Here is a 71501-nt window from a genome sequence, read left to right on the forward strand (position 1 = left end):
CCCACAAAGGAGGAATCATTTTAAAAGGGATTAGTCCTTAACAAATAGCTGATGCTCAAATGTTGAAAATAAGTGATAAAAATCAGGAGGCTCTAACTAAAAAAAAATCGTTGTAATGAAAAAAGCAAGGCAGAATTAATAAAATAATAATAAAAAAGAGTAAAGAAATTCATTATACACGGAGGCCACCTACTGGGTAGTGTGGAATTAGCAGAGCATGTGGTAGACAAACTGGAAGAATCAATTGGCAAGAGACCAAAAGAGAGTAGGAGATCTGTTTTCCTCTTAAAAACCAAACCAATCAACACAGCAGCAAAAAAATACAAGAAAAACAAACAAACCCTTTCAAAATCAAACAAAAAACCTGCTGGAGAGCAGCTCTGGGGAAAAAGACCCAGGAGTCCTGGTGGACAAATTCACCATGAACCAGGAAGGTGCTCTTGTGGCCAAGAAGACCAAAGGCACCCTGGGGTGCATGGAGTGTGGCCAGCAAGCCAAAGGAGGTTCTCCTCCTGCTCTGCTCTGCCCTGGTGAGGCCTCTTCTGCAGTATTGAGTCCAGTTCTGGGCTTCCCAGTTCAAGAAATACAAGGAACTACTGGAGAGAGCCACTGAGATGCTTAGGGGATGGAAACATCTACATTATGAGGAAAGGCTGAGAGACCTGGGGCTGTTTAGCTTGGAGGAGACTGAAGGAAGATCTCACTAATGCTTACAAATGTCTTTTGTAAGTGTCAGGAGGATGGGACCAGACTCTTCTCAGTGATGCCCAGTGGCAGGACAAAGGGCACAAACTTGAACAAGGGAATTCCACATAAACACAAGGAAAAAAATCTTCATTTTGAGAGTGGCAGAGTCCTGGAGCAGGCTGCCCAGAGAGGTTGTGGAGTCTCCTTCTCTGGAGGCATTCAAAACTGTGTGTGTTTTACTCTAGGTGGAGATTGGACTAGGTGATCTTCAGAGGCCCCTTCCAACCCCTACCATTCTGTGATGCCATAGGCACAGCAATGGTGAGAAATGTGAGTGGAAAACACGCAGTGCTGGCCAAGTGACAGGGCAGAGGCACCACTTTTCACTGAGAGCATCTGAGCAGTGCTGATGCTGAAACGTCAGAAGGGAAGAAAAGCACAGTCAAGGCTGCAAGTCTGCTGTGTGGTTTTCCAGGCACTTCACTGCAGATTTATTGTCAGTAAACTTGGCTTCTGAATTCTAGGGATGTATTCAATTTTTGTTTTGATGGCTTCAGTATGTTGCTGATCTTCTGAAAATGTTTTTTTCTTCAGCAAAGTTTCCAGTTCTTAGGAAATGGATTGTAGATTTCAGTTCTTCTCTTCCCTTCTGAAAATAATATGCTGGTCTTCAACTGGTCTGCAAGGGTAAGGGTAGCTTTCAGCATATGAGCCATTGGGGATTTGCTGAAAACAGCTCTCAGAGTGATCACATAGCCACAGCTTCATACAGTGTAACCAAACTCCAGGGGCAGCTTTTATCAGTCTGAATCAGGTGAAGAACAGATTGTAAAGGCAGCGAGCAGCCAGCTGATATCTTCTCATGAGACTTGAGGCAATTTGTGCAATGCTTGAGCACTGGAGAACACACCACTTCACACATCTGATGTGGGAAATTCATTCTCTGTTTAAAAAGCTGGGCTGTATGAATACATCCGCCTTGTTGGGATCAGAAAACAATTATGCTTTTTATTCTGAGCTGTTTTCTGTGCAGTTGTCACTTGAAGGCAAGGACAGAGGGGGTCTACAATGTCACCACCATTTGGGTTCTTGATGGATGTGCTATCTAAATGAAATCATAATCTCTGACCCCTTGGTTACTTCATTTTCCTTTCACCTGAACTTTCAGTGTTTGAATATGTGGTGGGAAAATGAACTGTCTGTTTTTATGGACACAAAGCCATGCTCCTTTATCAGCAGAGGGGTTTTTGCTTACAGGCGGAGTAAGCAGCCCTGCTGGAAAAGACCACCTGGGTGTCACAGGTCACATTTGAGCCCAGGCTGTGTCCTGGTGGACAGTAAGGCAAACTGCATAGTGGGCTACACTGGAAGGAGCATGGACAGCAGGCTTTGGGAAATGTTTGTCCTCATCCAGTCATAGGTGCAATAACCACAGATTGTGACCTGGGATGTTCAAGATGGACATCCCAGTATCAGGTGATAGAACGAGAGGAAATGGCCTGAAATTGTGCCAGGAGAGGTTTAGATTGGAGATTAGGAACAATTTCTTTACTGCAACAGTGGTCAGGCATTGGAACAGGCTGCCCAGGGAGGTGGTGGAGTCACCATCCCCAGAGGTGTTCAAGAAATGTGGGGACATGGCACCTGGGACATGGTTTAGTAGCCATGGTGGTGTTGGGCTTGATGATCTTGGAGGTCTTTCACAGCTGAAGCAATTTTTGATTCTGTGGTTCTATCACATTAGGAAAAACGTCTTTATTAGACTGATAGTGCAGCACTAGAGAATGAGTCCAGGGAGATGGAGGAATCTCCTTTCAGTTTTCAAGGCTCGGAGAGACAAATCTCTGAGTGACCATATTGTGCTGAGTGGGAAGTTGTGATAGAAACCTCCTGAGATACCTTCCAGTCAATGTGTCTGTGCTAAGTTCTGTGGAAAACAAACAAACAAAGCAACAGAACAAACCCAGGATGATTCTGCCTGCTTGAAATGAAAGCTGGCAAAGTTCAGCTGCACTTACTACAGCCCATGAGTATTTTTCATGTGATTTAGGAATGATTCCAAGCACAGTGACATCATTCACACAGCTCTGGACTCCACAATGGTTACAAAGAAGCACTGCTATCGTTCTTTGGCTGTTGGTAGATGTCTGTATGGCACTAATTTAAACCAGAAATATCTATGAAGCCCTTGCAGTCCTTGTCCCAGGTTACTTGCAGATATGTGCTCTATGAACAAGAACAGAAAACTCCTCTGCACCCTGAGATTTTTAAATGGTTCTACAGCAAATTGCCCATGAATCACAAGAAGGAAGTGATCAGTCACCACAGCCTTCCCTGGCTCCCCTGGGGCTGTGCAAAGATGTGTCATAGCCTTGGTTTTCCTCTTCATCTATCAGTGTCTGCATCTGTCCTGGTAAAGAAAACAGCATCAGAGGCTGAGCATTCACCCATGGTCACCCATGTGGCATTGTAGTGATTTTTGCCCTTACCACTCAGCACTCTCCCAAACGTGGGGTCATGATTTTGAGGACAGTACATGTCAGCGATGGTTCCCTGAGGCCACCTCATTTTTGAGGGGAAGAGAGTCTAAGCTTGTAGACCTCAGTGACTTGACATCCTGCTTATTATTTGCATGCTTCTCACACTAAAATGTCCAAAGTTGCCTGCATCTGAAAGGAGTCAAGTAAGAGATGAAGAAGGTTCAGGCAGTGACAAACTTGGAAGTGCTGCTGGTAGATTCAAGTACCATAAAACCTTCTCATCTCATCTCTAAGATTATTTAAGAGCTTTCAGCTGTCTTTCTGATGAAAGAAAAGCTGTGCTGGTATACACATTTATGTCTACAGTGAATTTTGGTGCCAGTATCATTTGATGTCTCCCATGTGTTTTGGAGCAGATTCTGTGTTCACCTTCTTCATGCCACCTTTGATTTCTAGCCCTCTTATTATGTTTCCAGCGCTCTCCTCACCAGATCTAGTAACTCAAATCTATTCTACCTCTTCTTTATAGGAAGGCCGCTCTGTGGTCCAAAATAATCCTTCCTAGGTTTCTCTCTACCTTTTCATTTCTGCTGCACTCTTTTAGCCATGCTCTTGGCATTCACAATACATGTAACTGATTTTACCCAGCTACATAATCACATTTTTGTCCTGTCCTAATCATTCCTAGCACTTATTTTCAATTTGATAAAAAGAAATCACTGTTTAACACTGATATTTACAGAATCACAGAATATTAGGGGTTGGAAAGGATCACCTGAGATCATTGAGTCCAACCTCCCTGCCAGAGCAGGGTCACCTAGGGCAGGTCACACAGGAACACATCCAGGCGGGGTTTGAAAGTCTCCAGAGAAGGAGATTCCACAATGTCTCTGGGCAGCCTGCTCCAGGGCTCCAGCACCCTCATTTTTAAAATCTCACTCCCTGGTAGCAGTAGCCAGTTTGGGGCCATCATTAGATTTACCTGCAAAGTTAGGGTTGTGTTTTCATGGATCATTTTACAGTTGGTTACATAAATGGAATTTCCTCTGCCATTGTCACACTTAGTAACTCGGTCTCCAGTGGCTCTGCTGTGGTTCCTTTTCTGCCCTCATCCTTACATGTGTAACAGCATCAGCAGCACACCATGTCTCTTTCTGAGTCACGCCATTCTGTGGTCATTTTGGATATGATGATGAACACTTTGGATCTGAGCCTGTGACAGCTGGCATTTACTCCTATGTATCCTGTTGGCTTTTTTTTTAGCAGTAGTAGGAACAAAAGGGCTTTTCCTGCTTGCCCTTGTCAGTTTTCAAGCTTGTCAAATGTCTTTTTTTAAAAACTGTATAGACAATGTTAACCTTTTCTTCCTTTGTCTGTAGGCTTCTTGATTCCCTCAAAGAAGAGCAATGGATCTGTGAGGCAATGCAGTAGCTTCCCTAAAGCATCTGCAATTATAGCTTTATTGCTTACAGCAAACAGATCTTGCTTCTGCTTTGTAAAGACAGAGAATGATATGAATGGGAAGGGACACCTGGAACCATGCAGATACAATATTTCTGGCAGATAAAGCCTGTTTGCTTTATTTGTGCTGCTTAAGTAGCCTTCTGACAGAATCGCAGCAATGCATACGTTGCACACTTACCATTCACAGTTTCCTCAGGCAAGAAATATTGCTGATGCAAGCCATCATTTCCCATCAAACATTTCCTGAGCAGTAAGGGGGAGGAAACTAGTCACTAGTGAACAGGTATTGTTACTTTTTCCTATTCCACTGCAAAATGTAAAGCAGTGCTACAGAATGTCTGTTTGGACCAAATGCTAGTTTGCTCTGTGCTATGAATGAGGGAGTAAAGGATGCTCATGGCTGGAAAAGAATTGGAATCAAACCATCCTGACAGGCTATTCAACTGCTCAGGCACTAAACCTGCAGTCTTCATTATGATAATTACCTGAAGAGAACGAAATGGCAAGCATTAGAGCTCAGGTGTCACCGACAAGTCAGCCCCCTGTGTGTTCCAAGAAGCAAGCACTTTGCAGAAGAAGTAGGATTACCTGACCTTAGGCTTGGCCCTTGACCTTCAGAGCCATTTAGCTTGCGTGGCTGAATGTTGCTAACATTAATAGCAATGAGTGTTTATAGACAACCAGCATGTTCACACCCTCCCATATCCTTCTGCAGCACTTGAGATGGTCAGCCATGGAAATAAGTGTTTTCCTCTGAAAGGGGAGGTTGTTGGAGAATGTGCTAAGATGCTTTGAATCCTTTTTGCAGGCTTGAAGGGGTGAATGATTGCTAGATGCAATTGGACTGTTCACATGTGGAGTTCAAGAACAATCTCCTTGGATCTTTTTTATCATCAAGCTAAACTGATCAGGTGGCATAAAGTCAAGTACCAGAGACAGGTAGATGATGCACTGCTCGCTCTATCACTTACTCCATGCAACCATGGTGCTGTTTCTGTCTGGTTGGCTCTGTACTTGGACAAAGTTAGCCCAAGGATGAAAAACAGCTGTGTGAAACAGAACCCATGCAAGAATCACAATGTGAGGAAAGCCTTTGTTGAGGAGTGCAAACTGCAGTCTGCTTCGGAGCTAGTCGATCTACATCTGTCATTGATCAACTGAATCTATAATTTAGAAGTCCTTTTGCATTCCTTGATTGTGTGTTCCTTGATTGGGCTAAGTTTGGACATAGCATTACCCCTGAGTAATGCTTTCTGTGGTCTTTGATTGGCTAGAAGACCCGAGCCCAAGCTGGCAGACAGTGACATGTTACTCAGTTATTCATGCTTCACTTGCTTCCTGGCTGGACTACAAGAGTCTGATGTATTTGGTCACCAGGCTTTTCAGCACTTAGAACAATTCACCTAGAATAAAAAGCTCTCAGCCAGGCTGTTTATTTTGACTGTATGATCAGACCTGTCCTCAGCTGTCTACAATCTCCTCCTGCAAAGAAGTCGAAAGGGACATTTAGTTCTCATCACAGTGGAGTTGCCCACAATGGCCAAAAAGCATCTACAGCTTAGTGATGACAGCTACGCTCATCTGTCCTTGCAGACTGTTGCCTTTGCTCCCTACCTCCACCTCAGGAGGAGCAAATGCTGTCATAAAAGTTGTCTGTTCAGGAGACCACTCTGGACACTGAAATAAATTTAAGGGATTTAAGGGCAGTGGCAAACTCAACCTGCCGTTTAGAGTGCAAGATACATTTCTGTGACCTTCTCAAGCAAAACCACTGAGGCATCATACATGTTGATAATAAACCCAGCTCTACCAAGGCCAACATTTCACTGCCCAAGCATCTTCCCTTGGGAACAAGGGGTGAGAACAAACAGCATGCAGCAAGCAAGAAGTCATGCTGCTTAATGGATTTTGAAATGACTCTCTGATGCCGTACCAGGGAGCGATGTACAAAGAACTCCTGCAGAGCTGGGCAGAAGGTTGCGTGGTTCCCATGCTGGTCTTGATGCAGCCTTGATACCTGCTTCTTTGAGCAACCTGTAAATGGAGCTGGGAAAGGAAAGGTGCCCTTTTCCTCAAACACAGCTGGGTCTGCCCTTTGCTGCCATGGGCTGTGACAGACAAACTCTTACATAGTCAACATTGTTATGATTGAGCCCTAAACCCTGCAAACCCACCCTTAGTTCTCCTCTGCACTCAGCCACAAATTCCTTACCCAATGAATTCCAGCTTCCACTCCTTCCCCCAGATGCCAAATTTTTTGTCAGCCTTACAGCTTCCTTATCCATGATGAGCTCTTAGGCAGACTTGGCAAACACAGGCACACACAAACGAAGAAAGTGATTGTCATACCAGCAGGAAAGGGCAGAACTAACAAAGCAAAACAACTAAATGAAGATTGTGCCTGTATTTCTAGCTTCTGCCTTTTAGAAGAACTCATCAGGCTCCCCAGAGGGGTTGTGGAGTCTCCTGCTGTAGAGACTTTCAAGACCCATCTGGATGCATTCCTGTGTGACCTGTGCTAGATTCCATGGTCCTCTTTATGGCAGAGGGGTTGGACTTGATCTTCAGAGGTCCCTTCCAACCCTTAGCATCCCCTGATCTTCCTTCATCTTCTACCTCTTGAGAATTCAGCAGAAACTTACAAAAAATTAACACTTAAATTGTAAGGGATTTTAGTGATCCACAGAGTGGTAGAAATGCAGTGGAACTGAAGGTTTGGAAACTTGGTGACAGAGATTCCTGTCAAAGTTTCAGGAAGGAGCTGGGAGAATAAATGAATTTCCCTGCCTCATTTTCAGTCCTAAAGAAAGCAGTATGAACTCTGTCTTTTTACAGGAACACCATTTTTTAAGTGGCCATTGGTCCTTTTGACCACTGCAGAGAGTGCAAACACAAGTTAGACCTGACATATACCACCTGATCTTCTGCGAAAGTAGGACTTTGTAGCCCTTTTCCCTCAAACACTCCCAGTTTAGCTGATGGCTTCACAGCTTCATTTGCAGTTACAGAGAGATTTAGAGAACACTAAGGACAAGGCTGGAGATCATGCTTCTGGAACCTCAGATAATAAACAAGGAATCAAGTTGAGGCACCATTATTTGAAGCTTACTTTCTTTTAGACTCCAAGTAAATCCCAGAGTCACCACAGAACTCTTCCTGGTTTTCTTATTTATTTTTGTGTGTTCTTACCCTTTCCCAGTGGGTCTCTGGATGCAGCCTGCAGGAGCTACCTGTCCCACATCAACCCACTCCACCATGCAATCTTGGTTTTCCAGCTTCTTAGATGCAGAACTGAGTTTAGGATCATAGAATTATAGAATGCCAGGTTGGAAGGGACCTCAAGGATCATCTGGTCCACCTGGGATGGCAGAGCCAGAAAGAATGTTGGCTGAAAGCAGGTACAGCTGATCAGATGCCCACTGCCTTTCCCAGAAGCAAGATCTTGCTTTGCACAAAGCTTTTTTTCCTCCAGGCATCCTCTGCTACAGCTTTTAGAGTTCAATGCAAGACTGAGACGCAGCAAATTCATTTCAGAAGTTGGCCAGGATCCTGGGTATCAGTTCTGGGGGTGAGATGCCAATTGCATTGGGATGGTCTTTAGTTGCTTTGATGCATCTAGAATACTCTGGGACAGGAACTAACATTCTCTGTATTTAAATGGGAAATCATTGAGTGTGTTGTTTGAGCTGGGGCATAGCTGTGTGCATGTCCGTGCACACTGGTGTGGAATTTGCAGCTGAATGCCATAACATGAGGAATTCTCTTTGTGATTTCTTTCCACCACGTTCTATTATAAGTACAACAAAGACATTTTCAGAATGCTCACAAGAGAACTAAAAAAAAAAAAAAGAAGAGAAAAGATAAATCTCATTAAAAAGAAGAAACCTCAAGGCAATTTTGCTTTTTTTTTTTTTTGAGGATGTGCCTTTTTCATTTATTTTGTACTTTAGTCAGCTGAGAAAACTTCTTTCTAGAGAGGTAAGAAATGATCCCAGCTCCACAACAGCATATTTCCTTCTTTCTTATTTTAAGCCTTTGTTTAAAGTTATGCTTGTTTGCACTCCAATATTTTCCTGGCTCGTTGTTTGAAAGCAGTTCTCTAACACCTTCTGCATCCCCTTACATCATCAGATAGAAGGCAAGAAATTACCAGCAGAAGAAATTCTCAACTGTTTACTGAAAAATAGAGTACACAATTTACAGAGGTTACACAGAGATGAGTTTAAAATAACCACATGTGAAAGTATTTTTTTTTTACTTCTTTATATGCAATGTGTAAATATATATTAAAATAACTTCCTCTTTTTTTTTACTGGTTTATAACAAGAGCTGAGTCCAGCTAGATTTAGTGTCAGGCTCAATGTGAATTATATGCTTTAAACCAAACCAAGCCAAAAAAACGCCAAACCAAACCAAACAACCCTAGGGCTGTATTTGTGAAAGAATAAAGAGAATTTTCACAGCATCCTTTTGTTTAACAGAGCTTAAGAATAATACCCTGAAAAATCTTCAGTATCATACAGAAAATATTCTCTAAAGAAGGACTAAAACTAAATAACTCATTAATACTGCTGATGACTAGGGGGAAAGTGTAAATTGCTGGTACCAATGTTTTAAAGCGTTCTAGGTTTAGTCCTTTTCTATCAATGAAGTTTTGGTCATTAAAAATCTCAAAGGAATTCCAAATGAGCATTGTTGTTCTCCTTGGTGGAAAAACTGAGGTGGCAAATGCAGAATTTCTGCCAGCCCATGAAACTGTAGAAATCACCTTTTGCTTCCTCATCCCCCCAGTACTGCAATCTAAACCCAGACTGCTTCACAGAAATTGATAACCTGCTGGTGTTTAAGATCGTCAGAGCCCTTTGCGTTCAGGAAGGTTGGAGTAGATGATCTCTGAGGTCCCTTCCAACCTAAGCCATTCTATGCTCTTCATCAAATGGAGTAATTTCACTCAATGAAAGATTCATAGAGTGGTTTGGGTTGGAAGGCAGCTTAAAGATCATTCAGATCCAACAAGGCAAATGAAAGATATTAGCATCACTTTTGAGGCTGCCAAACTGAGAGGACATTATCAGTTGGCCCTGAAAATATTGTATGTTCCCCTCAGTAATCTACATCTGAAGCCCTCTTGCTGATGTCTAAACCCCTCTGTTAAATTCACAATACCTATATTAATGCATCATTATTGCCATATGCTGTTTAGATATTACTGTAATACCATCTTCTTTGGTATTTATCTAGTAATAAATGTGACAATCTGTATTAATATATAATTATTGCAGTATACTGTTTAGGTATTACTATAATACCATTTTCTTTAATATTTATTTACTAATATATTTGACAATCCATGTTTATATATAATTACTGCCATGCGTTCTTTAGGTATTACTCTAATATCCTTTTCTTTAGTATTTATTAATGTATTTGACAATCCATATTGATATATATTTGTTGCCATACACTCTTTAGATATGACTCTAACACCATCTTCTTTAGTATTTATTTAGTAATAAATCTGACAATCCATATGAATATATAATGATTGCCATACGCTCTTTAGATATTAGTGCGATACCATCTTCCTTAGTATTTTTTTAGTACTAAATTTGACAATCCAGTCTTACATTTACATTTCTGTTCTTCATGACCTGACCTTCTGAGGCTGCAGATGAAGAAGGACCTGCCCTGCAGTCGAGCCCTTTAGTTGAAAGAACAGTCAGTAAGAGAGGCTTCAGAAACTGGGAATTGTTGATTCCTCCCTCAGAGGGCATTTTGCCAGAGAATTCTGCTGGAGACTCATGGAAATTCTTGGACTAAATATATGCATGTATGGGGCTGGAAAAATATATCTGAAGCATGTGTTTCAATAGGAATCCTCTTCATCTAATGCAGAATGGGATTTGAAACCACTTTTTTTTTTTTGCTTTGTGACTCAAATTAGTAATGACTGTGAGCTTGACAGTCTTATCTTACTGCAGGTTTTTACCAGGTTTGTAGTCATCAATATTTGCTAATCAATATTTGGCAGTGAGAAGAAAGAGACTGTGAAGAGGAAAGAGACATTCTTAAGTGCTTAAGTAAGAATGTGCTTGTGTTTTTCCACTTGAACTTCAAGAGAGATCTTTCTGGTGGTGTGCCCCACCTCTAACGTAGAAACTGAAAATGTGCACCTGATAAAATAAGAAAAAAAAAAAACAGAAAAGAGGGGGAAAAAAAGTGTAAAGTTTCACATTCAGGTTTCCCTTTTTTTTTTCTTTTTTTTTTCCTAGTATCGATTCTCCAGCCTCACAGTGTCCCCTCTCAAATACAGTCTGTAAGAACAGCTGCAGACATTGTGAGGTTTTAACAATGAATAAATAACACTTCTTCTAGAGCCTGGTGAAATTTATAGGACTTTTTCCCACAGTAACTGGCTGGTTCCAATGTTTACCAACTCATGCTCTGTATAAACATTCAGGGCTGTACTTCAGTCCCTGCATGCCTAATCTGGGCCAGCTGAAGGCAGCTCTCTGTGCTCAGTCTCCTGCAGTGACACTTCTCTGGGAAGGCAGGCTTCAAGTCACACACTCACAGAGGGCTCAAAATCCCAGCACTGCTTCAGACCAGATACCTGCCCTCAGTGTCATTTTCATCAGGCTTTGCACTGGCTGTGTGGGGAACACAGACTTGCAGCTGTGCTTGGCAGTTCTCAGCAAATTCATTAAACACAGTGTGTGAAAAGCTGAAGCTGATCAGCAGTACCATGAGGACAGCCTGGTGACACCTGGACCGTAGCAGGCTGGAGAATCACAAAATTGTTTTGGCTGGAGGAGACTTCCAAGATCATCAAGTCCAACCATCAATCCAACACCACCATGCCCACTAAACTGTGTCCCAAAGTGCCATGTCTGCTTGTTTATGGTGACTCCCCCACCTCCCTGGGCAAGCCTGTTCCAATGCCTGACCACTCTTGTGGGATTGCCTTAGTCTAGCTGGTAGCTAACTGGTACCTCTGCACTGTGGATGCCTGGGACACAAAGGTACAGAACGAAGCAGGGGCTGAAAGAATTGATTAAAGTGTCCTTAATTATCCTTAATATCATCAGGTGATTTTGCAACTTCAGCCTATATTCCAGATCTGTAACAAAGGCATGAAAAGAGCAAACCTCCAGCACAGATCTCTGTGGGGTTCCCCAGGCAGCCCACCTCCACTCTGGAAATCACCTCTTCTCTCTTCTTAGTTGTCTCTACCTTTTAGGCAGTTTTTTTTATCTGTACAAGGACCTTAATTTCTGTTCAGTGGTACCTTATTTGTCAGAAGTGAAACCCAGCACTTCTAGTTACCATATCATAGAAGGGTCTAGATTGGAAGGGATCTCAGAGATCATCTACTCCAACCTCCCTGCCATGAGCAGGGACACCTCTCAGCTAGACTCAGCTGCTCAATGCTTCATCCAACCTGGCCTTGAACATTTCCAGGGAGGAGACATCCACAGCCTCCCTGGGCAGTCTATTCCAGTGTCTCATCACCCTCGTACTGAAGAACTTCTTGCTAAGGTCCATGTATAAGGTACCCTAGACATTTGCATGATAATAAAGAGGTAAAAATACAAGGATTTGAACCCAAACTTCACATTTTCATCAGTATTTTAGTGACACATTTACCTTTCTGAAGCTGTGAATAAGGAATGGGAAGTGATGCTTTTAGCCAAGGCCACGCTCACTAAAGGCATCTCAGAAATGGGAGCTACTCATTCCCAACCTCTGTAGCATTTCTGGGAAAAATACATCCCACAAAGCATAAAACCCTTGCACTCAGCACTGATCTCCACAGAGAACAAGTGATGTGAGGTTTGACCAGAGGAAGGCTCTTTACCTAAACCCTTGAACTGAACACCTGTAGCTAATTCAATAGTCATAGAAAAGGCATCTGGTGTTTTAACAGCTTGCTGCATTCCACTTGGCATCTATTGTTTCCAGCTTACCCAATTAGAGATTTATTAGTCCTAAATAATAGCTGATCTCTGAAGTGAAGAAAGAAGGAATAATCCAACATATCAACAGCACTGTGATGTTTAGCACTAGAAATATATACATACTATTTAGAACAGTTTAATTTTGGGTATAAATTAGCAATATCCTTCCTGTCTGTTTTGTGATTCATTGAAAGTCCAAATATTTGAACTTATATCATGAAGCACATAGGGTGGAATTCCTTTGCCCCACTTTACCCAACTAAATGGACATCTCAGGATGGGAAATCCATCCCCAACTTCCTCTTCTGCTGGTAGAAATAAATTGCTGCAAAGTCATTTGTCCTGTCAAAAGTCCATCATGCAATAAAATGAGTGGCTTGAGTCTGTCACCTCCATTCCAGATCACCAAAATTGAGACTGACAACGTATTTCCTGCTCTGGGATCACTCAGGTGAGCTAATACATTTTAGTATAAATAAGCAAGGTCTGCACATTGCCATCTGAAGCTCTGCTTCCTCAGCAGTGCTCTTCGTGTTTGGAATAAATCTGGGTGACAGAAAAGCCTCCAAGGAGACTCCCAGGGACTGAAGTGTCTCTGAGATAATTTTGAAGTTGTACATGAAAAACACAAAGGATAATTCTCTAACAAGAAAGCAAACAAACCAGAAACAAAATTCATTGAAAAATTAAAATACTAAGACAAAAAGAAGGCCCTTGTGCACTGAGGAGCTGAATATATCCCCTCTCTGTTTTGCATGCAATGCTAATTAGTGCTAAGTCCTTCTTCTTCATATTTCCCCAGAAAGATGACATCTCCTAGTAATAGAACAAGAAAAACACAATGCTGCAATTGTAGTATCATCATCTTCTCCTAATATGCATCTTCTGTGCTTTCCTTTTAGAGATTCTAAGAGGCTCTGTTAATATGCATGGGAACACATCAATGTTGCCATGATAATGAAGGAGCTATTTTAAAGGTATTTTGCATTTGGTGGGCTACAAACTACTGAAATTAATCTATTCACCACTAATGTCATTAGGTATGATGTCATCTCTGAGCTGGAAACATGCCTTTCATTTGCAGAGTGTGCGTGAGAGGAGAATGTATCCCAGCAATGCATCAGTTGCTGCTGTGTCTGGTGGAAGTCAGCTCAGTTTAACACTGTGAGAACTGTACCGTGATTCTGGAGGTGGAACTGTTGGAGCAGGTCCAGAGGAAGCCATGAAGGTGATCCAAGGGCTGGAATGCTGATCCTGTGAAGACAGGCTGAGAGATTTGGGGTTGTTCAGCCTGGAGAAGGCTTCAGGGAGAGCGACAAGGCAGAGAGGGACCTGGGGGTACTGGTTGACAGCAGCTGAACGTGAGCCAGCAGTGTGCCCAGGTGGCCAAGAAGGCCACTGGCATCCTGGCCTGGATCAGGAATGGTGTAGCCAGCACGATAAGGGAGGTTATTCTGCCCTGTGCTCAGCACTGGTTAGACCACACCTTGAGTATTGTGTCCAGTTCTGGGCTCCTCAATTCAAGAAGGACATTGAGATACTTGAATGTGTCCAGAGTAGAGCAATGAGGCTGGGGAAGGGTCTGGAGCACAGCCCTGTGAGGAGAGGCTGAGGGAGCTGGGGGTGTTTAGCCTGGAGAAGAGGAGGCTCAGGGGAGACCTCATTGCTGTCTACAACTACCTGAAGGGAGGTTGTAGCCAGGTGGGGGTTGGGCTCTTCTCCCAGGCAACCAGCACCAGAACAAGAGGACACAGTTTCAAGCTGCACCAGGGGAGGTATAGGCTGGAGGTGAGGAGAAAGTTCTTCACTCAAAGAGTCATTGGCCATGGAATGTGCTGCCCAGGGAGGTGGTGGAGTCACCATCCCTGAAGGGGTTCAAAAAAAGCTTGGATGTGGCACTTGGAGCCATGGTTTAGTTGTCAGGAGGTGTTAGGTAATAAATTGGACTTGATGATCTCTGATGTCTTTTCCAACCTGGTTGATTCTGTGAACTTAGAGCAGCCTTCCAGTATTTGCAGGGGGCTACAAGAGAGCTGGAGAGGGACTTTTATAAAGGCATGGAATGACAAGACAAGGGGGAATTGCTTTAGACTGGAAGAAGCTGGATTTAGATTAGACATTAGGAAGAAATTCTGCCCCATGAAGGGGGTAAGGCACTGGAACAGGTTGCCCAGAGAAGTTGTGGAGACTCCATCCCTTTCAGTGCCAAGTTAGATGAGGCCATGAGCAGCCTGGTCTGGTAGATGTCCCTGCCCATGGCAGGGGGGTTGGAACTAGGTGATCTTTAAGGTCTCTTCCAACTCAAACTGTCCTATGATTCTGAATGGTGGAGGTTGTTTCTTACATAGGACTTCTGTCTGTTACTTCTGCTGATATGTAGCAATTACATATATACAAAAAGAAATATATTTATTTTCCTTGCTCTATTTCCTGCAATGACCTCTGACTCTCCTGTAAAGGTTTGTGCCTTTGGAAAGGAGATTGCAAAAGGTGCAAACTGAAGGAAATAATTAATTTAAAAGCCACATTAAAATCTTTGCATAGCAAGCAATTATCTATCATGAAATTATATATATAAAAGAGTTGCATGTGTTGAAGGAAGAGCACCAGTTTACCAAGTGGCAAGGGAAGCATGGTCCTGTGTTACATGGCTTAAATATTGAAAGGAAATGATTTTCTTCTCATTTCCACGCCCCATGAGCCCTCCTGTGTTTGAAGGCATGGCTAGAGTCGTGGCTCTTCTCTATTGACAGCTGTTAATTTGTGTGGGGACTCGGATTCCCCAGTTTAGGCACTGCTGTTCCTTCAGCTCCCAGGGAGGAGCAAGTGAGAGATAATGTAGGAGTTTAGATAACAAAGTAGACATCAGGTCTAGCCTGCTTTCCTACTTTAAGCTTGGTTGCTGTCAGACTCTAAGCAGCTTTCGAAGACCTTTTCAGGACTTTCACACTCTCTGGCTTCTTTCAAACTCTTTTCCTGTTCTGGAAGTGTATCTCTTTTATTGCTTATTTGCTGTTACCTCCTAGCATATCATCTAAGGCAGACAGGCAACATTGCTGGCTTTTGAACCAGCTCTGCTTAGCCCATTGCATTATAGAAAAGAAAAACCTCAGAAGGTCTTCATACAGAGCTGATAATTTGCCTGTACCTAAAAAAAACTACTGAAGGCCTTAAAGTTGCAGCTAAAGGTTCTGCAAGTGAAAATACAGTTTTCAGTCATGAATTTTTCAGATCTGTGAGCCCTTTGACTAAACAATTTAGAAATGGAGGAATAAAGCAACACTTTCTGTCCTTCCATCATCTTTTTGTCTCTCGTGAGTGAAAAATATCAAAGCTACATTAGCATGTAAGTTATGTCACTTAGACTGGGGTTTTTATTTGTGCTTCCCAGATTAGGAATGAAGACATTGGAGCAGCAGATGTGTTGTGTAGGACAATTGAATGAAGAAGTGCCTTTAATCATCAGCCCTCTGCTTGCTTCATGTGAAGAACTGCAGTGAAAAAAAACACCATTTGAGATTTCTGAGTCTTCCCTCCGTTAGATAGCTGCCCTGCTCTCTGGGGAATTCAGCTGATCCACAGTAGATATCTACATCATACACACCTGTAGCTACAAGTACTTCTGCTCCTTGTAATGACAAAACAACAGAGAAGACATTCCTGGGTGTGATTCATCTAACCCAGACAGCAATAAGAACTAAGGTGAACAGTGACTTCAACAGCACCCCGAATTTATATTGCAAACAGGAATGTGTCCATTTGTTGATGACATTTCAGAGAAAGAAGCAATGGAGGAAGTGACAGAGCCACCACTAGGATGCCACTTCCACTGACCTGTTTGGTCAGTGCACACCTGGGAAGCGTGGAGTTTGGGAAAGGATTGAGCAATGCCTGGTGGATTTAAATCACTGCTACCCAGGGTGGTGCTGCCAGCTGAGAGCAGTCAATGAAATGGATGGCTCCTATCAGTTATCTGCCTTGTGCAATGTGCAATGGCAATTACATCTGGATTACATTCTGTCAATGAATCCAGTTGTCCTGCATTAGCAGGCTGTGGCATCCTGAACTATTAAGCAGAGACTAAACAGAGCTGCTAGAAAAAGCCTTACTGGTAATCAACACAGAATTTTGGTCTGTTAATAACTGAGCTCTTTGGATTGATTTAGGCATTTCTACCTCAAGAAATTCTATGAAGTATTGAAAATCATGAGATCATATAGAAAATACCAATGCTTTTATAGGCATAAATGTAAAGAGATGGAGATTCTCTTTCTAGTCAGCCTGAAAATTTGTACAAGCACAAAGCCTCCTTATCCACAAGTTGGAATAGTGAAAAATAGAGACAGTAGCTTTAGTGGTGCCCCTTCATTTGTTTTTTGTGTTCCCCAGGATACAAATAAGGATATTGGAACAGTGGAATGAAACCTTTTGGTCAAAGACAGAGGTTGTAACAGAGGAACAGGGAATTCCCTGACTTCCAGCTCTACAAGCCTATTCCTCCACAAGTACCCTATTACTTGTGGGAACCATCAGCTAAACATCTTCCCATGCAGAGGTTAAGAACAAGACACAAGTGACTCATGAACAAAGCTTCAAATGGCTGAGGAGTGAAAGGTGCAGGTGGTTGCCACTGAAATCTGTTTAAATATGTTTTGTTAGATTACAAAGTGACCCAGCATCATTCAGATATTTCTGTCCTCCAAATACTTATCATTTGAATGTGATTCATGTTCTTCATGAGATATCTGATACTACAACCTCCTCTACAAGCCAAATATGCTCTGACAAGGGATAGAACAAGAGTAAGGAACCTGATTTTATTTGACATTGCAGATTCTCTCTCTGTTAATGCAGTAACACAGGTAGAGTCAGCCCATGGCTAACCTTCCTTATCCATTTGTCTCTTCATCACTTTTGCATGGAGCCAGGAGTGCTCCCAGAGGAGAAGAAATCAAGATAAACTACCTTTCAGTCCCATTTGCAGCTTCAGCAGTGACAGAATTTCTCCTGCAAGCTTGTTTTTGTGTGGAGGAATTACAAGTAAGAGGAAAGGCTCAGACAAGGAAAGCACACATTGCTCAGGAGCTGTCAGTAACTCTGAGATTCTTTTTAATTGGAACATTATGCTTCAAAACAGAAAAGATAATTTTAGATTAAAATCCAGGAAGAGCATCTGATGGCATCTCCTGGCTTTAATAGGAAGGTCTTGGCTTGCAGAAGTGTGTTACAGGGTCCATTGCCCTTCTTTCCTGTACAAGCAAAAAAAGAAACATTTTCCTGCTGTTTTCATAGAAAATAAAGAGTTACTGATTTCTAGGGCTGATAAGAAGATTTATCAGCTCACAGTGAGACTTAGAAAGCATAATAAGCTTTACAAATTCCTTCTTGAGACAAGCAGATTATCACAAACGTGCCCTTGGCTGAGGCTGCAGCTATACAGAGGAAGGCTGTGCAGAGGAGGTGAAATAAGGCTCAGAAAATACAGCAATTTCCTTTATATTATTCTTAATCTTCTCCTGTCCTGTGTCTACAGATGGTAACTGACAACCACAAGTGCCAGGAGTAAGGTTGGCATGTTTTGGGTGAAGGAAACTGAATAAAGAGTACTGAAAAAGAGAGCCCTTCCAGTGTGCTCTTTGGGCTGCAAGAATTTTGGCCTGACATACCAGATATTTACTGCTGGCTAGATGTAAGGAAGAACTTTTTTACACTGAGGGTGGGCCTAGGTTGCCCAGAGAGATGGTAGAAGCCCCATCCTGGAACCATTCCAGGTCAGGTTGTTTGGGGTCCAAGCAACATGCTCTAGTTGCAGATGTCCCTGCTGACTGCAGGGAGGTTGCACTGGGTGACCTTTAAAGGTCCCTTCCAACCCCAAAGTGTTTATGATTCAATGATTCTACAGTTCGTTAGTGTTCAACAGGCAGCTGCTGCTCACCACAGAGCCTGTGCTGGTATACTCTGACTCTTCTGTTGCAGGAATGCTTTACAAAATTTGTTAAGGCAATTAATTTCCACATAAGTAATTTCTGTCATGGGTTTTTTCCTCTGTCTGCTTCTTCTCTAGAGTCTCCCTCTCTGCAGTTGTTCAAGACCCTCCTGGATGAAGTTACTGTGTGATCTGGTATAGGTGACCCTGCTCTGGCAGCAGGGTTGGACTCAATGATCTCTCAAGGTCCCTTCCAACCCCTAACATTCTGTGATTCTGTGATTCTGGTTGTGGAGCTTCATCATCTTTCCTTTCTTAGTTGGGCACATGATTTTTTTTTTGGCCACCATTAGTTCTACAAATGCTTTTTTTTACTAAGCCATGGGCTGTGATCAATGCCCTACTATCAGCCTTTAGCCCTGGATTCAACCTTGCAGAGCTGTGCTTAGAGAACTGCACTGTGACTAAGGAGGAGCTGTGTGAGCAGCAACACAGCACTGCACAGACTTTATCAGTGCAGTTCACTCCTCTCCAGGACACAGGCTCCCCATGCTGCTCACCAGCCAGAGCACATCATCCCACAGCAACCTGCTTCATGTCAGCCCTGTGTCAACTGCACTGCTGCTTTGGCCCAAGGAATATGTTAAATGCTTTGTGGTTTTGGTTTGGTTTTATTTTTTTCCCCTTTCTGCTAAATGCTTTGTGGCATTTTCCCCCTTTCTGCATGTACAGTAGTGTGTTTATCCTGTGCTTTGAGAGTTTGCTCAGAAATGGAGAATTCAGGGTATGAAATGAAATCCAACATTCCCACCTGCTGTTACTGATGTTTATTGAGACCTCAGATAAAAGCAGAGTGCTGTCTTGTAATGAAAGGGGGAACTATAGCTAAAAAGCCAGTGAGTAAAAGATGGTTAGGAAGAACTAAATTGCAGGCTAACTAATAAAAGAAGTAAATTTTTTTTTTTTTTTGGTCAAAGAATAAACAGGATTTTAGATCAATTTTTACTGGTAATTTTCAATCAGGTGGCACTTGAGGTCTTCAGAACTTTTTGGTTTTATCCTTTTTCTTCTGACTGTAGGCTCTATCCATGCTGTCAGCTATCTTCAGACAGGACAGCAGGAGCAGTGTTATTTTTCTAGGAAGTAACCTGATGAAACAAACACAGAGTTAGCCTTTTTTTTTTCTCTCCTCCTCCCTGCCCCCCCCCCCCCCCCCCCCCTCAAATATACCCTGTAAATAAAGAAAATGTGACTGTGTTAGATGTGTTCAACACTTCTAATGTCTGGCAATAACAGGTTTGGTGCTCCTGTGCTCTAAATGAAATGGATGCCAGGCAAAGGTATTTTGTGAAAGCCCAGACAGCTGTGGAGAGCTACTGCAAGCAGACAGTTCTAGCCCAGGCACTGTACCATCCCAGGGAAAAAAAAACCTAAATTTCCTATACTCAGTTATAGCTTAAGATGTGTATTAGAGACAGAAGTGGCCAGAGGAGAGCTTTTCACTTGGGCTGCATCAAAAGCAGCATGGCCAGCAGATGGAGAGAGGTGATTCTCATCCTCTGCTCTGCTCTGGTGAGTTCTCATTTGGAATACTGTGTCCAGCTATGGGGACCCTCAACACAAGAGAGACATGGACCTGCTGGAGTGAGCCCAGAGGAGGGCCACCAAGATGATCAGAGGGCTGGAGCACCTCTACAAGGACAGGCTGAGAGAGCTGGGACTGCTCAGCCTGGAGATGAGGGCTTTGGGGAGACCTTATAACTACATTTCAATATTTGAAAGGGACCTACAAGAAGGCTGAGGAGGGACTGTTTAGAAGGGTTTGTAGTAACAAGATGAGGGGCAGTGGTTTGAAACTGGAGCAGGGTAAGTTTAGGCTGGACATTAGGAGGAAGTTCTTTAGATTGAGAGTGCTGAAATACTGGAACAGGCTACCCAGGGACATGGCTGAGGCCCCATCAGTGGAGACAGTCAAGATCAGACTTGATGTAGCCCTGAGAAGCCTGATCTAGCTGGAGGTGTCCCTCCTGACTGCTGGGGGGTTGGGCAAGGTGACCTTTGAGGATCCCTTCCGACCTGATGCAATCTGTGAATCTGTGAAATGAAACCCACTGTTTCTTCACAACTGGGGACATACAGTTGGATTCCCTCTTTTCACTAAGCTTTCCTGCTTATTTTGCAGGCATGTGGCAAAGGAAAGGTGGCCATGCTAGGAGTCACATTCTTACATTTTGAAACCCAGAAAAAGTAAAGTTGGAGGCAGTATTACATAAAACTTTTCCTTTTGGATGGCATCCATGATCGTGCCAGCTATGTAGTCTGGTTCATAGACAGGAAGGATAAGAGGGCACCTGGTGAAACGAGAAACAAAGCACTGGAGGGTTATAAAACTTCACTTTCAAGATCTATTCTAACACAAAAATGAAGAAATCTTTTAAGAGTGTTCCTCCATCCCCTCAAGCAGTCTTACAAAGGCCTCTCAAGTCATCTTTGTTCCTTCTATCATCATAAAAAATTAAAAATCCCTCAAGTGATACTGTGTATTGTAATGACTAATAACTTGTAGTGCAAGCCCTGCTCAGACCCTCATGCAGTTACTGACTGGGGCATTCAACACTCCTTGCTGATCCAGTGTAAGCTGTTCTGTGGGTAAGAGGTCTGCCCTCCACTCACCTCCCACTTTTCTGCTGTTGGTGTGGATGTGGCAGCTAAACAGACCATGGCCAGGCATGTTTCCAGCCAGGAGAAAGGCTCTGCTGTGCACAAGGTGTGCTGCTACAGGGTGGTGAATGGTGGAAGCAGAAGCAGAGCACTGAAAACACACCACCACTGGTCCTGCAAGGGCTAATCTGCTGCCCTCAGCCTCTCCCATTACTCCAACCATGCAGCCACCCAGCAGGTACCACCACCACAGCTGTTCTCAGAGAAGAGCAGGTAGTGGGGCAGAGTTGATAGAGACAGGTCATGGCTTTCCTGACAGCCATAAGTGTTATCTCAGTGCCAAAACTGCTTGGGGCAGAGCAGCTCATCAGTACCCATTCTACTGACTGCCCCAAATACTGCTGTGCATCCCAACAGGTCCTTGACTGTGGGGTCATTATACAGTCCCTGTTGCACATCACTTATTGGTTGTACTAAAGACTTGGACTTCTTATGTCAAGAGACACATTTGTGTGTGCCAGCAGGGCAAAACTTGAGAAGCAAATCAACCTTATGATAATTAAAGACCATGAGTAGTCTTTACTACTGTAAAGCAATCCCTAGCTATGGCATATCTAGTGAGTAGTGATCCTTCTGAATGTCTGGGTTAGTAAATGTTACTTACTTGCTTTCATAACCTCTAGCTAATGCTGTATTTACAAAAAAAGGGCAAACAATCGTGGTTTTAATGCCATCTTTTCCTGCACAAGACACCTCCCAGTCTATGGCCTCCATCATTCCCAGGATTGCATATTTACTTGCAGAATAATCTGGAAAGTAAAGAAAGAAGGAATATTCCATAGTACATCAAAAGCACTACTTTAAAGGTTAAGTACAGAAATCAATGTTTTGTAACACTATTTAAGCCCTGATATTACTTAGTCAGATAATTAGCAGCCTTGCAATTAGTGTTTAAAACACATTGGGGTTGTCATCTCTGAAGGTTAATGGCTCTTGGCCATGACTGATGCACAGTTGTCCAAGGATAAGATTAATCCTTTCAACAGAGAGATAGAGGAAGATGAACTTGTTCTGCATTTTCTGTGCATTTCCAGATACTCATACACAAGCCAGAGATTCTTTCCATTCAAAATGTCTTCACCCTTTAGTATGGAATCATAGAATCATAGAATCATAGAATGCATTGGACTGGAAAGGACCTTTAAAGCTCATCTAGTCCAACACCCCTGCAGTTAGCAGGAGTATCCCCAACTAGAGGAGGTTGCTCTGAGCCCCTATCCCAAGTTACATTCTAGAAGGAATTATTTCTAGTGGTAAAACCCAAATACCCTACTTGTAAATGTTACTTCAACCTATTCTTGTTCTGATGTGCCCTGCAGCTACAATACCATTTTGTTTGTCCAAGGAGACTGAATCTTGTCTTGTTTTTATTGTTTGATGAATGTATGGAACTCCATCCTTGGAGATAAGGAGAGTTTGGCCTCACAAGGCTCTGCACAAGCTGATCTATGTTGGGCTTGCTTTTGTCTGGGCCAAATGACTTCCAGACATTCCTTCCAAGCTGAATGTTATCTACAACTTTGCCTCTGTAAGAACTTCATTGTAATATCTGTGGTTTCCTAAGGCTTTTTTCTAATGTGTGTGAAAATAGATACAAGAAAATCCAATTTTGCTGAAAGAGTGACTTCAAAAACTGGCATCACAGACACTTTGGTATTCTTCAGGAATTCAGCCAGAGAAGGTGATGGAACCATAGAGCCTAAAAATGCATGGCTAAGGTGTAAGAAGTTATAATGCATGGATGTGAAGCTCCATTCCTGTAAGCTTTACAGTCAAATGATGAAAGCTGGATGTGATCTGCTATCAATACCAAATCTGACCCAGTGCTAACAGGTGGCAAATAAACACATCAGCAGAAGAAATGAGGATATTTACTGTACTGATGTTCATATTCTCATAGGATGACCTAAGAGAGATGATCAGGATGTCAGAGAGGCTTGAGTTGAGACTGGACAGCAGACTCAGGCTAATGAAAGAGGACTGCAGCAGAGCAGCTCTCCTGAGAGGAACAGCTGAGAATATGGAGCTGTTAAACAGCTTAAACCACAATTCATTCCAATTAGTCTTAATGAAAATTGTGCCAAAATGCCTCCTGGACCTTGAAGGCCATTTTTCAACTAAAGGTCTAAAATTCCAAGTATAACCCATATAAACCTGAACATTCCTCAGCAGAAAACCTGGCAGGAGAAAACATCAGACAGACAGCATGCAGGGCTACCTCCTACTGCTCTCACAGGAGCTGTTTGGTCTTTCTGTGGAGATCTGTGGACTGATTCTGCAGTCATACAGCACAATCTGCAGTGAGCTTGCTGTGCCACCATCATCCTCTTCAAGGCAGCACCACTGCTGGCATCTGCAGGCTCTTCCCACGTGTTCCACATGAAGCTGTCAGTCAGTATGAATGGCTTAAACCAAGCATTTATGTGTCCAGGAAAAGTTGTTGGTGTCTAGATGTGATTTGTAGTGGCATCTGAAGATACTAACCTGAAAATCTGTAGATTCCCATCAGTGCTGCTGCACTGTCTGTGGTGACCAGGTGCCCATGGTTTTGGGCCATCATGGCTGGGAGAAAGGTCTTGCAAGTCTAAGAGACACATTGAACAAACCCTTTGTAAGTAGGCATGCCCAAACCTGTTGCATTCCAAATTAGCCTTTTGAGCTCAATTTGCTTTCTGGGGCTTGAAAATACAAGAAGCCCAATTGACCTTCTATGTCTGTGAGAATTTACAGATGAGGCAGCATTTCCTTGAGTGACTACCTGAAGATCTGTCAGCATTAAAATCATGTTATTAAAAGCATATTATATATATATTTGTGTTTCCTCTGCCTCCTCATGGTTTGAGTGTGTTTGAGACGATCACCAAAGCTTTGGTACACAAGAGGGAGCTAGAAGTCAACACATCAAGGGGAGCTCAGCTGTCTGTGGCCTCTGTTAAAAGCTGAACTGTCTGACAGCTCTGTCACCCCAGACCTCTGCTGTGGGTGATGCTAGCTCCAGAAGGCTGGTGTTTTATGAAGGGGAAGAGAAGAAAAAAAAGACATGAGTAGTAACAAACAGCTTTCACCAGCTGAGGTGTCCTGTGATGTCTGCTTGACTCTGGATGTGTGTGTCTGGTAGAGGTTCTTCTGGTTGTGGCCCCACAGCCACTGTCCCCCTGCCCTGTGCCTCTTCAGACCTGTCAGAAGGAGCATCTCTGCCAGTCCCAAGGACTTCTCTCTGCAAGGATTTTCAGCTGAGAGATGCTATTTAGTGAGGGAGTTGCAAGCTCAAGTTTCTCCTTGATGCAGGCTGCTCACTCAGGCATGCATACAATGAATGTAAGAGGAGGTAGGAGTAACAGTCCCTCCCTCACAACAAAACCTCTTAAAGGTCAGCTGAGATTCCAAATAACACCAAATTCCTTCAGAGGTATGAAAACAAACCACAGATAATGCATGTGATGCAGATTAGTTTTCTGTGTGCACCAAGCAGGTGGTGACTAGGGAGGAAAGCACAACCTAAGGACCAACACCAACATAGGCAAGGCAGAATCACAGAAGCATTTAGCTTGGAAAAGACCTTTAAGATCATTGAGTCCAATCATAATCCTAACAGTGCTGAGTCCACCACTAAAGCATGATTGTGTCTCCCTGGATGCTACAGGTCTGTTAGACAAAGGCTTCTCATACCAGCAAACATCAGGAGCAGGAAAGTCATGGAATCATAGAACGGTTCGGGATGGAAGGGACCTTTAAAGCTCAGCTAGTCCAACCTCCCCTGCAGTGACCAAGGACATCTTCAACTAGATCAGGTTGCTCAGAGCCCCAGACAACCCAGACAGACCTGGAACGTTTCCAGGGTTGGGGCATCTCCCACCTCTCTGGGCATCCTGGGCCAGCGTTTCACCACCTTCAGTGTAAAAAGTTTCTCCTTCTGTCTAGGCTGAATCTCCCTCTTTTACTTTCAAACCATCAGGACAGGCCCTGCTAAAAACGCTGTCCTCATTCCTCCCATAGGTCCTCTTTAAGTAGTGAATGGCTGCAGGTGGCTTCTCTAAGCTGAAGAGAAATCACATGCCAGCATGTCAGCACTAACTTCAGCCACAGCAGGCACAGACAGAGCATGTGTTCATTACCAGAGTTAATTTACCAGAGTGCTAGGCAGGTTTGTGTCAACATGAGTCAGACATACTGAGGATGGTGCCTATGTGGTGTGTCTCCCATTACAGGATGATTAAAGAAAACCCAATGGATCTTCCTCCATTCCATCTTTGTTCCAAACTGGGTTCCCCAGGGAGATGCCACCATGGTGGTTTTCACACTACAATACTTGTCTGTACCTTTTGGTCACCCAGGAGAGGAAAAAACCTCATACATTACCCAGACTTGAGAGAGGAAGTTGACTCTTATAGTCTTCTCAAATTCTGCATCTGAAAGCTCGAGGAACTTCTTCCCAACTGCTATGCTAGCATTATTGATTAGAATAGTAACATCCCCAACCTCTTCTCTAACCTGAATGATTAAAAAAGAAAGGACAAACAGAAAGCTTTAGAAGGTATCCTTGCCTCTTCTGCTTCCTTTATGAAAATATTTAGTGTTATTTGCAATTATTGATATCTCTGCTGGAAGCACAAGTCTGTAAGAATCGTAGAATGGTCTAGCTTGGAGGGCACCTCCAAAGGTCATCCAGTCCTACCTGCTGCAGTCATCAGGGACATCCTCAACTAGATCAGGTTGCCCAGAGCCCTCTTGAGTCTCACTTTGAATATCTCCAGGGATGGAGCCACAACTACCTCCCTGGGCAACCTGTTCCAATGTTCCACTACCCTCATGGTAAAGAACCTGATCCTAACATCCAAGAATTCCTAGGTGAACAGCAATCCTGAAAATCAGTTGCTGTCCACTTCACCAGTTTATTCTACCTCTTCTTTAGGGATTTTAATGGTCTGATTTGATTCCTGGAAGAAAAGCATCCATTCTGGGAAAACCCTTAGGGGTTTGTGTGGGGTTTTTTTTGTTTTTTTTTTTTTTTTTTTTTTTTTTTTTTTTTTTCAGTGAATACACCAAATCAAAGCAATGAATTCATTTTTTCTGCTCTTGCTTTATCTTCTGTGTCCAAACTGAAGAATTTTGATATTATCAACCAAAATGTTGCAGGTAATTCCAAGACTAGAGGAGGCCCCTAGCTGAAAAATTCTTGATCTAAAGCATTTTCTGGCTCCATCAGGACTGCTCAATTCATGCAAATGCCTACAAAGATGTTGGAATTGTTAACCAGACTTTAACACCTTCACAGCAGTTCCTGAATTTTAAGCAGCTCTTTGAGTTTCTGCTGTGCACTTCAGAATACTCTTTGCTGATATGGGCACAGCAAATTTGGCAGGCTGGAAGCCCTGTGGCTGATTCAGTTAATGTGTTTGGAGACTGAGAATTACTGGAGTGAACAAAACAAACATTTTGAGTTCTGTTAAATGAAGAACCAACAAATAATTTCAAAATGTTCAGCATGGACAGGAAAGTCCAGCAGAGAAATTGCTTAAACTATCTTGGTGCAAGTCTTTGCAAGAAGCAGACACCATTTATGGGAAAAGGGATTTCATGACAATTTAAAATGTTATTTTTCAATAGAGATTTGATCTTGGTAAATTCCAAAGTGATTTTTTTTTTTTGCTTGCAAAAATGGGATTCTAAAAGAACTGCTGTTTGATTTATAGAATCACTGTGAATACAGAAGAGGTGTCACATTTGCTGTACTGACCAGAGGTTGCTCAGAGGCTGACTTTTCTTCTTGCTGAGGAGTGACAACAGGTATTGAGATTGTTAGAATTGATGGGATTCCTGCTCCCAAATTCCAGGAGTTCTAATTAATGAGGACTGTGTGGTCTGTACAGCCAACTGGCACACATCATCTCTTTAAAGACTGTGATTTGGGTCAGCCCAGACCAGGACAGCTTGCCTATAGACATGCCATTATGGTCCAGTACCTTCTTGTCACCACTGCCCAACTAATATTATTCTACCACCTGTGGCTCTGAACATCCAGCACTGATGGCCCCAAACAGCATTTTTCTTTTCTCTGTTCACTGTTAGTTGGCTGTGCCCCAAATGCTGCTAACAAGAACAGGTAAAACAATACCTTGCTGACTGCAGACATGGAAACTGCAGCTCTGGATACTCACAGATCCTGAATCCAACTTGCCTTTGAGAAGTGCTTTTCATCAGGAACGTTTCTTGAAGGAAATGATTTCAAACTTTCACAGCTGTGTTCAAAAAGGACTCATTCTGCTTTGGTTAAGATTCAAAGCAACAACCACAAAACAAAGAGCCCCCCCTGGCAACTCATGGAAAATTAATGTTACATTTCAAGGCTGTTCCAAAACCAATCTGTCAACATTTAAGTGCCATGAAATGTTTTAGCTGATTTCTCTGATGTATGCCTTCAGACACAGAATGTCAAAGAGGTGACTTGAGGGTCTTGTACATCAGTAGATGCACTGAGAATTAAACAGAAGAAGAGTTGAGCCCTGAGAAAAGGCAGAGAAGCTAACTGGGAAAAAAAATTCAGTTTAAGGGCAAATAAAAATTAATTATATTAATTTAATATCCAGTTTGTGGTCTTGGATAGTAATACTAATAATATTTTTAAAGTAATAGATTACAGAGTGTAGGTCTGTAAACTCTCTCATTTAAAATGGAGGGTTTTTTTTCTACTTTGTTTTCCAACTGGATTGAGCAAAAAATAAACTGAAATTGAGTTTGACTGGAGACCAGCCTTGTCCTGGTGATATTTCTGAAACCATTACGCTTCACATCACTCTTAGAGAGCTACAGTTTTGTAAACAAATGGACAGGGGACACCCTCCCTTACAACTTCCACTGTTGTTTTAATTACCTTTATTTCTTGATATCTTAAAGAAATTTTAAAGCCTGAACAATCTAATACAGGCCTCTGTGGTATGTATTACCATACTCTTAGAGAAGTTTCCATCTCACAACAAAGGCTGGCAATGGATAAATCTTGACAAAACAGATTCATAGCATCATAGAATTGTTTGAGTTGGAAGGGACCTCCAAAGGTCATCCAGTCCAACCCCCTGCAGTCAGTGAGGACATCCTCCACTAGATCAGGTTGCTCAGAGCCTTGTCAAGACTGACTTTGAGTATCTCCAGGGATGGGGCCCCTCAACTACCTCAACACATGCAGTGTTCCAGCACCTCCATGGTGCAGGACTTGTTGCTAATTGCAAAAGTAGTTTAAATTTGATCCAGAAGCTACTTCCCCAAAAGGCAAAGCCATTGCCCTGACATTATTTCCCTTTAGTGAACAGTGCAGTTTCTAAAACCCAACTTCAATGGCATAGACAATTAAAAGGAAGTGAAAAATCATAGAATCATAGAATCAGTCAGGGTTGGAAGGGACCACAAGGATCATCCAGTTCCAACCCCCCTGCCATGGGCAGGGACACCTCATACTACATCAGGCTGGCCAGAGCCTCATCCAGCCTGGCCTTAAACACCTCCAGGGACAACCCATTCCCTGGACACCTCCCTGGACAACCCATTCCAGACTCTCACCACTCTCATGGGGAAGAACTTCTTCCTCATGTCCAGCCTGAATCTCCCCACTTCCAGCTTTATTCCATTCCCCCTAGTCCTATCACTCCCTGACACCCTAAAAAGTCCATCCCCAGCTTTCTTGTAGCCCACTTCAGATACTGGAAAGCCACAATAAGGTCACCTCGGAGCCTTCTCTTCTCCAGACTGAACAGCGCCAACTCTTTCAGTCTATCCTCATAGGAGAGGTGCTCCACCCTCTGATCATCCTGGTGGCCCTTCTAAAATAAAATCAGAATCAAGAAGCCTAAGCAGAAGCCAGAAGCTGTCTCTTACCTTGTCTGCCTGTTTATAGACCTCCTCCTTATTGCTGCAGTCACAGTGGTAGGTAAACACTCTTCTAGCCCCAAGCTGTTGGGCTAATTTGCTTGTTTCTTCGTTACCTTCATCATCAGTGTCCCAAAGAACCAAGGTTGCTGCCGTGGGAGCAAACTTTAAGACAATCTGCCTTCCAATTACATTTGCAGAGCCAGTAATAAGCACAATTTCCCCAATAAAAAATTTCTTGCGTTGAGGGCTTAGTACGAAGAGTAACTTCTCCAAAAAATAAAAAACTATCAATTTCAGGAGCCATAGGACCTTCAGAATGCTTCTGCAGTTGAACATCTTTCAGGCACAAACACAGCCCTTCTGCTACACAAACCTAGACAGAAAACATGTTACTGGCCCTTCAAAACACAGAGATATTGATGAAAACAAGAGATTAAGTAAAAAATAATTAAAAAAGATTTTAAAACAGCTACTTATTTTACCTTGTCCTTTTGTGCAGGTACAAAATAGATCACTAAAGACTTGCTTTGTGGAAGCTGCTGTCTTTTTACTAGTAGGATTAAAGCAAATATACTCTGCTAGATCCTAAACACCTGCAGCTTTGTTTCAGAGGCCTCAGCTTCCCAGGTAATTAAAGAGGTTTAGTAACATTTTACACACTTTATATCCATTTTACATCCATTTTGCATACATTTTACTCATGTATGTTGTGGCAGTGGCTACAGAGCACTTTGTTTTCATAGCGAGGTGCTATCAGCTGGACAATAAAGTGTAAGGAGTTCAGTTAGACATAAGGAGGAAGTTCTTTACAATGAGAGTCATGAAATACTGGAACAGGTTGCCCAGTGGTTGAGGCCCCATTCAAGATCAGAGTTGATATGGACCTGTGCAGCCTGATCTAGCTGGAGATATCCCTGCTGACTGCAGGGAAGTTGGACAAGATGAGCTCTGAAGGTCCCTTCCAATTTGATGCGATCTGTGAAAGTTACTGAATTGAGATGTTTGTCTCAACATTGTCCCATGAAAACTGTGACCAAATTGGACAAGATACATTGTCCTGAGCTTAACTCTGTGACCACAGCCACTGCTCACCTGACCAAACTGCAAGCTAGTGCTTTAATGCAATCTGGAGCTCTCACAACCACAAGTTCCTTGTTCAAGAATGCTGTAAAGCAAGCTGGAGCTTACTGTGCAACTGCAGCTAAAGATTACGGAATCAGTCAACTTTTTTTGGGGGGTCTTCAGATGGAAAGAGAGAGCCCCCTGTAGACGACTGATGCATGCACATTTTAGAGCCAAACAGCACACAGCTAACTCTGGGATGATGCTGGCACAAGTTGAATGTGCTCTGACTATGGCAGCTGCATGAGGAACTGTGGCCATGCACAAGATTGGAAAGGTTGTAAACCCTTGAAGCTAATAGGGAAGTTTGGAGCTACCCTACCACAAGCTTTTTTTCTTTTGCTTTTTTTTCCCTTGCTTTTCATCCTTTTCTATATTTCTAACTTTTCTCCAGGCACAGGTGAGAGAAATAAAATTCAAGTGCTTTTATCAACCAACTACTCAGTTCCTTCTTGGTTCAATTTTGGGGGAGCCTTAAAGGAACCTTCTCTTCTGCAGAAGTGGATTGAGACATAAGGCACTGAAAACACTGATGTGATGTCAGCCTTAGGAGGGAAGGTATCCTCTGCAGAATCTTATAACAGAATCATAGAATCATTAAGGTTGGAAAAGACCTCCAAGATCAAGTCCAACCATCAACCCAACACCACCATGGCCATTAAACCTTGTCCTGAAGTGCCATGCCTATGCGTTCCTTGAACACCTCCAGGGATGGTGATTCCACCACTGCCCTGGACAGCCTGTCCCAGTGCCTGGCCACTCTTGCAGGAAAGAAATTGTCCCTGAGATCCAATCTAAACTTCCCCTGGTACAATTTGAGGCCATTTCCTCTTGCTTACCGCTTGTTATTTGGGAGAAGAGACTGCCCCCCACCTTGCTCCAACCTGCTTTCAAGCAGTTGTAGAGAGACAGAAGCTCTCCCTTAGCCTCCCTTTTCTCCAGGCTACACAACCTCAGTTCCCTCAGCTGCTCCTCACACGACCTGTTCTCGGGAACAGAGGATGCAGAAGATGCATCTGCTGTTTCAGAAGGCAGGCAAGAAGAACACACGCTCCTCCCAGGGTGCATTTTGCAGTGCCGTATGACCAAAATCACACCAAGTATTGCCATTTGGCAGCAAACTGCCAAGCCCGCAGAGAAGCATGGCCCCGTCAGTTTCAAACCTTCCTTTTTGCCCTCAACTGAGCACATTTCCCGTTCAGGATTCGGACGGATTCATCACCGACCCGCTGCCTCCTGCCCCTTCGCCGATACCATTGTGGGGTGACTTCGGTCCCCCGGCCGCCGTGTTCCTGCCGGGGCAGAGCTGAGCGTCCCCTGCTTCGCGGGCTGTGCCCGGCGCTGCCCCAGCCCTGTGCCCGGCCACCGCAGCCGGACGGACCTGCCCCTCCTCACCGCCGGCCTCTGTCTCGATCTGCCCTCCTGTCCGCGGCGGTCCGGGGGTGACCTGGCATGGCCCGGCCCGGACCTGCCCTCCCCCGTCCTGCCCGCCCCCGGGGAGGTGGCTCGGTGCAGGGGCGGAGGCGGCCAGGGGAGCGGAGGGGCTGGGGCTGGGCATGGGGCTGGGTTCGGGGTTGGCATCTCGCTTAGGACTTGAAGAACGACCTGGCCAAGGACTTTCTTTCCTCGTCTGCTGCTTTATGATGGTTATGAACTTAAACACTTCTGACTTTATCATAAATTGCTCTTTCTCCAGCTTGCCGGAATGGGAATAAAAAAGAAGGTGCAGATCACAGTCTCACAGCATATCAGAGGTTGGAAGGGACCTCAAGAGATCATCAGGTCCAACCCCCCTGCCAAAGCAGGATCATTTAGGGTAGTCTGCACAGGAATGCATCCAGGTGGGTGTTGAAAGTCTCCAGAGAAGGAGACTTCACAACCTCCCTGGGCAGCCTGTTCCAGTGCTCTGTCACCCTCACTGTAAAGGTGGGTGAGATTTCATCCTCATGTTGAGGTGAAATCTTCTATGTTCAAGTTTGAACCTGTTGTTCCTTGTCTTATTACTGTGCACCACCAAAAAGAGCCTGGCCCCCTCCATTTGACACCCACCCCTCATCAGTGTCTCCCTGTTTGTGATCCTCACATCTTGAACTTGGCAGTTGTGGTTCCTCAGTTTTTCACACACACATTATATAGCTTTAAAGCTGCAGCCTGCACGACAGAGTCACTACTTTTTCTCTAGGACTGAATATAAAGCCATGCTCCTACCCAGTCCCCTAAGATTGTCTTTCTTCTGCTATGTTCTCAGCCTGTCTCGATCACCATGACATCTTCCACACACCACTTCTGTTAAAAGGCAGCTGAAGGAAGCAATGTTGCTGCACTTTGCCTTTGGAATGCAAAACAGGTGGCTAAGGCAGCACCCCAATGCCTTCACATGTCCAAACCAAGCAGCTAATGGGAGGGGGAAATGATTCAGCCATGAATTTATGGTTATGAAACAAAACTAGAGGCAAGGCTTGTTTATTAGGACAATATTTCAAGGTAAACAACGCTGGTAAGAGATGTGGTTGCAACCACAGCTTGACAAGCTGTAAAGTAGCAGGAGGAGCCTCTTGCCAAAGGATGTGCTTGGATGAGCTAATACATAACTTCCTTGCTCTTGCACTCCACTGACCCAAGGAGCAGTGGCTACTGTTCCATAAGTAGTTGAGATGACAATGATGATTCATAATTCATATGCCTAAATTAAAGGCTGTGGTGTGGTACTGGAGGGTTACAGCTCATTGCCAGCTTTAGGCAGAGAGTGGATGTGGTATATGACAAGGCACTTTAGGGACACGTGGTTTATTTCAGTGTCAAAGGTTGGGGCTGGGCTGGCCACTAAAGGCATGATAAACATTCTCTCTTCCTTCCCAAAGATCTCTGAAGGATTCAGAGGGAGAAGTTAGTACTTCTGAACTCTTAGTTTAGCCTGAAAACCTTGAAGTAATTTTTGTCTCAGTTACAACAGAGAAGCTCCGTATGATGGATACCTGGGAGTGGAACACCTTCCATATCTCAAGTTTGCTGCTCTGCAGCTCAGAAGGCAGTTTAAGCCTGCAAGGGCTCCCATGGAAGTTCTTTGCTTTGACTGGTTTCCACTGCTTCTGTTCAGATGGAAGCTGACAGCTTATTTTCTGGCTGATGGGCAAAGAATGAGTTAATCACTTTCTGAGAATGACTTTGTCACATCAACTCTGTCATTAGCTGTCATAGCGTGACAGCTATGCCATATTAACAAAAATACAATAAAAAAAGGCATTCTTCTATGGAATATTTTTTCTAGATGAAGAAATGTGGTGCAATTAAAATCTCAGCCCCATTTGCCACCCTTGTCAGCTTGTTAGTTGCAGAAATGAAGATGGGAATATGAAAGTCTCACTGTAAAACCCATTTCTACTGCAGGTCATGATTGGAAAATGCTGCTGTATGTGTTCTAAGAAGGCTTATGTGGCTTATTTGCCTCAACTGCTTTCATGAGAGAAATTCACCTATTAGTTATACTGCTGCTGCCATTGTCTTCTGCTAATGAGATTAAAAAAAAAAAAGCATTACCCAACTAAATGTTCTAGAATATTTTCCAGAGGTGCTAAGAGTTGCAATTCAGATCTCTTAGGAGTGTAGGGAAAAATTTTGTAACTCAGTGTCCTGTAATTTTTTATGGATTGGAAGTGAGACAAGCTCTGATCAGAGGTCTGCACAGAGATTCCACTGCCCTTGGTGTACAAGTCAAGGTATACATTTACATTTAGTAGGAAAAATCAGGGTTGGTAGGACCTTATGCCTGCAGTCACTGTTCATAGAGTCATTCACAGAATCATAGATTCATAGGATGGTTTGGGTTGGAAGGGAGCTTAAAGGTCCACCTAGTTCCAACCCTCCTGCCATGGGCAGGGACACCTGTCCAACCTGACCTTGAACACCTCCAGGGAGGGATTGTCCATGACCTCCCTGGGCAACTTGTTCCAGTGTCTCACCACCCTCAATATAAAGAATTTCTTCCTAATCTCCAGTCTAAATCTACCCTCCTTGAGCTTCAATCCATTCCTTGTTCTGTCTCTACAAGCCCTTGTAAAAGGTCCCTCCCCTTGTAAAATGTCCCTCCCCAACTTTGTTGTAGCCCTCTTCAGGTACTGGAGGGTTATTCTAAGGTCTCCCCAGAGCCTTTTGCAGGCTGAACAGCCCCACCTCTCTCAGCCTGTCCCCATAAGGGAGGTGCTCCAGCCCTTTGATCATCTTCATGACCCTCCTCTGGACCCACTCCAACAGGGCTGGAGAGACTGTGTTGAGAAAAGGAGTGGAGGAGACAGTGATGAAAAAGGGAGTAATGACAGAAAGGAAGCAAGTTCACATGTGCCCACATACACCTACAGACTTGGATAGCTACAGAAGTGTTCAGGACTCCTAGTCTGAGTGCCAGGACATGGCAGCCTTCTCCTGGGGGAAGCAGTGCAGGGCAGTGCTGTTAGCACAGCTTTCAGCAGGGTGATAATGCACTTTTGTGGTGACTGTTTAACCTTGAGGGATTGCATTCCATAGTTCCAGCAGGGATTACAGTAAATGTTCCATTTAGGTAAAGTCACAATCTAATTAAACAAATTCAGCCTAAATCCCTGCTGGGCCAGTAAAGATTTGCCTGTCAAATACCTCTAAGCATTTTCGATTTCTATAGCAACAGTTAATTGGATATGTGACTGTCAGTTTAAATGCTTTAAATGAGGCTGATGGGATTAGTAATTGAATGCTGGGATCAATGATTTATAGCTGGCCTCGCGATCCTGTTCCTTGCTTACAGCTATGTTCGTGCTGGCTCCTCAACCTTCGCAGGTGGGTAGAGTGGTGATCTGGATCTACAGGAGAGTTGTGATGTTATGAAGTAGTTATGATAAAGATTTGATGTAATCAGTGCTCTCCTCTTCATACAGATAACGGTTTGTAATGCTGTGGGCAGCAAAGGATTCTGATTAAAGCATTAAAAGCAGAAAAATAGCAACCTACCCTCCAGAGCTAGGACCTGGGAGTGGAGGTCTCAGTCATTCTCAGATTGAATGCATACCACTGTCTTTTATGGCTTGTGTGGGAAAACAAACCTCAGCACTGTGGTGGTGAAATTATATCCCAGCTTGTGAGTGGAAGCTGACCAAGGGATTTCTGTGAGAGAGGGTATGGAAGAGACGAAGTCTGTGCACTGCCTAAGTGGCTCCTCCTGGAGACAGCAGCTTGCAAAGCTTACTTAGGTGAAGCTTTGGTGATGCTTCAGTCACCCATTGTGGTGGGAACTGAAGAGAAGCATCACAGTTTTAAGCCTGATAGAGAAGTGGCTACACCATTCTATGTGTGACTTTTGACATCTCACTGCAGTGATTTAAAAGGCCAACAATATGGTACATTCCTTGGGGTTGTCCCAGGACATCACTATAAATAAAATAGATTTCAGGGCCAGCTAACCCATACCAGTAATTTCCTCATTCTCAAGGCAACCTGGGGTCAGGGAACTTAAACATTTATTTGCCTTCTAAGTTGTGAATTCTAGGATATTCCTTTTGGCATAATAAGGAATCTCACTGTTTGTGTCCAGCTGAGCTTGAGGAAGAAGTCTGTAAAGCAAACTTTCTGTGGCACTGAGATGTATACACAGGCTGTAGAATTCTGCTATGTAGAACCCTGCCCTTTGGCTAGGTCTCCTTAAGGACAGAGAAGTCCTTCTACACCATACACTGAAAACTTTGCTTCTTGTTAATTAAGTTCCCTCCAGAATTAAAATGAGCCAGTGCGTATTTAGAGTCTATGTGGAACTTCATTTAATAATACTTATTTCAGTTTATTAAATTAGAACATGTTTCTGGTCTTATAAAGATTCTATCCTGGGAAACATTATCTGAAGCAGCTAACAACATTAATGCTATAATTACTTGTATTTATGATATGGTTATAAACAATTATGAAGTAAATTATCAGCATTATTTAAACATAATTGCAAAATAATTATTGCAGTTATTTATATTTGTTTTATATCATACTACATATTCATTTAGCAAAAAATAAAAACCACCATGAAATTCGTAGCTATGCTCTGCATATTCCAGCTCACAGAAGTTCATTAGAGATATGGGAATGGTGCTATGACCTTTCCTCATTATCCAAAGATTTAAGCTTAGGTTTTCAGGCAGAGCTCCAGCTGCATGCAGTTTGGTATTCAGAAATCACTGCATTTATCAGCTTCTCTCTCCCTCATGATCTGCTCATGCATGTGAACTCCATTTGGTTTAGGAAATACTTTTATTTTCTTGCTTCCTTTCATGCTTCCTTCCTTGCTTGTTTGCTTGCTTCCTTCCTTCTTTCTATCATTTTTTCCTTCCTTCCATCCTGCCTTCCTGTCTTCCCTCTAATTAGTTCCTGTTAAAAAAATCCAACTCATCTTTCCCTAACCTCCACTAAACTTTCTTTTTCTTCCTTTTGTTCCTAATGCAGAGGCATTGATCTCTTTGACTGGTCCAGACCCTTCCAGGATTCATTGTTCATATTGAGCTTTTATTATACTCATTGTTCAGACCAGTGACACTATATTGGAGCACGCTCTGGAGTATTGATTGCTGTGTAAAAATGACAAGCTAATGAGAAAAGCCAGGCAAAGGAAATGCAGAATCTGGTTGTTGGTCTGAGAGTGAGGCGGGTTTTATCCTGTTAATTGAAGCAGGAAGTAACCAGTAACTTGCAGCAGTAGGTGGGGGGAAAGTGCTCAGACTAGGCATGTATCTATCTGTTATCCTCTGCTATGAGGACAGGCTGAGGGAGCTGGGGTTGTTCAGCCTAGAGGAGAAGACTTTGGGGGGGGGGGGGGTGGGGGGTGTGGGACCTAAGAGCTGCCTTCCAATATCTGAAGATATCCTACAGGAAGGCTGCAGAGGGACTTTTCATAAGGGTGTCCAGCAGTAGGACAAAGGGGAATGGTTTTAAGCTGAGGGAGAGCAGGGTTAGACTGGATCTTAGGAAGAAGTTCTTTAGTACAGGGGTGGTGAGACACTGGAACAGGTTGCCCAGGGAGGTTGTGGATGCCTCCTCCCTGGAGGTGTTCAAGGCTAGGTTGGATAAGGCCTTGAGCAACCTGACCTAGTTGAGACGTGTCCCTGCCCATGGTGGGGAGGTTGGAGTAGATGGTCCCAGAGGTCCTTTCCAACTTGAGCCATTCTGTGATGATTCTGTGTGGGGGGGCAATCAGAGTTATGGGGTGGGAGCTGGCCTTTGATGTAAGTGCCACCTGTGTAAATGTCAGAGGTTCTACAGTGTTAGTGCTGGGTTTTCTTGTTTGTTCTCAGCTTCACTTACATTGTTTTTGTTTGAAACAGAAGAGTCTGACCAGCAGTTTCCCACATCTCAGTGATCTATACCAGCTGAGGAAGCAAACACAAAGCTGGTCCGTGGAAAACCATTTGTCAGGTGCTCTGTAAATTTAGGATTTTGAAGTATCTTTGGGTCATGTTTATTTTGCACAAGCTGATTTTTAAAAATTTATTTAGTGTTTATAATTTTGACAGCAACTGTAGAATCCTATATTGGATGGATATAAAATGTGTAACTAGTGAAACAGGGCATTGTTCTGGGCTCTGAAAAATAAATGTTTTTAGTGCTTTATGTCAAACACACTTATTTTTATTTCATGTGAATGGCTGAACACTATGAATTATAAATGGGGGCTTTAAACATTTATTCTGTTAACTGGTTAAAATGAGAGCAGTTAGAGCAAATACAGGTATATTCACTTTAGAGCATATTTATTATTCTAGTATTGTAAGAAACTGCGAAAGCTAAAGACAAAAATGTGTTTCAGCTGTTGTGTGTGCAGTACAAGTCCTGCAGTTACAGAAAAGAGGTTGCATGGCTCTGATGGCTTAAAGACAAATTGAGATGGTGTTTGATTAAATGTCTGAGAGAAAACAAATTCAGAATTGATGCAGTTAGGATGAAGAATTTATTATATATCCAGTTAAGCAACTCTACTGTAGATGTACTTCCCCATTAAAGAAAATGAATACAGTAATCAAAATAGTTCTAGCATGGAAACTACAACACAGACTGAAACTGGACAGGAACAGAAATCAGTTCTTTGACTGGGAAGAACACATAACCTGGAACAACAAATCGCAGGTGGCATCATCAACCAAGGACAGTAAAAAACTGTACAGTACAAGCAACACGTTACAATAAGTTATGACCAATAAGGCAGTCTTTCTTATTTAGGACAAAAAGGATCAAAGGAAAAGGTATTAAAATCTCATAAATCCACCATATCTCTTTTCCATCTCTGGGACCTCTTTGGAATAAGTTTCCCCATCATCTTCTGAAGGGAGGATGGAGTCGGCGAAGCGCTTAAGAAACCCTCCGTATCGTTTCTGGTAATCCAGCCACCACTCTGGCCTGCCCACTCTTCTCATGAACCCACCATATCTCTTTTGCAGCTCTTTGGCTTCATCCTCCATTTCCGGGCTGCGCTTCACGCTTCTGATGAAGCCTCCGTACCTTTTGCCGACATCCCCGTCATTGTCGTTTAGCTCTCTGTAATGCCCCGCTTCAGGGTTCTCTCCTGTTCCTAGAAGCTCCTTCAGCAGATCAGAGGAATTAGCAAGGGCATCGTCATCTGAGTCTTTCTTCATAAACCCTCCATACCTCTTAGCCAGGATTTCCCCTCCGTTGGCTTCATCCTCCGGTTCTGCCCGATAGAGCTCATCCATTTTCTTCATGAATCCCCCGTATCTTTTCATGAAGCCTCCATACTTCTTTGCAAGCAGATGGTTCTCATCCAGCTCTTTCTTGTCTCCTGGAGTAATGCTGCCATCCTCAGAAAGATCCAGCTTTGCCAGTTGCAGGAGCTCCTTGCAGGTCTCCCAGGCTTTGGCAGAAGGCAGCTTTCCTTCACACTCTAGTGTACATGCCTGAAAAAACAGATGCAGTTTACTGAGAATGAGTTGATAGTAACAAGCCCCTCTCTGCCACCTTGTCTCAGTTCTACTTCTTTTAAAAAGACCACCAGAGAGCATCTCTTTGTGAGTGGCTTGGGAGGGCTGCTCTTTGTGAGCAGCTGATTTGGTACCTGTGTGTTCTCCACTCCAAGAGACAGAACACCAGACAAGATGGATCGTAGGTCCTGTCCATCAAGGCTTCCCCTCTGTTTCTGTTTCAAAGGAAGCCACAGGTAGTGTTCCTGTACCTTCCTTTGTGCTCAGAAAGTGCAGAAGGGTATTGAATCTTCACAAGCATAGGTAACATTCAGAAATTTTAGGAATTCAGAAACTTCAGGCATTGTCACTGCAAAGAAGCCACTTGTACTGTACTGCTCAGTACCTGAGTAGCTCTGAAGGCTGCATTTCTGTCCCTCACCATTAGTTTCCCTTCATGGAGCAGATCTTTCAAATGTATACCAATCAAAATGTAGAAATACTGACTTTCTTAGGCAAGATCACACTTCTGGTGTTGCTAGTCTGACAGACAGGCCATTAGAAAAAAGGGAAAAAAATCCTAAGCTGTATTGCTTTTCACTGCAAGGAAAAAAATTAGGCTAACACATAAGAAGTTTTCAATACCTGGATGTGTATCTCATGACCTGTCATGTAAAAATAATAACACACATATTAGCTACTACTCTCTCTTTTCTGTCATGAGAAGTTACTTCTTGTGAAGCCACACTTTTCAGCTGGGAAAAAAAAATGTGAATCCAGTGTGGTTTATTTCTTGCCCACAGTTTTTGGACTATGATAATGAAACAAGAAAATATCAATATTCTCCATAAAAGAAACACTTCTTCTGTTTGGTTTGGCAGAGCTGAGTTACCAATTGGACTTGATGGTCTTGAAAGTCTTTCCCAGCCTTAAAGACTTTATGGTTCTAAAGATGTTTTCTAAAGACCTTGATATGGTTTTAAAATATGAAATTAAAGTTTCTCTAATATCTAACTGACCAGCACTCTACCCTGGGCCTCACCTGTCTGTTGAGCTTCATTTCAGCCTGAAAATTTTATATTTGATGTTTTTATACAATTGCAAGGATATTTAAAGGGATTTATGTCATTTGCAACACAATAACTGGCTCTACATTATTATTGTTATATATTACAGTTATGCTATACAGAGAAAGGGATCTCAGTTTGTGTCTGACAGAAATTGCTCTAAATCAAGCTAAGAACAGATCTTTTCCTTCCTGTTCCCTTCCCAATTAGTTTAAAACAATCCTCTATGGCCAAATTAACATATCTCATAGATGTGAATGACCAGGTACAATGTGCTATGTCTTGTATCTTAAAGATATAATGTGATAAAATCAGTTATGATGTTACTAGATGCTAGTATCTAGAAACATTTGTTCCTAAAAGCTTTTTGTATATGCATAAGAAGTATATGGTACAACATAGTGCTTCTTTCCCCATTTCAACTAAGTGTTGTCACAGAATGGGACTTTGGTTCTCTCTTGAATAGCTGCTGAAAGTGTACAGGAGAGAAAATCAGTAACCCACAACACAGACTCCAAAAAGCACGTATCCCTCCTTCCAAAAAAACAGACTACCACTTTTCCCCCTCCCCTTAGTTCACATTAGAGTTTGATTGAAAGTTAATGTAGGCAAAAGTAGAGGGACCTGTTTTGCCAGTTATCCTAAGAACACTGCCCTTAGGAACACGCTATTGAGAGCATGTCCTTGCTTTTGGAGTAAGCAGAAGAGCTCAGTGATTCCTGACTCTGTGTAAGAATAGGGTCCAGTCCTCCCTTTGTGTGCTTGCAAACAATCGCTGACCTCTTAGGAACCAAACTTTAGATGTGCTGAGAGCACAATGCCTCAATACATGTTTGAGGTCAGGAACTGCAGGTGACACTAGCAGAAGACTTGATAGCCCGAGTTCCGCTGTCTCCTGGGGGGGATGAGTGACCTAGTTTCATTATCATTAAGATTATAGATATTCTGGGGTTTTCTTAGTGTGATTTGCTCTAAGAGATACAGCCAAAGGCATGATTCGGGCATATCCCTAACGCTCTGTAGCATCGTGCGACGAGGAAGAGCTGCGGGAGGTGTTGCTGCTCAAATCAGGCTTGAGCATCACTTTCAGTGAGATTCAGCCAAGTTTTCAGGCAGATGCAGGGATCCCACAGCCTGGGGGGGGGAGGCTGCCCTCTCTTCCCACCCGGCTTCCCCCTGCCCTGCCGGGGCTACCGTGGCCAGCAGCGACCTCTCCCTTCGCCGCAGTGCCGCCCGCTCCGTCTGGATTTCTCTTCTCCTTTATTTTTTTCACTCGGCTTTTCCTTGCTCCCCTCGGTGCTGCCCGCCGCACGCTGTCTCCCCGCGACCACCTCTCGCCGTTGGGCAGCGGGAGGGAGGGGCGGGTTGGGGGGATCTACTCGGGGCTCGATGGATTGATATTGGGCTACTCCCCCCTCCTTATCCTGTGACCATCGCTCCGGGACCCGCTCGTCCTTCTTTACCCACTCAAAATCGGGTCTTCCAAGCGACCCCGGGCACTTGCCCCACTAGGTACTTTTGTTGTTTCGCTCCCTCCTAAAGGTAAGGCGGGACAGCGGCCCCGCTCCAGTCTCATACCTCCCCTGCAAGCCCCGTTCCCGCTTACCAGGGGGTGGATGCCGGCGCGGGGTCCCAGGCGGTAGGCGCAGGCGGCACAGTCGCGGCCGCAGTCTGCCCGTGCCCGCGGCAGCAGACAGGTGCTGAGCGCCAGCAACGAGCAGCCGAGTCTCAGGAGCAGCGCCATGGGGCTGCGAGAAGGACAGGTCAGCCGGGAACCGCCGCCCTCCGCTCCCATCCCTGGTGCTGCCTCCGCGGAGAGCTCAGCAGCCAGAAGCCTCCCCCAGCTCCCACCCGGGGCACTGCCTCCGACAGCTTCGGATCAGGAAAAGGTGGCACAAAACAGTTAAGCAACAGCGGTTTAAAACTATGTCCAGAGTCTCACGGAACTCCGATAACACTCGCTTTGTGGAGGCAGGATGGTTGCGCTTGCAAGGTAAACGAGCGCTTAAAGCAAGCGGGCGCTTAGCGGCTGCATGGCAGCGCCCGGAAAGGAGCAGATCCCAAGGATGAAGCGCCCAGAAACTCCCGTCCGGTGAAAGTCCCCGTCCCAAACCCCTTCGTCCCAAACCCCTTCGTCCCAAACCCCTTCGTCCCACCCTTCCCGCAACACCCGCGCCTCAGGGGGACAGCCGCCCTTCTCGGATGGGACATAGCTCCTCCCGGGAAGCCTTTCCCACCGGAGCGCCCCGAGTAGCCGCCCCGACGCGGTGCCCCAGCACCAGCAGAGTCAACCCTGCTGCCCGTCCCTGCCGGTGCACTCACACACAGGCTCCCGTCGGGGCTCCCTGGAGTCGCTGGGTGAGGAGCAGATTGTGCCTTGCAGAAGCCTCGGCTTCGGAGCCGCTGTTATTTGCAGCGAGGCCGAGCAACCTCTGGAAAAAGCCCGAGGGGGAGGACTCTGGAGCCCGTGGCTGCTGTTGTCAGCCTCGTCGTGGGGATGCCGAGCCGGGGGTCCGCTGCCGAGCCGAGCGGGTGCGGGCAGCGGCACTTTATAATTAGGGAAAGGGGGGACAGAGCGACCTCCCCCAATCGCCGTCGGGCTCCCGCTGACGCAGAACCTACGACATCCCCCCATTCCCTCCTCCCGGCACCACTGCCCCGGTAACGGGGTTTGGGATGGGCGGGGGAGGGTGCCTCTGCCGCCGGGAGGAGTGGGGGACCGGCACCGGGAAAGTTACCGGGAGAAGTTTTCACCGGGGGTGGACAGGGATGAGCCATCGCCCTGAATCACGATGGGGGCGGTGAGGGGATGTGGGGTGTGAAGGAGAGGGGCTCCGGGGCTGGCGGCAGCCCTACTCCGCAAGGGGCTGGCTGCTGTGACCCTCAGTGCTGCACAGGGGTAGGGGTTTGGGGTTTTTGGTTGTTGCCTACTCTCTCTGCCACCCTGCCACCTCCCCGAAGCTGCTGGTGCTGAGGGTCCTTCTGTGTATGAAACAGCTTGGGGGAAACATGTTTTACTGGAGGGAGCAAGAAGATAAGGGTTTTGAGTTGAAAATGATGGAATTTCACATGTATGGATAGATTTGCCTGATTTTCCCACTTTTAGTGAGCAGGAAAACATGAGTATGAAGGAACCAGATGAAGACAAACCCTCAAGCACTTCTGCACTTGAACCCCATCAGCTGGGGCAGCTAACTCTGCTCTGCTCCCTTTGACATCCTGGGGAACTGGCGTGGAGCGATGGCGCTGATCTCTGACACCTCTTGTCTGTAGAGGGCTCTGCCCCGGCTGCGCTAAGCTGTGTTCCTTTGAGTGTCAGAAGTCACCTTCTATTTCCAGACTCATTTCTAACTGGTTTATATGTATTCGATCTTCTTTCAGCATTGTGCTTCTTTCTTCTTCCAGGTGTGTTTCTGGGATGGGATTTTTCTCCCTAGTCCTTATTTTGCTGAGGTGAACAAATTGTGCTCCTCAGCTTTCTGTCTTGAGATGGGTCCTTCTCAGGTGAATGTTCTGCTCTGCATTTGCTGTTCTTGGCAATAATAATTTCTGGGCATGAATGATGGGAACAGTGCACAGTACATTGGTTGAAATTTTATTAGGGCATTAATGCACAATTATCTCCCCTGGAAGAGGAAAACACCTCAGTTTATACCTCCTCCTTTCCTAATGCTGCAGTACATTGATGCCACACATCTGGTAGCTGAGGTACAGCCAGGTCTTGATCCTTCAGAAGCAGCACAAAATCTAATACCATTATTATATGGAAACTGTGCTTCCTGCCACCTGTTATTCTTTACACCAGCTATTTGACTAAGATTAAGGACACTGAAATGAATGTCTGGATTGCCAGAAATACACCCATTCAAGCTTTTGCCTATCCTCAGTGTACATGAGCAGAGATTAGTCTCTCTCTATTAATATCTCTATTAATAAACTCTCTCTAGTAATATCAACCAACTTTGTAAATGAGCCCTCAAGAGGCAGACATTTAAAAATCATCCCAGTGGGTATATTTCTGTCAGCATGTGAGGGCTCAGCACTTGAAGCAAAGAGCCACCAAGTCCGCAGCAATGCCATAAAGTTTGTTCCTAAGATGGTTTGGGAAGCACTGACTACCTCCAGAGGTGACACAATTAGTGCCTTTTTTTTTTTTTTTTCTTTCTAGAGGCAGAGCTGTTTGTGGTGGACATCATCAGATAAGTCCTCTGGGTCAATTACCAACCCTCAACTCCACCATCATTTATTGGCTTGCACTCTAATAGTCAGCATGGTGTGATGGGACAGACATTTCAGCAGCCTGCTGATTGTTCCTCCTGCAGCATACATCCCATGTCACTGGGCTGACTGGCTCCTACTTTCATGGTTCTGCTCACCAGCATCCCTGCTGAGCCTACCCACTCAGCAGCTCAGGCTGCCGTGTCCTTCAGTGCTCTGTTCCATGTCACTGTGTTTCATCTGGCTGTGATGAAAACCCACCTCTAGGTGTAGCAGCGCTGGCTACACAGAGTCTTCTCCTTCCTCTCAAGGGATGCTAATTTACACAGAGATTGAGCAGCAATACAACTAAGAAGTAATTAAGAAAATATTTCTTGAAGAGCTAATCCCCCCCCTCCCCCAGTGTCAGCAGATGAAAGCTCTGTAATTGCCAGTCTGAGTCCAGTTTTGTGTGGGGAAGATATTCTTTGCAGAGAGAGGATGAAAGCAGGAGAGAATTTGGAAAATTCTGCTATTTGCTATTGTTGTTACAAAGCAAAAACTACATCAGGAGGATTACTCAGTGTAGGAGTGGAGGATAATGTACCCTCAGCAACGGAGGAGTAACAAACAAAGAAATAAGGGGGCATGAAAAGCAAGAGAACACTTTTCACAACAGTAAAGATGTTACCTTGTTGCTCCCTCCTAACTTTATAATAAAAATGGCTTGGAGCTGATAAAAACTTCAGCATTTATATAATCCAGAATTCCAACAGATACCAACTGCTTTTTATCTGTCAGCAAAATACACCTGCCAAAAGAAACCTGTTTGTATCTCAGCACTGCTTGCAGCCCCAAAAGCCCTGTTGTCCCACACCTTGTCCAGGATCCCAGACTTAAGCTAAAACAAGGTCAAGCCAGGATGAAATCTTCTTCATTTTACTGACTGAGAGCACAGTCTGAATGATTTTACAGAGTCTTGCCAAAAGTGAGCAGTGGAGTTAGACATGAAATCCCTCCTTCTAGGATTTCATATCAGTATCTTTACCACGGGACCAGCTTTCCTTTCCAAACTCTGCTCATCATGCTAATTGAGCTGCTACAAAATCATTAAATGGAGATGGATTTATGGAAATAAGAAGGAAACATGCTGTTAGCACCCCAAGCAACCCTTCTCATGATGCAGAGTCTTTTGGACAGGACTGAAATGAGGAACAGGGGATGCAACCAGCACGTTGATTATTTGCTTGAGCTCAGTGCAAAAGGTCGCAGCATTTCTTAAGATCAAAGAGTCAGTTTCCATTTAGCTCAGTCTAAATGGGCTTAATTTTTAATGCAAACTTATAGAACTGCTACAGAAGTGAGAAAGGCATTGCAGGTCAACTCTCCTATCCCAAACATCACCAAAGTAATTCAGAGATGCGAGCTATTCACCTACAGGTGCAAGGTATGCATTGCTACTTGTAAAACAGCCTTGTTAAATGATGTCTAATGTAAGCAGAGGGGCAATGCAGAGAGACTCAGTGTATGGCTGACAGGGTGTAGCCCAAAGCGTGCCTTTACAGGACAGAGTTGCCTAAAATAGACCTTTACAGTTCCAGTGCTTCCCTTCCCTCTCTCACTATCCCTTACGATACATCCGTGTGTATCATTTAAGATATGAAGAGCTAAGAAAGGTATCAGGGATGCAGACATCTCTGCTCACAGCTGCTAAAGACGATCTTTGTGTGAAGAACTGGAATGCTGAACTTTTCATCTCAAGGCAAAGCTGGGTCTTCTTAACACTTTTACCCTTAAACAAAAGACACTTTCTAATTTTTTTTTTATTTTTTTAAAGAAGGAAAAGTAATGTGCAGAACTAGTGGTGGTAGGGAGACGTTTTCACTGGCAGAGCACTGACAGCTACTGTCCCTGTCTGATGGCTGTTGATATGCAGCTTTTCAAGGGGGGGAAGAGGTTTTGTGCTCCTTTCTCTGAGTGTGACATTTGGAGTAAGCATACAGCAAATACATTTTTTGGTGCATTTGTTTGTCTGCAATTGCATCAGTGTAGATAAGAATGAAGCAGAGAAGTTTATCCTGTTCTGTGGAGATGGAAGTTTGCTTTATTACCTGCTTCCCTGTTTCTCACAGGAACTGGTCCACTCAAAGATTTCTGGGATCAGACTTGAGCTGCAGTGAGAAGAATGTGCTGCAGAGCAGCTAGAACAAACTGTGCAAGATCTGAATTCGTTACAAAACCATTAAGTTGCTCATTTCCACAGGGGCCACGGGAGGGGTATTTCTAACAAAGCAAGAGGAAACAAGGGTACTTGGTAGCAAAATGCATTGTGATAGAATCCAGGCATGCTGATTATTATTTAAGACAGTAGCTACTCCATGTGAGAGGAGTGATTATCCTCATTTTTCAAGTTAAGAAAACTCATCCATAAATTACAAAGGAAGTATTAGATTCCATCTGTGAGAAGCATTGCAGTGTCTGATGCACGTGGAGGGATTAGCTGAAAATTGAAAATGAGGGATTTTGATCACTTCAGTCATACTAAGAAAAACAAACAAACAGAGCCCGAACAATGTATTTGCAGTGCAAGCTTCATCTGTTTTCCCAGTATTCCCATTCTTAGAGCAGAATTTGGGAGCTTTTTTCCCCAGCTGCAGCCTTGCATTCTCATTGCTAGTATTTTACTGCCCGGTTGGGGAGTGCTGTGCTCACACTTTAGCACGACTTTCTAAGCAAGTTGTTTGTGCTGACTGGAGCTGCAAGGAGAGCCTGACTGCATGCCATACAGGCAGGGAAAAGGCTGTCTGGATTCTGTCCTGGCTGTGCTCCTTATAGGGAACACCTTGGTGCTGCAGGCAGGCAGAGGTGACCTGAAACTCCCTTATATTGGGCAAGTCAGAAACATAATTTAAAGTGGTTGCAGTGGTTGCTGTGATTTCCAGTGGTTGCTGTGATTTCCAGCACCCCAGCAGGGAATGTTTTCTGGCCAAGCACCAAGCTCTCTCCTTTCCAGTCCTGCCATGGGGGTGGGCATGACCTCTCTCACACTGTCTCCAGGCCATGAAGGGAACAGTGGAGGGCCATGTGTGTTCTCCCTGTTCTGCTTGTGTGCCAGAGAGGTGATTTAGATAGAGTCATAGAATCACAGAGTGCCAGACTGGATGGGACTTCAAGGATCATCTGGTCCAGCCTTTCTAGGTAATAGTCTAGTTGAAATGAGCTGGCCCAGCACCCTTCAAGCTGAGTCTTAAAACTGTCCAATGCAGGTGAATTCACTACTTCCCTTGGGAAGTGATTCCAATGTCTGACTGTTCTCATGGTGAAAAATTCTCTTCTGTAGTCCAGCAGTTACTTGTACCCATTGCCTCTTGCCTTTTCCTTGTGACTTCTTGTAAAAAGGGACTCTCCACCTTCTTGGTGCTTTACATAGCACATATGACCCCCACACAGCAGTGAGGGTCATACTTCATTTTCCTCTACCCCTGCTGGAAATTCCCCCAACCACACTGGGAATCTGCCTGCCCTACACTGCCTGTAGCCCACAGCCCATGTGCAAGCAGCACAGAGCTTCTTGTGCTCTTACAACACACCTTGGACTAATGGTGGCCCAAATTCCTCAGCTGCAGAAGCAACTTTAAGCCCCTTTATGGTTGAGTTCACTCTAGATTAGCTACAGCCACAGTTCCAATCTCTGTGGAATTGCAAATACTAAACAGATGATGTTCATTAAAAAAAAAAAAAAAAAAAAAAAAAAAGGAGTGGGAAAGGTGCATAAAGTTCAGGGTTCTCACAAGTACCAAAACTGCAGCACAAGCAGCTGATTGAAGTGCTCTGCTATTTTCTTGTGGCAATAACTAACACAACTCATTTGTCTAATCAACTTGGTTTTTATGATTCAACTAGGCTGCAGTTTCCAGGATATCTAGGATTGGTTTGGTGTATCCTATATTTCTATACTTTGTGCTAAAAGTGGATTTAATGTCTGTGCCAACAGAGTGATGCCAGAATTCAGAGAAGCTTTTTTTATTGATGTTTTCCTGCTAGTTCTTTTAATGCAAGTTTAGTTCTGAAAAAGCAGCAAGCTGTTTATTGGAAAGACTGCAAAAAAGAAACATTAATGAATGCCTTTGAAATGATAGGAAACTAAAGGATGTGGCAAAAATAATTGGCATCTGTACCGCCTGATTAACTGATCAAAACACCACCACAAACCAAGAGAAGGAAGCAGGAGGCTGTCAAGGAGGTCAGGGTGCTTCTAGGCAAGGGTGACCACTGTCACCAGTTTGGTTGTTCAGTTCTTGGCTTCAGCAGTTGGTTAGGGATGGGTGTTGTTGAACAGCTGCTCTGCTCCCCTTTGAAGATGGGATCTACAAAGTAATTTAAAACAGTTTAAAATGGAGGTTCAGTTTTAATCATCTACTCCCTCTTTGATCTCGTGAAAAGAAACCCTTCTGTCTGAGATGTGATCAGTATCTGTTGTGCAGTTAGCTGAGAACATGTAAAAGTTGTGGGGGAATAGTATCTGAAGAGCAGTGATCTAAGTATTAAACAATTGCTCTTGAACATCAACTGAAAATAGAAAGCAATTTCGATATGTGGTAGAAAAGAAACTCATGGCATTAGTAGCCATGACAATATTTAATGTACAGGTTACTCCTCCTTTTTTGTTCCACCTTTTCTGAGCAGGAGGAAAAAGTTACAGACAATTTGCTGTGTTGGGCCCTCTGGGCATCTTGAGTGGCCCCCAAGTGCCAGCATTTAGCTACCTCTTTAATAAAATAATGCACAATGTCATGAGAGATTTTCAGTGCTCCACCTTTCCCTGTTTCTTCAGAGGCACCTCCTTGCTTATTCTTACTTAATCTCTACCAGAGAATTAAGATTCCCATGTCTTGATCCCATGAAGAATGATTTTGTGGCCAAGGAGTACAAAGTGTCACCCTTTAGGAATTTAATGCCAGTGTCTTGGCTGGGCCAAATTCCTGTAGCTACAGCAGTACCACATTTTGTATTCTATATGAAGTTAAAACCTTCGTATCCTTGTCTGTGTGTCATGTACTCATGTTAATATTTTTTCCAGTCTGCCAGCTTTTATGGCACTGATCTTTTCTAGTTGCTATGCATCATTTGATTTAATTCCATTGCAGTGATTTATTGCTGCTTTTATTTGAAAGGAAAAACAGTCAGAAAAGAAGAAGATAGATGCAGGACTGTGAGCAGTGACAGTGAGCTGAGCTAACAGCGGAGGTACTTTTCAGGAAAACCTTTTCACATAATGAAGTGCTTGGAGTGTTCCCCAAAATTAAGCTGCATGGAAGTGGTGGCACCCTGATTGTTTGATTTATTTTCAGCCAGGTGATTTAATTATGCAAGGGGTGGTGGGGGGGAGCAGTCTATCAGTGCTGTAAGGATATTTAGGAAAGGTCACTCCACCTCTTGCTTTGATGCACAGCACATTGCACATACCTAGAAGCCCATAAATATCCATCCACTGCAGATCAGCCTTGCTGCAGACCTTGTTAATTCTGTTATTAGTGCAAAGCCAAACTTATCTTAAAAGAATCAAGAAAAAAAATCCAGTAGATGTTTGCTCACTTTTAAGTATCCATACACTTCCCATCCAAGCATCTGAAAGCACTTGCACTGAATAAAGTGGTCAGTGCCTGTCCTGCGAGGGCAGTACTCTGTGTGCTTTAGGCAAGAATGTGTTCATCTGTGTAATTTCCTGCTGATGCTATGCTATCTGAACTGCCTCTTTCTCAATCAACCTATTTATCCCTTTTTCCCCGCCATGTACCATTCACTCTGTGTGCTCTTACATGCTTTGAACTTTTCTGATATTACTTTGTCATTTTTCTCCTCTGAAAGTATGGAGAAGGCGATCCTCTTCTGAAAGCCTACTTCAGATAACTAAACCTTTCAAGGGTGACCTTTCCAAAAATGTGACATTTCTTTGTTATCTCAGGTTTGCATCATAACCTGATCTCCCAGGGATTATCCATTGCTTTAAGCCAAGGTTATGCATGAGTAGTGAGAAGATCAGAACCTTGAGATTCCCATTTCCTTGTCCTCTTGAATGACATTTCCCATTTAACATTTAAACTGCTGCATTTCAGGCAGTGTTATAGAACAGGCAACCATTTCCTTTGCTGTCAAAACACAGCTTATGTGACCATATTTTAAAGTGTTGATGTATAGAGATTTCAAGGACTTCTATTGCCTGGTATACAAAATTCATGTGCTATAGATTCTGCCTGTAGCTCTAATCCCGCTACATTAAACTTGCATATTTATAACATATATATATGTAAAAAAAAAAAAACAACCAAACAAATCTGAATCATTTTTTCTTATTTAAATAGGTATTTGCATTTATTTTAAAGCCATACAGGGCCTTCTGTTGCTTGAGTCTTCCTTTGTCAGGCAGCAGCTTTTCTGGTTCTATCACAGACCATTTCTCCTGCTTCATGTCGACAGTGAAAAAACAAATCTTAGTTCAGTTTCTTGAAGTTTCCAAATCAATTCTGTAAACAAGTTTTAAAAATGTAGGTGAGGGCAGATAATGATCAGCAAATGCTCACTGCCTGTCACAGGAATTGTTTATGAAAACAAGAGAGCTCTGTGTAAGAAGCTGTCGGTAGCGTCATGGCTATAAAATTTTATTTCCATTGATTAGACAATCATGTCTTTTACTGTTCAGGGACAGGGAGACAGAAAACATCAACTTTTCAGAACACAACCCCCTAACTTATGCACTTTAGCAGAAGCAGCTGAGAGGCAGGGGGATGCAAAGCAGACAAAGGGAAGAATAAATGCATGTGATTATAGATCTCAGCTACAGCAGTCAGAGCTTTGCCTAAGGTATGGCTACATTTGTCAAACCCAAGGCAAACTCTGATAAATAATTTGGAGCTGCAGTTTGCAAGGCTTGCTCAGACTAAGGTTAGCTTAGATTATTTCCCATCCATCACTCCCTCCAGGTTTGATAAGATAGGATTACTTGCACTAAGGATACCTTTCCTCCACTTCAGACTGTGCTTCATAGTCTGTTATATGTATTCCTCAAACTAAAAAGCAATTTTCTCTCCACTGAATCAGTCCACATGGAACCAACCTTTGGGAAGCAACCTGGATTTCAAACTCAGTCCATAGCAGCAGGCTAGCTTGGTAAGTCTTGCCTAATAATAAAAATCTCAGTGACAGAAAAATGTTTATATTTCTCATTTTAAAGATGACTTTCAAGGGATGATGAGGATCTGTTTATTCATCATGTAGGTCCTTAAACAAAATGCAGTCCTGGAGGTGTGCAACATAACTCTGCCTGTATGACCTAAAGACAGAAGAAAGCAGCTCTTCATGCCTCATCAAGTGCTGGAGTAAAAGGGCCACTAGCAGAGTTACAAACCCACAATTCACTCCAGCTGCTGAGTGAAACAAGCCACCAATGAGCCAACACCAAGGAACCTCCCAGGCTAGGTCAGAGTGCTGAAATGGCAGAAGATACTCCAAAAGGAAGATGCTCAGAAGGAAACCACAACCAAGAGATGTTAATTTGTGCACAGCAGCTTCCAGGCCCAAAGGAGTTACAGAAGCACCAACAGCTAAATGCAATTTGAATGACCATTATTGTTCTTTTGAGCTCAGGAGCATCTCTGGCACCTCTAACTCATAAAGATTTTAGATGTCATATAAGCATAGAATGCCACATTGGAAGGGACCTTAAGGATCATCTGTGGGACTCCAAGCACAGAACTTGCATGGAGAGTGGATTCCATCAAGCCTGCAGAGTAATTTTTTACCACTTTTTCAGCCTTCCATATTCTGATTAATTTTTTGTTGTTGGTTTAGGTTTTTCATTTATTTGTTGTTCATTTTTGTTCTGCTGTCTTTAAGACCAGAACTGACTATTAAGGCTCCTCTTGTCCTCTTATCACCTTCATCCAGTTACCCTGTTGCAAGGCCAACATCTTGTACTTAGAAGCAGCAAAGAAGATCCAGAGACAGAGAATGCTCAGATGCTTTTCATAGCTTTTTCCAGTAATTAACCTCTTTCCTCATAATTAATCAGTGATGCCTCATTTCTAATTTAAATTAGCTTTGCTTAGGATTCAACCCTTGATCCTTATAATCCTTCTCCTGCAGGATTACACAGCCTTTCCTATCAGATGTTTCCTTTCCAGGGCAGTATTTATGCACTGTAGTCAGATCTTTTCTAAATGAACTTTTTCACATGAGCTGTTAAGATCTGTCTTGTCTGGTCTGGTAAAAGATTTTCTCTGACTCTCAAATAATTCTTGCAGTCTCTCTGTTTTCCTAATGCCTTTAGAGAGCATTGAACCCAGAAGTGGACACATCATTCCAGCACAGATCTCTATCAATGTTGCCTGAAAGAAGGATATCAGACCTTTTGGACATAATTCTTTTGCCACATGGACAGGTATTAGCTACCTTTTTCTACCATGCTACATGAATTTCTGTTCAATGTTTAATGGCTTCAGCTCATACCTGGAGAAATCCCCATCCCTGGAGATGTTTGAAAGAGGTAGAGATGTGGCACTGAGGCACATGGTTTAGCACCAGCCTTGGAAGAGTTGGATAATGCTTAGATTTGATGATCTTAAAGGTCTTTTCCAACCAAAATGATTCTGTGACTCTATGATTGTATGAAATAGTCTCCCTGTCTCTGGCACAGACAGGAACTCAGCAAACTTTTATGCTAAACCAGCTTTAAATTTTATTTTTCCCCTCCAACAGGCTCAGGAGTGCCAAATGCTTAACAATCTACAGATTTTGTTTCCCTTAAAAAGTTATTTGCTTTCCACCTTTTCTCTCCTCTAATTTCTTCAAAGCAGAAGTGCCAAAGTCTCTTTCTCAGGACAGGAGGAGGGATTGCTTTATGTGACAGAAAACTCAGGAGATTATCTGTAATCTTAGCAAGCAAAGGCAGAGGTAGCAATGGGATCTCAACCCTCTCCAGTCCCAGGACTGGAAGGAGAAAAGGCTGTGATATATTTCCTCATCCCAGGCTGGTTTCAAAGCTCACTCCCAAACTCTACAAGCCACCTGCAGATGCTCTGAGTACTGCTGGAGAACCCTGGATGGGTTTCTGCAGGACCACGAGTGCTGCATGGTGTTGCTCAACGTGACTGCAAGACAGATTTGGCCCCAAAGAAAATGACTCATGCTAGGCTCCTTTTGCAGTTATTTTAATAATGAAGTAATTAGAGCTGAGCCTGGCTGTTTCTCTTGTTTCTTTCTGCCCAGACCATAGACAGCTCTATTTTATGCCAACCCACTGGCAGCATGTCCAGTTAGCTGATGGCTATCTTGTTAACAAGAGGATTTATGTTTTTTTTTCCCCCCAAGGTGGTCAACACCCTACACAATCCTTTTATACAACTGTGGAATTGAAAGGGCTTGTGTACAGTTTTCCTACTTAAATATTAGACAAAATAATCCTTAGAGCAGTTATTGAAAGGTGAAAAATGCAGAAAGCTGATAAATCCTTCCTTGTATTGAACAAACCCCCTGCAGGGTAAGAACTTCATTGATCTGAATGTTGCATCTGTCCCAGGTGGAGTGGGAGCCTGCAGAGCCCTGTGTGCTCCTGACAGAAAGGAATCAGTCCAGGAGAATGGTTTTGGGAAAGGCTCTGACCTGGGTCTGTTCATGTGCAGGCTCACAACATGTTCTTTGAAGGAGGGTAGCCAGAAAGCACCTGAGGTTTGTAGAGATTCTTGATGAAACAACTCCTGTTTTGTGACAATAAAATCATTATTCTCTTTCTAGTACATTTGTAGAAAATAATCTCAGTGCCTTCCTACTCCTGCAGTCCTGTAGTTAGGGGGTGAGGACTGCTGAGCCCTTGGAATCAGCTGAAGGTAAGATGAGGTTGTGAAATGCTGATGCTCTGTTGGTGTCTCTAGCTTGACTACCTCCGACATTTTGATAGTAAAAAAACAAGGAGGCATCTGGATGGAGCCTGTTGCATTTTGTCTTTGTTAAAGTGAAGCAGAAGAATTCATGATCATGAATCAAGCTCCCCCTTGTTAAATAATTCCCTCTTCCTTCTCTCATGCTAATGAAATGAGCCATGCTGGCTCAGACCAGTGATCCATTTAGTTCAACATCCAGTACCCCACTGTGTCCATAAGCACTTGGTGACATCACTGTCTGGGAAAGTGCAAGCACAGGCCAAGCATTTGCAATATTTCCCTCTTATAATTTCTGAGCCTTTAGTCATTTCAGCACAGAGGCCTCCTGAGCTGGGTTGGTTTCTGTGTCCTACATAGCAGAGGACTCCTTTCACATCAGCATCTCAGCTTGAAGCCTTGTCAGGTTTTAGTGTTCACAGGGTCATCTCTCATGAACTTCTGCAGATCCACTGCTACAGGTGGGACCACAAACTTCATATAATAGTTTGGTTTGGAAGGGACCTTGAAAGATCATCCAGTTCCAACCCCTCCTGCCATGGGCAGGGACACCTCCCACTAGACTAGGTTGCTCAAGGTTTCATCCAGCCTGTCCTAGAACACTTCCATGGATGGGTCATCCACAACTTCTCTCATCAACCTGTTCCAGTATCTCACCACCCTCACTGTAAAGAATTTCTTCCTAACATCCAGTCTAAACCTACCCTCATGTTAGTCCATTCATTTTCCTCACTACAGAAAGACAGAATCTCAGATCCTGATTAAACTCTATTCTGTGGTTCCACATTGAGGACATGGGAGCTCTCTTTCTCTTGCTCTGATTTCCAAACCATTTGGTGTCAAAGAAAAAGTGTCCCCCAAGAACACAACTGCTTCAATTTCTAGAAGCCAAATGAGGTTATGTTAAATCTGCTTTGTCTGTTCCATCAACTGAGAAGCTGTTCCAGTGAGACAACTTCCAGGGGGATTTTCTTATAGCTCTTACTCCCAGGAGATGTTGAGATGAAGAATTTATGACTGGAAAGGGTCTGTAGAGCTGGGATTCTGTTGGAATTCATTCAGTATGCAAATTCATGGAGTTAAACACATGGCAGGCAATGTGTATTGCCCCTGATTTGCAGCAGTGCTCCCAAAAGACACTCTCTCTTGTTTTTATCCATGCTCTCCAGTGCTACAACAGGGATTATTTGTCTACAGCCATGTAGAAGGTAGCAGAATTTGAGAACAGTTACACAGTTCACAAAAATCAAATAGCATTTAGCAAAATATCTCACTGAATGCAGACACCAACCCCCCCCCCAAAAAAAAAAATCCTGAATTTTTAGGTTAATTTCAATAAAACTCTGCTGAAGTTCTTTAGAACCTGGTTGTTTGAATCCCTCCAAGGGATATTAACAAGCCTGGATTTTCCACAGAAGAAAATATGTTTTCCATGGCATTGGCATTGGGCAATGAAGTTTTGTTTACCAGTTTCCACCCAACACTTTCTGCTAGCTCATGTCTGACTTGAGAAATCAGCAAATGTTTCTTGAGGACCTCGACTAAGTCTAATGAAAAATCAATTCCCTGCATTTCTTTGATGTTTGGCCTAAAAGCAAGGAGGGAATATTAGTTAGAACGCTGGTGACATTCCATGTGGAATTATTCCTTTGATGAAAACCATCAGCACTGTAGTTCTGCTTATTATGTGGCTTTGTATGCCCTGTGCACATAAAACTGTTGGAGCTGTTAGCTTTGATTTAGTATAGAAGCAGGGAGTTTTCTACCTTCTTTCTACCAGGGATTAAAAAAAATATATACAATTAAAAAATTGTGGTGACCCTTTGGGGTTCATGAGTGGCATATTAATGTACAAACCAAGAGAACTACAGAACCTTGCTACATCCTTATCATTGGATGGAAGCTCCCAGATGGGTTTTGGGGCCTCAAATAAAAAAAAAAGAGAGAAGTGAATGCATTTTGGTGAAGGTTTGGTGAGAACTGAATGCATTTTGGTGAAGGTTTGGTGTCATCTCTGTTAGGAATGGTCTAGGGCAGAGCTACTGAGCTGCAGGTCAGATGTTCAAAAGCAGCTAACTTCCACAGGAGTGAGGGACTGCTTCTTTGTCCATGAGCTGATTTTGGTGGCCAAGCAGTCACAGAATCATGGCATCACAGAATGGTGGGGGTTGGAAGGGACCTCTGGAGATCATCTGGTCCAACCACACTGCTGGATCAGCTTGCCCAGGATCACATCCAAGTAGATTTGCCATCTTTCCAAAGAAGAAGACTCCACAACCTCTGTGGGCAGCCTGCTCCAGGGATCCAACATGCTCCACATTTGTGTTTTTAAACAAAAGTTTCTGAAGTGGTGCCTGCATGTTTGGGGTAGAAAGTCACATGTTGGCATTTGGACATTAGGAGGAAGTTCTTTACAATGATTGGTAGTGAAGTACAGGAACAGGTTGGCCAGAGTGGTGGTGGAGGCTCCATCCCTGGAAATATTCAAGGTCAAACTTGATGGGGCCCTGAGCAACCTGATCCAGTTAAAGATGTCCCTGCTCACTGCAGGGGGGTGGGACAAGATGACATTGAAAGGTGCCTTCCAACCTGATGCAGTCTGTGATTCCATGGTGCCATGATCTGTGCCCATGCTCTGAGGCAGGGGGGAAGAGAGCTCCCAGCAGCAGGCACATGAGCAGGACTTAGCAACTGCACTGAACTGCTCCTGGATCGCCCAGTGCTGGCTTCTCTCAGAAGAGCCAAAACAGAATGAAAAGAGGTAACAACCTGCATGAAACCCTCTGCAAGTGACCTGGGAGACCTGTGACAAAGTCCTGTTTTTGAGGAGTTGTTTCACTTTTGGTTTGGATGATGACAAATTCTGTGTTTTGAAACTACATCCCCTCACCCTCCCACCCCACCCCTTTCTTTTTATTTTTTTCTTTTTCCTGCATAAAGTGCATGTGAACAAAAGGGAAAAAGAAGAATTATAGGAGTGAGCATAAAAGAAATGCTGCATTTGAAATTAAATGAAGTTCAGATAATCATCTGTCACTCAGTTTTCCCAGTATTATCCCTTAATAACCTTATTGTCTCTTTGCCTATTTGCTTCTTATCTATTTAAAGCAGTTATCATTCACAGCCTGATTGGTTCATCGTCTATGTATTTCCAAAAGAAAGGGAGGATAATATCCCTAGGACTCAGATAGTTTTTCCTCCTTTTTGTTCCATTAGTTGATGAGAAAGTGAGGAATTAGCATTAAAAAACCCTCCCTTTGCTAGCACTAGATTGAAGAGGGCCTTGAAATATAGGGCTTGGAGCCAGATCCATCTTTCCCAAAGTTTGGATGAGCTCAGATTTGGACTCTGGGGCTGGCAAAATGCTGATCCAGGCTAGCAAAACACAAAGTCCAGGAAAAGCACAGCCTTTTGTTCCAAATGAATAACAGAGACACTGAGGGCTCAGGACTGTCAATTGCTTAACTTATTCAATGTGTGGAGTGTTCTGGGCTCCCACAAGCTCAGAATTAATCACTGTAAAGTGCTTGAAGATGTGCTGAACTTGAAGAGACCAAAGGACTCTGAGCCTGGCACAAGTGACCCCAAGAAACTACTGTGGACACCTACAAACTTCATCTTCACTGCTGGAGGCACTGAAATGCAGTCAGTAGGTCTGACTGTACCAGGCAGTTAGTACATTCATGCATGCTCCACATGTGAGGAGGTGAGGTTCAAAAAGCACTTTTGGGGCTGGTTTATAAAGGATGATGTCTGACTTGGTCAGTGTATTCCTGCTCAGCCTGGTTTCAAACATGCTGGTGCTGTCAGGATTGGCAACAGAGCCATCTCCATGTTAATCCACATGCATGGACTGAAGCTCTGTCCCAGCTGTGGATGGGATGTTCCCATCAGACCCAACAGTAAATGGGTGCTGGGCTGTTTGAACTCATGGTTGGACTCATATCCAACAAATATCTGACCTCAAGTTTGGACTTTAGGTTGGATATTAGGAAGAATTTCTTTACTGAAACAGTGGTGGGGCATTGGAAGAGGCTGCCCAGGGAGCTGGTGGAGTCACCATCCCTGGAAATGTTAAAGAAGTAAGTAGATGTAGCACTTCAGGACGTGGTCTAGTCATGGAGCTGTTGGCTGGAAGGTTGGGCTTGATGAGAGGTCTTTTCCAACTTTAATGATTCTATGATGGCTGTTAGCTGCACTGCTCTCTGGCTGCTGTTGGTCACAGAAATAGTTTTGCTGTACTGGATAGATTCAGGTTGGCAAAGGGCTGGGGGGTGGTAACCCACATGTGTCAGCTTCTCCTGTGCAGAGGAGAATAAACAGCATGTGCCCACTCCACAAACACCTACACCTTGCCTTTGCCATGTGGCTCTTGCCTGTGTTTCTTTGGCATGGTGCTCAGGAACATGCTGAGGTGTTTGGCACACATTGAAACAGGAAATGTTGTTGAGTTAAACATGAGTAAATCCTGGTAACAAAGCCACTGCTGCACCTTACCTTCCTTCCAGGTACTCTTCTATAAAATTAAGTATTGATTAGTTATGATGCTCTTTCACCCTCAGTTTTCAGTCTGATCTGAACTGGCAATGTTCTGTGCAACACCTGGAGTGTGCTGGCTGAAGGACAGCTTGATGGGTTCAAGTGCCTGTCAGACAGTTTGGGATCAGTTGTAGGTTTCAGGCTCTCAGTCAGATTTTGGTGTGAGAGCTGAAGAGTTCACCCCAGCAGATCATCTGGCAGGGACTGAGCTAGTTTAAACCAAGCCAGAAGTGGTGACACTTTCACTTGTGTGCTGGGCTGAGTGAGGTTGTTGGAGGGGGTGTTCAGCAGTGGGATTGGTAGCCTTGGGCAGGTGGGGTGGGAGGATGGAGGGGACAGAAGCCACTGCTGCTTCTGCCCCACCGTGGGTACAAGGGTAGTGGCAGTGTCACCTTGTGCGTGGGGTTGGTGTGAACTGGGATGACTAAAATTCCCCACTAACTCCTCATCTCCAGGTGTGAGAGCTGTAGCAGACTGAAGTAAACAAAAATTATGTTTCCCACCCCAGGCTGTAAACTGGGAAGATGGGAGAGCTGTCACAAGCCTGCTCAGCCGTGGTCCAGGCTGGTGCTTCGGGTGCGGGACCAGATGAACAGCTGGCAGGGGTGGGCAACTGATCCATCCTAATTCAGGAAAACCAGCTTTTTCTCCCCTAAAGTGGTAGATATTTCTGTCAAAGCAATCAGCACTGAACCAGTTAATGATGCTGCCAGTGAGAGCCCTGGCTTTCTGGAGGAGCACCCCACAGCACACCTCACTCAAAGCTCTTCTTGCTGCCACTGAGCAGGGCACGTGGCTCCCAGGTGGCTCCCTGTGCAGTCCCAGTTGTATAACATCCCTCTTGCAGCTAAAGAAATTGTTTACTTGGAAAATTGATGTTACTCACTTTTTTTTTTCCTTCTGTGTTTTGTTTTCTTTTTTTTCTTCTTTTTTGTTTGGTCTTACCCATCTTTGAATGTGCTTTAACAGCTGGAGATGTGGAGTAGGCAGCACCAGGAGAGCAGCCAGCTCTCTGCAGACAGGCAGGGAGTGCTCCAGGGACTACCTCTGGCCCATGGATGACAGATGGGAACTTATGGTCTATAACTTAACAGATGGATCACAGCTCTGTTTTTCACTTGCATGGAGAGAATCAAATGGTTATGGGGCAGCTAAATAAAAGCAGCTAATCAGAAAGGTCTGTGATTCAGTGGAGTCATTTGGGAGAATGCAATTTGCAGGGCTGAAAAACTTGTGGCAGTGACTAATGTGTAAAAGGGATGGCAAGAAAGATGAATTACTGCCCTGATTCACGTGCCAGAAAACTATATTCCATCAAACAAACCTCTCTCTTTTTTTTTTTGGTCTGCCACTCACAAATATATTTTTTTCCTGTGGAAAAGCATGGTTTTGTTTCAGAAAGTGGAAATTCAATTTACTGTGGAGACTCAAATAGAGCTGCAATGCTATGTTTTGATGTGGCAAGCTCGATGCACGTTTATAGAGATACAAATATGTTTATTACCCCACTCAAAACTTCACCAGACAAAATCAACAAGAACTTTTGTGATCTCTGCCAATCCCTGAGCCTTTGCACCTGGCACCCTAGCAGGACATGGCACATTTAGGTACCTGTCATTGCTGATAGTGTGATGGCTTTTTTTCCTGTGCATTCTATGAATGCTTGTCACAGTAAGAGATGATTTTTGCTATTGTTATCTTTATTCCTATAAAGCACATAGCAAACACCACTCAGGAAGTACATTAAATACCTTGCTGCTTACATTTCTTAGTAGATTTCAAGATCTTTCATAGTCACACATAGAATCATAGAATCATAGAATCAGTCAGGGTTGGAAGGGACCACAAGGATCATCCAGTTCCAACCCCCCTGCCATGGGCAGGGACACCTCACACTACATCAGGCTGGCCAGAGCCTCATCCAGCCTGGCCTTAAACACCTCCAGGGATGGGGCCTCAACCACCTCCCTGGCAACCCATTCCAGGCTCTCACCACTCTCATGGGGAAGAACTTCTTCCTCACGTCCAGTCTGAATCTCCCCACTTCCAGCTTCATTCCATTCCCCCCAGTCCTGTCACTACCTGATATCCTAAAATTTACCAATCCCTCCCCAAACTTACCACACAACTTAGCAAAAATAAGTGAGACTGAAGAAAGTCATCTGGGGGAATGGAAACCTCCAAGGGTACTATAAATTCCCCCTTCTCCTTAATTTACTTATCAGGCTCTAAGAGAAAGTGTGGTTTAAGCAAGTCAGCTTTCAAAGGACGAAGTTCTCTCTCTTTCATGGCACACTCGGGGTTACTTCTGGGCAGAATTGTGGTTATTTGTACTTTTTATCTGACCCTTTCTTTTCCCAAGAGCAAGGTGTTGAATTTTTGACCAAGGTGTTGAGTTTTTCCTTATAATTTTCCCACCTTTGCTCCAAAAGTGAGTTTTACTTTCACAAGTTTGCAAGCCCTTTGCACACTATGGAGTCCTTCACTGGTTCTGTGCAGACTGGTGAACACTTGACAGAGAAAGGTAAAAAAGGAGAAAAAAAAGAAAAAAAAAAACACAACAAGGGCAGCTGTTAAAGCTCTGTGGTTTTTTTTTTATCAGTCAGCTGGCAGTCATTCTTGGGCAGCCAGCACGAGCCCTGCCATGGAGGTGGTGTAGTGGAGAGTATGTGGGTAGAGGGAGGATTTTTGTGGTGTTTAGTGGACAAAGAGGAAGCAAAGATCCTTAGTTCCATGAATATGCTGCTTGTGTTGGCAGTAGAGGAGCTGGTGGACCCACAATTAACATCTCTGCTTGATGAACTTTGAGTTATAGACTTTCTGTAGCCTCTTTATCTCTGACCTGTTCAGGGGGAGGAAGCATCAGCCACAACCACAAAGCCCTTAGGCATGCTGTGACCATATGTGCAGCATCCCTGCCCTTCCACAGCAGCTTTGACACCCTGCAAACCCTCCTGAAAACAGCCTTCTTACCAAGGTCAATCCTCAGCTTTGACACCACACAAACCCTCCTGAAAACAGCCTTCTTACCAAGGTCAATCTTCTATCAGCCCATAAAGATGGATTAAGGCAGAGAGAGTTGACAGACTAAAAGAATACAAGGATATCACACCAGTTTTGATCCCTGGGTTCAGTAACAGTGATTTTAATAAGGGATATGGATATTAGAAGTGAGAGAGGGTGTTCCAGAGCTGACAGAAGGTTGGCAGTTTGCTCTTTTCCAGCTGGAAACCCTTTTTGGTAAGCCATAAAAATTCCCTTACATTTACTATCACATTAAGTCTGATTTTTTACACTGTGCTTTTCAAGCTGTCCTTTATTGCATGATTATGAGTGAAGCAGGAGACTAAAACGTAACACCCCAATAACTCTTCTTCATCTTTTTTTTTCTTTTTTTTTTTTTCTGGTGTACTTTCTGTGCCTCTCTTTCAAACCCCTTTGCTTTGAATTTCCTCTGCATTCTACACCTTGCACACATAAATTTGCTTTTTCCTTCACACTTAGCCTGAGTGCAAATATGCAATGAGCCCACAAGTTTGTGTTCTCTTTGTGCCTAGCCTCTGAGTGCTTTGCTGGGGAAAGCCCACACTCTCTCCACGTTGTCTTGAGATTATTGTTTATTATTATGATAATTATTACTTGGTAGATTCTGCTCAACTCCTGTAAGTGTCTGTGAACAACTGAAGACACAGTCTCTCTATCCAGCTCTAACTGCTGTTTTACAGATGTTTGGTTGCTCTTTCTTTTTTATTCTTTGAGGGAGGGGATAATATTCCCTTCACACCATGGAAGCACAGCCACCTCCAAGAGAGGTGCCAGCAGGAGCACCATTAGATCCTGTATCTGAAGGAATCTTTCCCCATACAGTGATAGCTGTAGTTTGAGACTAATTATAGAACCATAGAATCTTTTTTGGTTGAAAGAGACCTTTCAGATCATCAGATTCAACTGTTAACCCACCACTGTCAGGCCACTAAGCCCTGGGACAAGGGTGGCTGGTGGGCTTGGCTTCAAGCATGGTGTGTTGTGATCAGGGAACAATGACAATGGAGAGGAAGTCTGGATGTAGTCAAAAACACACAGAATGACCCAGAGTGGAAAAGACCTTTAAGATCACTTAGTCCAATCATTAGCCTAACACTGACAAGTCCCAGACTAAACCATATCCCTAAGAACTGCATCCACACAACTCAAATACCTCCAGGGGTGGGAATTCCACCACCTCTCTGGGCAGCCTCTTCCAATGCTTGATAACCTTTTCAATGAAGAAATTCTTCCTAATATCCAACTTCCCTTAGTACATTTTGTAGCCATTTCCTCTTGTCCCTTGTTACTTGGTTGAACAGGCTGACCCCCACCTCCCTACATCCTCCTTTCAGGTAGTTGTTGAGAGCAAGCAAGAAGGTCTCCCTTCTTTCTCCAGGCTGAACAACCCCAAGTCCTTCAGCCACTCCTCACAAGACCTGTTCTCAACACCCTTCACCACCTTTCTTGCCCTTCTCTGGACATGGTCCAGCCCCAGATGTGTCTCAGTTCTTGGTGGTACAAAGTTGGATTTAAATGAGCCCTTGCACTGCAGCTGCTTGCAGTTATAATTGCTGAGCAAGAAGTGAATGAGAGAAGTGTTTTATATTTCTACTGAACTGACCTTTTGATTGAAGGGCAGAGGAAGGTGGGTATGTGCACACTCATAAATATTCTTTTATTACAAGAAGGGTTATTTAGGTGGCTTCTGAAGTTTATAGCTTGTAACAAAGATCTCTTACAGGATGTTTTAAATCAGAGATGGGCTGCACACCAAAAGGCTTTCCCTCTGATAGGTTACAGTTGGAAATCAAAAACATCTCACCAGCCTGTTTTCTGATGTTGAATAGAGCTCTTTAAAAGTTACTTTTGGAATGAAATCTTGATTTGATTGAAGATTTATTTGCAAGGAAAGCTTGTGGAAGATTTTTGAGTTTGAGCTCGGAAATTGATTTTTATCTGAAAATAAAATACATCCAAAACCCTCTCCCTCAAACAAAAGGTCCTCAATGGAACCAAAGTGTCACTTTCAACTGAATTTCTTCTGTGGTAGAAAGGAGATGGGATTTCCCCCCCACCCCCTGCCCCGTTTTCAAACTAGCCATTAACTTTGTTAGAGGTCACAGTAATATGGAGGAGCTGCATTAGATGTTTGTTTAATGTGCTGGGGAGTGAGGAAACATCACAGATTTAAAAAGTTGTGGTTGTTTGGGGTGGGTTTTTTGTTTGTTTTGTTTGTTTGTTTGTTTTGTTTTGTGTTTGTTTTTTTTTTTTATCTCCAGAGGGTAGTGATATCATTTTCTTTTCTTGTTTAGCAAAGCTCAGAGACCATGCAGAGATGGATGGCTTTAATACCCATCCAGCACTGACATTTAGAGAAGTGCCATCTTTGAGAGGAATAATTGGACAACAAGCTTTGCACTGCCAGCCCCAGCTCCCCAAAAGGCACACCACTGAAGAAACAGATACACTCTTCTTCTGAGGACAAAGAAGGCTGCAAGTCTGTTAATGAATCACATTTGAAGCCTTTTGACTGTAATAACATCTCCCCTGCTGAGAAGTTAATAATCTGTTGGCTCTCTTGTCCTCTCTTTGAACATTATTTTGAAGAGCTTCCATCATTGTTTTTTTTTGTTTGTTTGTTTGTTTTTGTTTTTGTTCCTAGCTGGGGAGAAAGCAAATTCTTTGACACTGTTCTTATGGGAAAAAAAAAACCCTGAAAAAGAAAAAGAAAAGAAAAAAGAAAAAGAAAAAGAAAAAGAAAAAGAAAAAGAAAAAGAAAAAGAAAAAGAAAAAGAAAAAGAAAAAGAAAAAGAAAAAGAAAAAGAAAAAGAAAAAGAAAAAGAAAAAGAAAAAGAAAAAGAAGAAGAGAAAGAAAAAGAAAAAAATAAGAAAAAAGAAGATTTTTCCATTGCAGCCACAAACCAAATAGAAAAAAAGTCTTTAAGGACCAACCTTCCACCTCTGCCCAGCTGAGTGATCACAGGGAACCTCAGGTCAATGCTCTGTTCAAGTCCTTGTCAGGTTGGGCTGTACTCAGTGGCCTTTCTTCCTATGAAAAAGAAGGACTCTGGATACGAACCAAGGTTGCAGCCTTGTGCTAAATCATGTGTCACTGCTCCTTCACTCACAATGTTCTGTTAGAATCACTGTGAGTGTACTTGCCCCAGGCTTTGTTGTACTTTAATGTGTTTATTGTAATTTAACACGTGCAGGGCTTGCTGTACAAATGTAATACTCTCCCTTTTAATTTGGTGTGTGAAAAACTTGGATGCCAGGTGATTAGGGAAGCATCAGTCAATCAATAGTGATTTTCTCCCCATGTGAAGGTAGTGAAAACCCCTAGGAATTAGAGTATTGAAATGCAATTTTTTTGTCTGTCAAATGCTACTTACTATTTTAATAAGGTATTAACCAATTTGATCTCACATTTCTCCTCTGGGATGTACCTAAATCCTGTTAATATGATTATGGGTCTTGCTTAAGTGTCTTGTATTCCACAGTGGGAATGACCACCAGGAACAGGACCATCTGTAGGCATAGAGACAAAAAATCCTGGACTGCTTGATGGGCTTTCAAGACACAACAGATGGATCATTACTGATCCACATAATGATTCACCAAGCCTGACCCATCTTGTGGGTTCTATGATTATGTGGGTCCTATATTGTTTTAATCTTATTCCAGAATATTTGAAATCACAGAATGGTTTGGGTTGAGAAAGGACCGTAAAGATTATCCATCTCCAACCCTCCTGCCATGGGCAGGGACACCTCCCACCAGCCCAGGTTGCTCAAGACCTCATCCAACCTGACCTTGAACACCTCCAGGGAGGGGGCATCCACAGCCTTCCTGGGCAACGTGTTCCAATGCCTCACCACCCTCACTGGAAAGAATTTCTTCCTAATCTCCAGTCTAAATCTCCTTTCCTCAAGCTTCAATCCATTCCCTCTTATCCTAGCACTTGTGAAAAGTCCCTTCTTGGCTTTCTTGTAGGCCCCCTTCAGCTACTGGAAGGCTGTTATAAGGTGTCCCTGGACCTTTAATTTCTCCAGAATGTTCAAGTTAAATTTAGAGTATTGACAATTCTAATAAAAAGTTCAGACTTTACTTTTTTTTTTTTTTTTAAATTCTTATTAACAAATTACCTGAGATGTTCATAGGATCATAAGAGTTTAGGGATTGGAAGAGATCTTCGAATATCATCAAGTCCACTTCCCCTGCCAGAGCAGGACCATAGAATCCAGCACAGCTCACACAGGAACACATCCAGATGGGTCTTGAAAGTCTCCAGAGAAGGAGACTCCACAACCTCCCTGGGCAGCCTGTTCCAGTGCTCTGTGACCCTTACAATGTGAGAATTCCTGTTTCCAAACCTGGATTTCATCTCAAGCTCTTCATCTTTCGAGTGCTTGGCTCTCGACTTGTGTGTGGGTTCATGCCCCTGCAGCAAAATTTTTGCTGACTAATTTAGGAGGAGCTTAATTAAGACATAAGGAACCTGAAAACTGGTGACTGTGAGAACTGAGCATTATGCTGCTCTAGTCCTTGGGGCAATCTTTAAAGTTCACTTCCTCGGGGAGCTTAAGAAATGACACAGTCAACACTTTTTTAAAGAGGATGTTCAACAATGACCAAAAAAAAAAAAAACCTAACACTTTTTGACTTGGGAAACTTCTCTGATTTGTTTCTGAATGTTGATTTCCTCACAGTTTTTGAGATACCTACAGTTTTTCCATGTATCTTTTGTACAGTTTTTCCATGTATCTTTTGTAAGAAAAGGGAAATGCATGTTTAGGTTTCATTGCTCTAAGGAAGGGAGTCAGAGCTAATTAACAAAGATTGTGTTTCAAAAGAAGAATGAAAGCAATTTGTACTTTGCTGGCATGGGAGCTGGAGTAACAGTTCTGTGAAGAATCACCTCTGAGTTTTAGCTCAGCCAACACACTCAGGACAAAACTCAGTTCAGCCATGGCTGGCCATGCAAAATGCTGGGATCCTCCTCATGACTTCTTTCTGGAGCTGTTCAGCACTGATGGCATATGTGACTAAGTCAAGTAAGGAGTAAGATCCTGTCAGTCAGGAGGATCCAAAACCACAGAATCACAGAATTGAGACCTTTCAAATCATCAGGTCCAACCATTAGCCCAGCACTGCCAGGTCACCACTAAACCTCATCCCTCAGCACCACATCTACACAGCTTTCAAGTCCCCCAGGGATGGGTAGTCCCCCAGGGCTGGGTAGTCCACCAGTGCCCTGTTTCAGGGCTTGACAACTCCTTCTGTGAAAAAAAAAAAAATCCTAATATCTAAACTAAACCTCCCCTGGTGCAACTTGAGGCCATTTCTTCTCGTCCTATCACTTGCTACTTGGGAGAAGAAACTGACAGCCACCTCACTCCAACCTCCTTTCAGGTGTTTGTAGAGAAAATCATCTCCTCTTCTCTATGTTAAAATCTCATCCTCCTCTTCTCCATGTTAAATAATCCTCAGTTGCTCCTCATAAGACTTAAGCTCCAGACCAATTAAAACCAGTTAAACCTAAGACCATCATCAGTCAGCAAGCTTCATCAGTCCCCAAGCTTCATCAGTCCCTGCTGCAGCCTAGGCATTGGAGTAGAGCATCCTGTCTCATCTCTTGGTGTGGTGCTCATGGATGGCTTTTACTCAGCAGAATAAATTCTCCCCTTTATCATCATTCCAATTTGGTTTTCAAACCTTTCATATTCCAGAAGCAGAGTCTGAGTAGCAGCACTTTTCATGGAGCCTCTTTTGGAGCCAGACTCAAGTGCTCATGAGGAGATATTATGCATTTTCTGTGGACATAATGACAGCAAAGGAGCACAAAAGTTCATGGAAGATTTGGAAACTGAGAAGCTAGATGCATGCCTTAATTGTCAGACAGTGAAAGACTTCTGTCACAACAAAGCTTTTAGCACCCAGCAGAGAGTTTATGGATAGTCTAATCTCTTATTAATCAGCAAAGTGCCTGTTACATTATTGAGTGAAGTGGGGTTCCAAAAATTACCACTGCTTAATTGCCCAGCTGGAATGATAAACAGTTATCAAATCTGACTGCTCATGTCACAAACCCATCTCTAAGGTGGGTTATGAAATCGTGCCTCATCCTGGGCAGGGTGAAAATAATGCTGTAGAAGACAAAGAGTTGAGTGGCTGGTGCTGTTCAGCTGGATAATAGTCCTGCAGATGTTGGAATAAAGTTGTTCTGCAAATGTTTTATTAGATCCGTGCTAATCCCACTGGCCCAGTTCTCCAGCTGCACTTGGAAGTGGCTGACACTTTTCTGCTTAGGCTTCATAACTAGGAAATTTGGAGTCTGTTTGCTGGTGAGGGCCATTCCCACACACAGGCACCACCTTGACTTTGTGCCTTCTTCTGAACTGTGAGAGCAGGCATCTCTGAGCAGGTCTGCCTTTGTGTCTGGGGCAGCTCAGAGGATGCCCTTGGCCAGCTGTAAAAGAAGTGTGGCAGCCTCCCTAGCTGGTGTTCTGTGTTGTTTGTGGGCAGAACTCTACCAGGACCCACTCTTGCTTCCTCCCCATGACAAATCTTCCTTACTGGAGATGGCAGAGAGTGTGGCACAGGGCAGGGGAGGTCAAGGGGGCAGATGAGCAGTTTCTTCACACCCCTGAGGTCAGTGGAGACTCCATGGGGGTTGTTCATTTTGTTTGAACAGGGAACATGAATGCTGGTAAAGGGCACAGCTGTCTCTGTGGTGAATTACTCTGTTAACACAGATTGTCTTTAGCTCCTTAGTAAAGACTCATCACAGGCACAAGAAACTCAGCTCTCCTCACTGTCTTTCAGCTCTGGTTACAGCTCTGGTGTTTGCTGTTGTCCAAGAGCAGCCCTGCTGCCATGGACCAGTGCCTATTTGAGGTCATTTCCCAGAGCACCATCCCTGCCATCCCTTCATTTCCAGTCCCAGGAGATGTTTTCATTAACCCTTCACATTGAGTGCATTTGTACCTTTGGGTCACAAGATGTGTTCTGGTTTCCAGGAAGAGCAATGCTCCTCTTTTCATAAAGAGATTCAAAAGGTAAGGTGATTAATTTCAATCCTGTTTTAAATGGAAAGAGGCCACAGAAACAAGTTCCCAGAGGGAAAAGAATAAATGTGGCACATTTTCTATAGTAGTTCTCATGTTTCAGTGTCAATTGAAAATGATCATTTTCCCTTCCATTAAAAAAAAAAAATATATATATATATATATATATAGAAGTTCTTCTACAGGGAGTGTTTATGTTATCTTTTGAGTCATCAGTCACTGATTATAATTTCAAAGCAGAACTAATAGCTATCAGCACTCATTTCATAACAAGTTTGACCAGAGGGGTTTTGGCTAAGGATGTACCAAGACAATTAATCACTGAGAAGCACTGCAGATGATCATTTTATGTTAAACTTCAGCTTAGCAAAAGCAGAGTTGATGCTGTGCCTGTGCCTTGGCAGTGGCAGGGGAGCCTTTGATGAGTGCTGTGTTTTCCTCTACCTTCAGAAAGAAGATCAGTGAAATGAGCATTTGAAATATGATCTTAATAAGACCAAAGCAGTCATGTCAGTGGGCTGCATGCAGGGACCCTTCATGATCCCTGCTGGTTATGAATAGTGGTTTAGTTATGCAATATAAAACTGACTTAACAGTTTGCCAGTGGTATTATCTTGGTGGGGTAATTTCTCATTGTTCACTGGAACACTTGTAATCTTAACATCTGGGGTGTGTTTTCCTCATGTTTTTGCTGTGATCATAGAATCATAGAATCAGAGAATCAGTCAGGGTTGGAAGGGACCACAAGGATCATCTAATTCCACCCCCCCTGCCATGGGCAGGGACACCTCACCCTAGATCAGGCTGGTTCATCCATACATATGGATGAACTCTGGAACACAATATTCATTTGTCATACTTCAGCTTTGTTGCTCCTGGTCTTCAGAGTAAGTCTCATCCTTCCTTCCTGGCTGGTGATACTGCATTAGAAAATCAAGAAACCTTGAAGATGGTAGCAAAGGTTGCCAGGCTCCACTTGTCACCCCATGAGGGACCTCCAGGGACCTTGCCCCCACACCCTGTTTCTTTTCTCAGCCCAAGACTCTACTGCAGTACCCTGTTGTTAATTTGCTGGCTTTTGTAATCATCTGCCAGCAGAGGAGTGGAGGACAGTGGGGGCAAGTGAGGGAAGATCCTCTGGGTTATCAGCTGTGCATGGTGGTAGCTATTTGAGATGTGCTGGACATCCTGCACAGTCAGGGCTTGCTCCATCAGCTGCCAGTGCTGGAATGTGTCCAGAGAAGGGCCATGAGGAGGAGCAGAGGGCTGGAGCTCCTCTCCTATGAAGACAGGCTGAGAGAGTTGGGGCTGTTCAGTCTGGAGAAGAGAAGGCTCCAAGGAGACCTTCTTATGACCTTCCAGTATCTGAAGGGGGCTACAAGAAAGCTGGGGAGGAACTTTTTAGGGTGTCAGGGAGTGATAGGATTAGGGGGAATGGAACAAAACTAGAAATGGGTAGATTCAGATTGGATGTCAGGAAGAAATTCTTCACCATGAAGGCAGTGAGACACTGGAACAGGTTGCCCAGGTGGGTGGTGGAACCCCCAAGATTTTTATGGCCAGGCTGGATGTGGCTGTGAGCAACCTGATCTAGCATGAGGGGTCGGAACTGGATGATCCTTGAGGTGCCTTCCAACCCTAACAATTCTATGATTCTGTGATTCTGTGGTGCAGGGTACCCTTCCCATGAAGGCTTCAGAGCTGAAGCATGTCATGATGGTCTTCACTGTCCCTCTGGCACATGACCAAGGGTTGGGTGACCCCACTGAGAAGCTCAAAAACTTCTGTACATTATCAGTATGGACAGCTGGAAATTCAGAAACTTATGCTTAGGTGTTTTTTGGAATGAAGAGAACCTTGATGTCATGATATCAAGTGGAATCTGTTGCTAGAAAACAAGCACTTGATTCTAGTTTCCTATTTTCAGCTCTGTTGCAGAATCTCTGGGAGTTTTAATTTTAATTTTTACAATCTGAGTTGTCCAATAATGTTCAGGTCTTCCTCATCAGCCTTCAAGTGTATTTTCTTTTTTTTCATCACAGAGAAAAAGAAAAAAAGGTTTCTGCCTGCTTTCTCCTCCCTCCCCACCCAGGATTCTCTTAACTCCTCCATGTGCACATGCCAAACACTGAGGCATAATTGTATCATCTCTGAGGTATTTTAATCTCCTTATAATTTAATTAAAAGTATTTGTTGTGGATTTGTTCAGTGATAATGGAACCCTGGGCTTTGCATTCGTTTTGTGATTTAATTGAAATCAAGTTCTGTCAAAACAAGGAATGATGTTGCCTAATGGATTCTGGGCACAGACTAGCTGCTCTGAGTGGGCCTGTTTCCTCAACAGCTCTTCTGCTTTCTCAAGGCATTGCAAATCCCACTGGTAATTCTTAGAATCTTCCCCTCAAAAATGTTCCTGCCATGTGCATGAGCACAGACAGGCAGATGGTGTGGCACTTCCCAGCTTCGTTTCTTGGAGTAAAGCTGTTTGGTTTGCAGCCAGATAACAACTAGCACCACACTCTCTTGATAAGCAGCT

At 43.6% G+C, this 71501-nt stretch overlaps 2 protein-coding genes across 2 annotated transcripts; both read right to left on the reverse strand.

Annotated features, from left to right (window-relative positions):
• Positions 1 to 19554: 19554 nt before the first annotated feature.
• Positions 19555 to 29435, reverse strand: LOC128977169 (epidermal retinol dehydrogenase 2-like). The gene is made up of 6 exons (XM_054394650.1): positions 29106 to 29435; positions 25596 to 25727; positions 23721 to 23820; positions 21841 to 21985; positions 20744 to 20866; positions 19555 to 19663 (listed from the first exon to the last, which is right to left on the reverse strand). Exons 1-6 carry the CDS (start codon positions 29433 to 29435, stop codon positions 19555 to 19557), a joined length of 939 nt encoding a protein of 312 aa, XP_054250625.1.
• Positions 29436 to 38467: 9032 nt separating this feature from the next.
• PENK (proenkephalin) lies at positions 38468 to 41947 on the reverse strand. The gene is made up of 2 exons (XM_054394757.1): positions 41810 to 41947; positions 38468 to 39133 (listed from the first exon to the last, which is right to left on the reverse strand). The coding sequence occupies exons 1-2, from the start codon at positions 41945 to 41947 to the stop codon at positions 38468 to 38470; spliced, it is 804 nt and encodes a 267-aa protein (XP_054250732.1).
• Between the last annotated feature and the right edge of the window lie 29554 nt (positions 41948 to 71501).

This window comes from Indicator indicator, chromosome 31, assembly GCF_027791375.1.
Source record: "Indicator indicator isolate 239-I01 chromosome 31, UM_Iind_1.1, whole genome shotgun sequence".
NCBI lineage: Eukaryota > Metazoa > Chordata > Aves > Piciformes > Indicatoridae > Indicator > Indicator indicator.

What these genes read in the sequence shown, in the direction of transcription:
- LOC128977169 (XM_054394650.1), bottom strand. Translation starts at nt 29,435, where the DNA reads ATGTTCAACTGCAGAAGCATTCTGAAGGTCCTATGGCTCCTGAAATTG. An exon ending in TCTATAAACAGGCAGACAAG is followed by an intron (nt 25,728 to 29,105) that starts GTAAGAGACAGC and finishes TTAATCATTCAG; the next exon opens with GTTAGAGAAGAGGTTGGGGA. An exon ending in GGGAATCTACAGATTTTCAG is followed by an intron (nt 21,986 to 23,720) that starts GTTAGTATCTTC and finishes TTTACTTTCCAG; the next exon opens with ATTATTCTGCAAGTAAATAT.
- PENK (XM_054394757.1), bottom strand. Translation starts at nt 41,947, where the DNA reads ATGGCGCTGCTCCTGAGACTCGGCTGCTCGTTGCTGGCGCTCAGCACC. An exon ending in GCGCCGGCATCCACCCCCTG is followed by an intron (nt 39,134 to 41,809) that starts GTAAGCGGGAAC and finishes CTGTTTTTTCAG; the next exon opens with GCATGTACACTAGAGTGTGA.